This window comes from Ruditapes philippinarum, unplaced genomic scaffold (genome assembly GCF_026571515.1).
Source record: "Ruditapes philippinarum isolate M1 unplaced genomic scaffold, ASM2657151v2 ctg1054_1_1_1_1, whole genome shotgun sequence".
NCBI lineage: Eukaryota > Metazoa > Mollusca > Bivalvia > Venerida > Veneridae > Ruditapes > Ruditapes philippinarum.
In genome coordinates this window covers 161,660-233,748 of record NW_026863137.1, presented here as the reverse complement: position 1 = coordinate 233,748, position 72,089 = coordinate 161,660, and the positions used below count along the sequence as shown (strand labels likewise).

At 31.6% G+C, this 72,089-nt stretch overlaps 1 protein-coding gene across 2 annotated transcripts; it reads right to left on the bottom strand.

The window, feature by feature from the left end:
- Window positions 1-11,512: 11,512 nt before the first annotated feature.
- LOC132721251 (RNA-binding protein RO60-like) lies at window positions 11,513-27,987 on the bottom strand. 2 transcript variants are annotated; one of them, XM_060705533.1, is made up of 6 exons: window positions 27,821-27,986; window positions 25,366-25,406; window positions 24,575-24,615; window positions 23,979-24,074; window positions 18,913-19,052; window positions 11,513-15,868 (listed from the first exon to the last, which is right to left on the bottom strand). In XM_060705533.1, exons 4-6 carry the CDS (start codon window positions 24,033-24,035, stop codon window positions 14,368-14,370), a joined length of 1,698 nt encoding a protein of 565 aa, XP_060561516.1. In that variant the 5' UTR covers window positions 24,036-24,074; window positions 24,575-24,615; window positions 25,366-25,406; window positions 27,821-27,986; the 3' UTR covers window positions 11,513-14,367. The 2 variants fall into 2 exon arrangements, with proteins under 2 accessions (XP_060561516.1, XP_060561517.1); XM_060705534.1 differs by lacking the exon at window positions 25,366-25,406 and having other exon boundaries at window positions 27,821-27,987.
- Between the last annotated feature and the right edge of the window lie 44,102 nt (window positions 27,988-72,089).

The following is a 72,089-nucleotide window of genomic DNA, read 5'->3' as shown; positions in this document are numbered from 1 at the left end:
TAACTTTAAATATTTCATTTGATATTAATAGTGTAAATTTCTCCTTTAAAATGATTCTTTGTCATAGATAGGATTGCCCATAAGTAAATCGTTAATTTACAGTCACACGAATTCTCTTGGAATTCCTCAAATTCAGATATTAAATATGTATAGAACACTATAGAAAATAGCATAAATAATAAATTAGTATAATTTATTGCATGTTATCGTCTCTAAAAGAATGGCATGTTGTTTGATATCTGTTTATATATTTGATGAATCGGTAAATATGTTCGTGTCTAAGCATGAAATCAATTGCAACTATTAATTAACAGTGAGCCGCAGATTTATAAAACAATTTGTTAGACTAATCACTTGTTCAGACACTGTTGGTTCCTGTGAAAAAAAGTACCACAACATATACATGTAAAGAATTATGCAAATCTGCAACAGTACAATGTTTCTGTAATACGAAAATCGTGAGTGTAGGATTTCTTTTCCATGCTGTGATATTATGTTTACTGTTTTAGATTGCATATAAATTTTAGTTTTAGAATTAAATTCTAAGCTGTATTAATTCAATGACATTATATAAATATTTAATTTAAACTTGAAACACGCCAAGATTGTTCTAACAAGACAAAAATGTCTACAATTGTTCTTTATCTCATTATATCGTGAGTGTTATGTTAAATGTAGCGGTTGATTTTGCGCGTCTCAGCATGTAATTAATTCTTCCAATTAATCACTGAACATCGTAAATTGCAAATATATAAAAACAATTTGTTACGACAATAACTTGTATTGTAAGTTATTATCTTATAACATCACATTTTCTTTGATTTATCATCTTAATCGATTTGCAAGGATACGAGGTTTGTCCAAAAACTTCGTGCACTGCAGTTATTGTCGTGAGAGTTATTGAAACATGAATTATATATCACTTGAAGGGGAAATCTGTCTCAAATAAGAAAACAAAAGAAAAAGCCGTGTAACTGGCGTGTCGTGAAAAAGAATTGTCATACAGTTACCTTAGTAACATAATACCGGCGCACGACAAAAGATTGGGTTAGTTCATTACTGTTATTGTATTAATTTTTTGTTGCTTGTAAAGTGGCATTTGCTTTTTATGTCATAATTTGTTTTACTGTCAATAGAGGAATAATTGATGCACAGTATTTTGTAGTTTTTATAGTTCTTATGCAACGTACATGTAACATATTCCACCAGTGCACTAATATATATTGGATAATCCTCGTCACATGCGCCGTCATTACGGGCAGACATCTGCCTGACCGGTTGTCATCGACAACCGACTCTCGCCCCTCTACAAAGCGTTTGTGCCATTTAAAAACCAGTCTTCCTGACACTGAACTGGTCCCGTTTGCCCTTTTAAGTTCTTTGTAGGTATCTTTCGGTGTTTCACAAATACTTTCGCAAAATTTAATGATAGTCTATATTTCCAGACGTTTAGCGACTGACATTTTCACGTAATGACAGTATTGACGACCACACAGAAATGTTGTTACGATAGTTACAATAAGGCAAATAACATCATATGTTCTAGTGACGTCAGGAATACGTACACACACGTTTCCCTGAATTTTGACATTTATATGTAGTGTTTAAAGGATACTGTGATGTATTAAGTAATGAACTAACCAAATTGTTTTTTGTCGTGCGCCGGTATAACGTTACCAAGGTAACTAACTGTATGACGATTCGTTTTCACGACAAGCCGGTTACATTCTTTTGTTTTCTTATTTGAGATAGATTTCCCCTACAATTGATATATAATTCATGTTTTTTTATCAATAACTCTCACGACCATAACTGCAATGCACGGATTTTTTGGACAACCCTCGTAATTGTAAAGAAGCATGGCAAAAGATCCAATATAGCAATGTCTAAAACTTTAATATCTACTATTTTATAGTAAAGATTTTTGTTACGTATTTTCATTTAAGGCTTTTGATTCTCTTCTTTTATACAGAAGTATCGCGTACAGGTTTTGATCTTTTCAAAATCAAATGCATACGCATACGTGAATGCATACGCCCCTTTTGCTTATTTGTCATCAAAATAGTATATTCCGTCATTCTCCCCATTTATTTAAAGGGTTGAACTAAATTACTGTAACTGAAAGGACAGAACATCATATTGACTAACTACCTTTTTCACAAAAGGCAGGAGAACAGTTCGTCTGCATTGGCTATGAAAAACTTGGAGAACTTTAAAGAACCTTCATTAAAACATACGTCATTTTAATATTTCCACCATGATAAATATTTGATCTTTTTATAGTGTTTGAAAGGAAACCAATCAAACAATATTATCTTTTTTCTTTTAAAATTTGTTACATTTACACCGACTAAGGAAATCCTAACAAAAATGCACAATGATATTGTTCAAGTTCATTTAAGATAGTTAAATGATCACATTTGTCCCGACGGACCAAACAAATATTTGCTATTTTATTTTCTTTTGTTCTGGTTTTCTTTCGTTGTTATTATAAAAATACAGGTTCAGCTAATTAAATCGAACGACAAAAGACAATATATATGTAAATGCTTTTATAGTAAGTAAATGGAGTAACTGTTCACCTGTATGTCTCTATGGTTTTTTTATGAATACATTTAAAGTCAATATTTTTTTTAAAACGTAAATGAAAAAGTAATCAAATGTATTGATTATATCATCGTTTTTATAAGCTTACACAAAATCAGAAACTTATGAATTATATACAAATATAAACGCCTACCCCGTTTGTTCATGTGATTGATTTATGTTGATCCTTCACTATCTAGATATTAAAAGCATATGATTGCAGGTTATCATAATTTCATAACATTTTCTTTTCTTTTATGTCGGTAGAAATTTGAAGGAATAACTTATTTTCGTCCAAGGCAATTGTTTAAATATTTCTCTTTAAGACTAAAAGATATAAAGAAACTTATTTTCATACCAAAAGAAATTTTGCAGCAATTCATGTCAATAAGGAAGCACACAAACGCAATACATTTCAAATGCAACTTTAGAAAACTTTTTTTCGGACTGTTAAAGAGGCAATATTTATCGTATATTAGCATAAGAGTAATAGGTGCAACGGAAATTTACTATAGAATGCATATGTACATCGAATTATATTTTTGTATACTATATAAGAGTATTGTTGATTTTATTAGTGACATTTAAATTACTATTATAGTACTGCACGTTTGTATTGTTGCTTTTTATTGAATAAACGTGACATATAAATAGTTTTATTGAATACACAAACACATTACTTTTATAATCAAAGACAATTGAGCAGAATAATGCATTTCTTATAAAACACTTGACAGGCAAAATGTGTGTATATGCGCAGTAGTTTAAAGTAAAACATTATGTAACGACCAAAGAAAGTAAACCGTTTAAGCTGAACCATTTCACATGTCAAAGCTCTTCATAACTTTATTATAAAGAAGGACGAAAGCTTGTAATTGGTTTTATTATTAAACCTGGGATACAGTAACACGTTGTTTATAGAGTAACTTTGCGAAGAGACGAATATTTATTTTGCAATAATCTCCAAATAAATCGTGTACGTAAATTCCATGTGTGTAATACACTGACGAGACATTTCATATAAATCAGTAGTAGAACGGAATTAGTATAAACTAAATAAACAAATGACATTGTTTTGTCCCAGCTTACACAGAAAAAAAATAAATTGACCAATTTCGTAAATGAGCAAAGCTCGATAAAAATGAAAGAAATAAGTTAAGTTACAACACGCCAAAATTTCAAGCCTCGTATTTGTTAAGTATTAGTTTACAATGGACCATACCCCATCAAGTATCATTTTTGTCAATTATTCCTGTTTACTAATTGTGATGGATAGTATTATTTGATGCCTGTCAGATAATAATGATGTCTGAGAATTTAAAAATGACCAGTTTGTAGTGCTAACAACAGCAGTGCTTTACTGCGGTTTGCTTTTTTATATATCTTTAAGTTAATAATAATTGTTAGAATATATTCGACTCATGATCAGAGACAATAATTATTATAGCATCTACAATTAGTATATTTAGCAATGAATATTTATCTTTATGTATTTGAGTTTCTTTTTATGCTTTCCTTTTGAGTAGTCAAGAATAACCTCAAGAATACCTCAAATCACAGTTGAGTTAAAATACAAAACGTATTTTTATAGTGTCAAAGAACATAATACACGTATTATCATTAAGAAAAAGGACGCTCACTTTACGTTAAATGTTTATCTTATATATAAATATGCATGTATACGTATACTTCGAGAACTACGACAGTTAATAACAACACTTAATCACAGCTTACTTTAATAACTGTAGACAACAAAACACACATTTCCAAATACATGTATGTAAGATAGTTGGTCAAGATGATTATTTAATTGAATTTACATAGGCACAAACTGCAAAAAAGTCTTTTAATATAGGCTTAAATGATATAATAAACGGATATATAAATAGATAAAGGCAAAGTGTAAAGTATCCGATATCAAAATATCTTTCTCAGTTTCTCCGATGATTCAGCTTAAGGCGAGAGTAATATTGTGAAATGAACCTCGTCCACATCACTGACGGCGATTGATATGTCCAATAAAATAATAAGACATTCCGTATATATCTTCGAGTAATATTATAGATTTAGTACCCAGAGAAATACAATAACATTGCTATATTTTATCATGAAATGATGTGTTTCCTAATGTATTCTGTCAAGCTGATTATTTCATTTGAATTAATTGTTTATCTAGTTTGTGTTCATGGGAAAAAGTAATGGTATCTTACTGCAAAATGAGCACTGTGTAATATATTGAAATTGTATTTACATATCAATGATTGTTTCTGTATATATGGCATCTTACTGTTGGTTTTCTCTTGTTAAGAATAAAAATACAACAAAAAACAAACGACAACATTCAGGATTATTCTTGTTAATACGTCTCATTTCCGGATAGAATTCTGACACGCCCGACAAACTGTTGCCCACTTCAGCGGTGTACGGAAAAAGAGCGAACGGCTTTTCCGAGATAAAGCGTAAGTCCGATTCCAACGGCTAACTGTAAGTATTGTTAGTTTTTGTCGTGTAATTCATTTTAGTTGTAATTTTTCAAATATTAATTAATGTAGTTCCGTGTAGGATTGTTTAAGGCTTCCAATGTTCTAAACTATTACGAAAAGAAACGTGAATTACTAGTAAACCGAGGACACATTTTTCCCTTGACAAAACGGACGATTTATTGAATATTGAACTTCCAAACCCTTTAAAGCAGCATGCCTCAAGATGAGCGAAAATATTTCAATAAAATAAAACTTTAGAAAAATGTACTAAGATTTTAGGAAAAGTTAAACTATAATAAGTATAGATTCAAGTAATAATTTACATGTTATGTGCGATTATTGACTTGCTATTTTAGTATTTATAACTATATTTCTACTGCGTTACTAACGCAGTAAGGGCTATTTTTGCATATTTTGTCCTCTTTTTAGTAATTCACGTGGGTTGTAAAGTGCCATTGATAATGTTTAAATTGCTTCTTTTTGGTTATTTCACGAAATAATTCTTTAAAAACACAAATTCAAAATTTTCATAAAAAAAAACACATGAATCTTAAGGCGTGCTGCTTTAAATGCTCTAATTAAACGTTTGTAAAGTAAGAAAGCATACTAATTGCAAAACAATTGAAAGAAATCGAAATGTTGCTTAAAACTTGCATATTTTGACATGTTTGCTTTAAAACAAGCTGCTTCTATAGTTTTCGGGATATACCTTCATTTCATATCCAGCGGATGCAGGGAATTTCATCAACCTCTGTTGTGACACCTGACTATGTTGACTAAATTATCTTTTTTGTTTATATCGGCTACTACTATTACTGCGTATATAACTTAGTTAGTGAGAACAGAATGTTCACACGAAACCAATTAAGCCAGTATTTACAGTTCATTTGGAACTTATTAAATGGTTTTCTTATCATCTGGAGCCGTGCTGCTTTTATTACATGATCAAATTTATACCGACGTCACACTGTTTTTCCACGAGGGGACGTTCGTAGAAAGGGGTTAAGGTCGTTGACTACAAGCAAATTGATCCTCACCGTTGTGGGTTCGAATCCAGACAGGAACTTTGGATTCTTTCATGTGAGGAAGCTATTCAACTAGCTTACGGAACGTCGGTGGCTCTACTCAGATGCCCGTTTGTGCCTGAAATAATGCACGAAGGCGCACCTGAGGGATTCCACCACCAGTTAAGCTGAAATGTCGCCATATGACGTTTATTATGTCAGTGTGACGTAAAACCCAACAATTGTGTTCCACGATGTTTTATTTTTCTCCTAAAGCACTTTTTTTTTCAGTCCATCATAATCGGACTGATATAATTGTTTTTAAAACGATATATTAACACAACAGAAGTCCAATCGCGAGGATAAATTATCATATAGTACTAAGTATATATAGTAATGTATTTTTACGATCAGAAATGGCGTTAGGTAAGTCAAGGAGGAGCTACAAGCCATGCATTTTCCTTTTTTTTTTCTTTTAGACAGAACAAAATATCAATAGAAGGTCAATGATACAGTAACAACTTAATTAGATATAGCATTTGCAATTCAATCGAAATACCCTAAACGATATATTCTCTTAGGCATGTTCATCAGTGTAATTTAGCAGCAAATGTACATATTGACCCCATGTCAGTAATGTCAACATAATGCCTTTCTATTATTTAAATGAAATATGTACGAGGTATTATTACATTACCATACATACCATCAAATTGCTAGCGGTTAACATAGTTGTCACATTCCTCAAGCTTACGCTTGTGCCTCGTTAACTAAGAGCATAGATTGTGTACAAGTATAAAGTGTCTATATAACTAAAAAAACATCCCTTTAAAATGAAACGAAACGCTTATGCAACAAGAGCCCTCAAAAGTGATACGAATAACCTTACATCTTTATGACAAAGGATTTTGTGTGGGTTCACTGATTTTAATTTTAAAAGGTGATTATTTGGGCTAAGTTTAAGAAGGTATCTCAATGCGTATTTGATTTATAAAAGGAAAAAACAAAACTGTCTAACATGTGGCGAATAAGTGTGCTCTTGATCATAAAAAAGCACTCCTACAACTTGAGTTTTGCTCTTCTCCTTTTAAGATGTACAAAAAAACTAATATGTGTCCTTCAAGATCGGCGGATTTAGTTCTGCAAATCACATTGTTTGGGGTTTTAGTTTGGAAATTATTCTACCAGAGATAACGGATTTAGAGCGTTCACCAAATTGTCTTATATTTAATCTTCAAATATAGATTTGCTTATATTTGACATTGATATATGGATTTGACATAAAGGCACCACAGCGGAGGCATAGTATTTGTACATCGCCTTCTTGATATGATTATTTGGGCAAAGAGTAAAAAAGAAACTTTCAAAAGGTAAAGGATTTAGGAGCGGACACATCTTGTTTACATCCGATCTTTAGGAGTGATATTGACGTTAGGCAGTCACAAGAGCGGCATTTATTCTGCAAATTAGCATGTGAACAACTGAGCCAAGTTGGAAGAACTTTGTAGATTGGATTCACTGGAGCTCTTCACATATAAGTTAATACAACGTATCTTAAATTGTCAATTGGTCTTTATTACAACTTGCATACTACTTGCCACTGTGCTGATGTAATTTCCTGATTTTGTTACATCCCATTTTTATTTACAAAAATCTGGAAACAAAGTGATCCCTCGGAAGCATTAATCACAACAAAATTACAAGAGAATTGCGGACTCGGTTCGATTGAGTCTGTACATGAGGAATAATGAATATGTGCAACATCCCTCATGCCCCCTAGCACCGGCTTGAGAGGTACTCAATTCTCAACACTTAATAGTGCAGGCATCAATGATCCCGAAGGACCAGAAAAATATAACAACACTGAAGTGAAGTACGGGGCAACTTTTTACAGCTGCCACACAGCACTTGACACCTGCTGTTGTAAAGTATAAAAATCTGGAAACAAAGTGATCCCTTTACTTTTCTAAGACCGTATTTTATAAAACCTTATTGTATATTAATCGTAATGGATGACTGGTCTTCAATCACAGCCTGTATATCAGCCAGTGACTATGACGTTTATTGTTACAAATCCTTTTGAACAGCGCTTTTTGGAAAAATGCCTGAACAAAGAAAAAGGAGAATAAAAAAGAGACCACTTTATCAGACTTTCAAATGAATGATAGATTTATTGTCTGCAGACGGATAATTATACTTTCCAGAAGCCACAAAAGTTGTATTATCTTTGGAAATGACCATACATAAAATCTAGAAGGATATTTATGGGTACCTATAATATACAACTGAACATCTACCTGACCATACAATAATGATTTATTTATGTACCTTAAGCGTTAGAGTATACACTTTACAACCGGGTGTCATCGGGATGTATTAAGGAGCTATGGAGTAGAAAACAAACATCAATGCCATAAGTTAGAAAAATAATTCACAAAACTTTTAAAATGAAAAGATCAAATCTTTGACATCATATTTAAAACAATAAAGGATTCTGAAAGGAGAATGAATTTTTAATATTAATAAGAATGCGCTATTTTGATCGCATGACTAGAAAGAATATACTAACTGAATATTGACAATTATTGTAATGTTGTTATTTTCAAGATCAGAAATGACCTGTTAAAACAGTACATATTAATAGGTGATGTCTACAACTTACACAGACAATCATCAATCATATCGGTGATAAAATTCTATCGGCAAACTGTCGCCATAGTTATATAATTCTTCAATTCTTTACACAAGACATGATAATAGGGAAAACAGAAATTCGATAAGTCTATAAGCATTGGGATGAATAGCATTTATGATATAATATTGAAAAACATCCCTTCGTTTAACTCGTCTTATTTAATGTTACATAAACATACAAAGAGTTTTAAAGCAATTATATATTACTACTACTACGAGTTTATTATGCCTTCATTATAACATTTGCATTATTTGTATAAAATATTTACATAAATGCATGTAACACAATCTCTTTAGTGATGCACCATCTACTAAATGGTTACTTATTCAACTCCTTGAAACTATTTGAGCTGTGTTACTTTTTTACTTGTAACATCTGTGCATATACCCAACACTAGACACATTCAATAATAGTAATAAGTGTTGTATTATATATGTCATGCAGACATTTAGGCTAGTCAGCCTAATCGATTACGTCTCGGATGGTTTATTTGAATACATTCAAATATCATCTTATTTTGTGAAATGATTGGGTGTAGTTATGAGTGATTCGGTTGTAAATAGGGAAGACAGAAAGAAATGAACTAGACGACTGATCGACCGCCTATTTTTATTAAACCTTGTTTATTAAAAGTATTACAGCAACATCATAAGTGTTTTCAACAGCATACATGTAATTGTAAAGGCAAGAATTTACCATAAACAGTGCATGTAAAAACCTTAAAAAGAGTGATCCTTCGGAAGCACTAATCACAGCAAAATTACATGAATATTATATACTCAGTTTGATTGGGCAAACGATGAAAACTTAATAAAGTTTATTATGTTTGATTACGTCTACTTTTGTGTTATAACAGAGTGTGTAACATGGAAAAGTCATTATCAAAACTTAGCACAATTTGACTTCTCGTAGTTGCTTCTAATTTGTTATTACATAAAACCGATATAAATTTTATAAAAATCATCATCTCCCTGGTTTATAATACTTCGATGTAGAATGCATAACGTGCTATCTATGTTATTTTTGCATTTGTTGACCACTGTGAACAGTCATGTGTTATTTTAAGTGTTAGTGACCAAGCAAATAAAAAAGTGTCTTAAGTCGTTAGTTTGCTATTCATGAGCTAGATTGCAATCGTCAGCCATCGTCAATGTTATGGCATGATGAAAACATATGCATCCTGTCAGACAGCAAATTCTTAGAGAAAAGTCCTTTTATATAACTAATAATGAAATAAAAATGATTTGCTTGTAAAACCCCTTTTCCAGATGTTAATAAAATATTAATATTGCCTTAATACTGTCTAGCTTAACTGAAAGGGAATCTCGTGTGCCCGTCCGTACATGATTGCAGACACGAGTAGAACCACTGCCGTTCCGTCAGTTAGATGCAATTATTAGAGTTACGTGCATTTGTGAGACCATTTGTTGTACTGATATTCTGTATAAGCCGAATATAGTTTGAAATAATTTAGACGATTTACGTTCTGTAACATGTTTATCTGTTCTCAACACGCACTAAACTTTCCTGACAATCATCAGTCTTAAATTATTACTTCCGTGTGTCATCTGGAGCAGTATATCACAGGACAGTATCACATGATCGATAATAGGAATTTGAGCAAAATATATACACTACTGCGTAATAATTTTCTAACTTTTTTTGTTACAGAAAGAATATAAATAGTTACACGCTTTGTTCTACATGTTTGCAATTGAAAACACGTGACATTTCATTTACTCTTACAACTTTTCAAAGCAGGCAGTAAGTAAATAATTAATATATGTGTTATTGTTGAGGATCAACAAAGTCAATAAACAAATTCATTTTTCTAAGTCGGTAGAAAGAATTGCTTACTTTGATCACACTTCACAAGCATACAATAAGTTTTTTTTTTTTACTTTTGTGCCAGGTATATCAATTTTATCATTTATAAGTAGAAAAGGGCCAGGCTTGTCGAACCCCTTCGTAAGTGTTCTGCATTGTTGATGTTGTTCTCCCTCTTGTAAAGTTAAATGAAAATAGAGAAAACTGGAATTTATAACGGACACCCATAACGTAAAAATTGAAAATATTACAGATTAGGCCAATGTTAGATATATTAAATACTGCAGTACATACTGCATATATGGATACACATAGCCCACATCGCCAGTGTAAGCTTTTCGTATTAATTAGCTGTAAATATCGCATAGTCGTGACAATTATATCCTAGGTTAAAAAATGAAATGAATTTCGTATCGGATAAAGATTGTATGTGCGTCTATGGTTTTTGTACTTTAAGTTAAATATGGAGTGATACCTTAAGTATTTAATTTAACCTGTGCAGTATATCGTGTGGGTTAGTTGGGTATATAAATTTTAGAATGTTAAACAAATGGAAGAACGACGGACTGTCTAATAGCATTTATTGATAAATGAATACCATTTATTGATAAATTGATTCTCAAAACGGTACAGATCTTCAAAACGGTGTTTACTTAAAACACTCAATACTCATTTGATATTCAGGATATGTTTTGATATTTTCAAAAAAAGTTTACCTGTCAATACAGGTTGCTGTTCTGGCTTTCACAATGTACATATACACAGTCATTGTCTTCCTGTTAAGGCCATTCCGACCATATGTCTTAGTTGTTTTACCCTGCGCTAAGACCTTACAAGCCAAATAATGGATTGAACTACCAGGTTATGTGTGTATGTGTTTTGTTGCTTCAACGTTAAAAGGATACGAAACAAGAAACAAGACTGAGAGATGCTTTATTTAACTATACTACTGAATACAATCTACATACATTAATAATTGTATAATTACAGTTCTTCCATTATTGACCAATTAACTTTAAATTGTAAACATAAGTATAATATACACAAAACATACTATCGTAATGAAAAAAAACACATATTCGTAATAAATCAGGAACTAAATACATGTAATATACAAAACAAAATAGAAGATACCGTAAACAAATCAATACTCATTAAAACAAATTAAACAGCAAGATTAAGTAACTTAGGCAATTTATTTATCATTGTCGTTTTGCAGACTTGATAGAATATGTTGCGTTCATGGAATGCCGTCCTGTTGATCTTTATTCTAAAATACACGTACAACATTGGTCCTTGAATGCGTAGCATTCAAACATATTGATCAAAGTTATTGACTTATAAAAATAACTAATGTTTAGCAGTCCGTTCATGCAGACTTGATTACTGAATATGTTTATTTGACTGTTGTTAGACCAACTATTTTGTCACATTTCAGTTGACGATAAACTTTACTTTTACTCCTTTATCTAAACGCTAGTACAGACCGAAATAAGTATTAAATGTCCAAGGCTAGTACAGATAGAAATAACTATTAAATGTCAAAGGCTATTACAGTCCGAAATAACTATTAACTGTCCATGGCTAGTACAGACCGAAATAATGGCTCTCCTTGCTTCAAGCCCATGTAACTATCAAAAGAGGCAGCAAGTGAGCCATTATTACGTACACATATTGTCACACCCTCATACATGCTTCTTAGAATTTTAAACATTTTACCTGAGACAACAGTGTCAATTAATGTGAACCAAATACCATTTTTTATGTTAAATCAAATGCCTTGCGGAAATCTACAAATGCAGTATACAATTTCTTTTAATCACGTTTAACAATCTTATTAATAATAGAATTTAGTACAAACATGCAGTCAATAGTACTTCTACTATTCCTAAATCCATACTGATTATCTGTTAAGAAATAATTGACCTCTGACCATTTTCGAAGTCTATTATGTAGGATTACTGAGAATATTTTTGAAAAAATACTTGTAAGCGCAATACCCCTATAATTATTTACCTCACTGGGATCCCTTTTTTTTCATGACAGGTACAATAGTTGCTTTATTCCATGAGGTTGGATAAGATCCACTTGTGAAAATATGATTAAAAATTTTACTTAAAATTGGAGATAATAAATCATTACATTCAATAAATATTTTTCTGGTGAAAGTAAGTCATAACCACAACTTTTATTCCTATTTAGAGAAGAAATAGCCTTAGATACCTCCTCTATTGTAATGTCTTTATCTAACATATCAACTTGTTGTAATATAACATCATCACTATTAATACACTGTTCAACATCATCATTTGAAAATATATTTTGGCTATTAAATAAATTCTTAAAATGGTTAAAATTGTTCATTCGACACTTTACGATCGGCACTTTTCTTTCTAAACTGTTTTATTTCCTTCCAAAACAATGTCGGAGAGGTTTTTGATAAATTATGCATTTTATTCTTTTGAGCTAAGTGATATTTTGTCTTTGCTCTCCCCTAAGCTAATTTATACAATCGTCTATAAATAATCAGATTTTATTTATTAAGTGCAGATCTACAATTTAAGTACAATCTATTTGCATGAACAAAATTCTTTCTTTCACGCTCACAATTTTGGTCCAACCATTGACTTTTAAATTTCCGTCTGTACTTAAACGTTTTAACGACTTTCGTAACTCCGAAAATATCATATGTATTTTTGTATAAAATAGCAGATATAGAGTCATTACCGCTATCTAAGCTTAAATTATTATCAATTACATCGTTAACAATAGTTTCAATGCTTGATAAATCAGAAGAGATACATTCTCTAAATATGTCGTTTCGGTCATTTTCCCATTTTATCTTCTTGACAATGAGGTTCATTGATATTTTCATTTTCCAAACAAAAACATTTTAAATCAATATGAATCTGAGCATGTGCCGAAAATGAAAACATGTCGTGAACGACAAAATTACTTATAATGGGGAATAACCGATATGACATTATTGCATAATCAATAACATTATTACCGGTACTTGACATATAAGTAAAATGACAGTCACTGTACATGAAATTTGAGCGGGGTGTGGTCCATTACACATCCTTTTGTTCCCGGATATCAATTCAGTTTTATTACCATTCATGATGGGACTTTTTCATAACAGCATACATGTAATTATATAACACACACACACAAAATAATAAAAAAATAAACACGGTTAGATTGATAAAAAATAAAGAAAGAAGAAAATGATGATGTTGATCATTTGAAAGTGAATAGTTCATAATATAATTAAACAAATTTTATATACATGTAGGCCGTAACTTGCGTAGTTTGTAACAGAAATTATAGCGTTTAGGATGTTTTGTCTGTTTTATTTCTCTCTTTCTTTGTTTGTTTACAATCAAGTTGAATAATTGAATGGCTATTTGTGTTACTTACATAAAATATAACTTGTACAATACGCCAAATGAAACAATGATGTATTAGCGAGGAAAAAGATACACGTAAGTATAACTGACATGAAGGTTAACAAAATTAGGTAGGGATATTCCTACGTCATCAATTAAAAATGGCCACAGAAACTACTTTCCGAAAAGTCCATAACAGTCAAAACAACTAAATTTGTATGTACTCTTTCGTCACAGCATACAAACTTATTTGTCTATTTATATTACGCTTTGTTGAGCCGAACGAATTATAATTTCACCGTTGATGTCACGTTAAAAAGTAGAATAAAGTTTAGTTCATAAATGTCCTACAAACGTTTCCTTTTCTATTCGCCGTTAAGTCAAATTTCTGAGGTGGCAAATTCTTGTATGCGCAATGCAGCTTTTTTGTCGAAACCAACAATGTTAAGAATGAAAGGATTGCGCTCGTCTGCGATAATGCTGTCAGTGGCTAACATCGCAACTACGATCAATTTTGCATTAGGCGTTTTCATTTCTTTTTGATATTCCGTAAGAGCCTCAATCGCTTGATTCCCCTCTGTTTTTATGTTGTCTGAATATATTATAAAAACATCAAATGTCTTTTTCTTCTCCAGAGCCCAGCGAACTGGATTAGATACATCAGTTTCAGTTCCCTTTATTTCACTTATTTTCTGAGTGACGTCCTCGAGTGAGTCGTTCTTATTAAGGATTATTTTTTTCAGACCATCGGAGAATCCAACAACTTTGCAGTTTTTTTCAGTGCGAATAGTCAGCATCGTCATCGCCGCTGCGGCCTGTTTACAGTTAATGGCAGGACAACCATTGCATGGTTTATCCATATCTTCGCTACAGGAAATCGCTATCAAGAACCGTTTTTCACTTGACTGAACGGTAATGAATGATTGATAAAAGGCTGCATTGAGCGCCTGGCAGATGTTTTGGTTCACATTCCATTTAAGAGTATTTACCATACCGTTCTTACTTTCAGTTTTCTTAAAATGTTCGCCGTTTTTGTACGACAACAAAGCAATAAGAATTCTGATTGGATGAACTCTTTCATCGTGTAAAGCTTTCTCGTTACTAAGTACCGCTATTATTTCTTTTTCACATTCCGACCCCTCGTTACAAAGACCTCTAGAAGACATCAAACAGATATTGCGTACCTTCGCTCCCGCTTTCATGTTTGTCATTATCGCTTTACAAACCATGGGACACTTCACCATTTGTGTTGGAATATGCTCTCGTTCAAGATTATATTCCTTTATAAGTGCCGCGAGCGTATCCTCATCAGTGCATCTTTTGGCTTTCTCTGTACCATCTATGTAAGTCAGGAATTTTGAAATACTTTCACTATTCATTTCTTTATTTGATGCAAAGCTTTGTGCCCCTTTAAAGCCATTAAAAATGTATTGTTTAACTACTTTCATGAAATCATCTTCGAATTTTGGATGTGCTTTCTTCAATATTTTAGAATGCGACCAGGTCTCTCCTTTCTTATCAGTTGTGTGCATTCGACGGGACTTGTATTTTGTCAAAAGTCGAGCTAAACAGACCGGATGTTTTGCTTTTTCTTCGTACCACTTGATCATAGCTCTACGATGTGCTCTTCCCCAGCCGCAGCCTTTTGATCCTGACTGCAGACTTTCCTGTTTGCAATAATTAACAAACAAAAAGAAATGTGTTGGGATACGACATATCGCGTTTAATGCTTTATATGCTTCTTTCTTTGTTTCTTCATCGTTGGATCTTGCACATATTGCAAGTGCAAATATTAAATAATTTTGTCGCAATGTTCTGCCACATAGACTTATATCAGATAAATTGTGCACCACTTCTACCCCTTTTCCAGCACCAATAAGTCTGAAATTATAAGCGTATTAATTACAAGTAAGCGCATTTTATATCCCTTACAATTCAAATGAACAAAATGATTTGAATCATTAATTTGTAATTTTGTAAACAACTAATGCTGGCAAGGGAACATTATCTGAACCTTTTTTTTTTGCCGTTTAATGTACATTCCTTATTTTAAAGAAATACAATGATGAAAGTCTTAGTTTGCATATAAAATAATCGGAACTGTTATAATGAATTTAGTATATCAATATCCGCGTATTTGACAACATTATTTATATGATATACTTTGTATGAGGGCTACAAATGTTCACATAGATTTTGTGTTTTTATTTTACATTTGAATTTTAGAAATCACAAATATTATAGTATAATATACTAGCTAGCTATAAAACGGTATTGTTCATCATGTGTATGCTGACTGCATTAGAGCAATGAATGGTTAAGCAAAGGCAGACGGAAAAACAGTGTACACGATACAGATATACTGCAGGACGACCGATAGGAGAAATACAGCACATGATGGTGGCTCAAGATTCTAACAGATAATAAAAGGTCACAACGTTTTGTGCTTTTAAAGAGTTTCGTTAGTGGCATTGAGTACAAGTGGATAGATAAATCGAGTACTTCAAACTTATGAAATATAGCTCAAATTACCCTTGGAGTTGTACTATCAGTACTTAAAATGAACATACCAAAGGAAACTTTTATTTGTGGAATTATATAGAAGAAAAGAGGCATTTCAAATATAATTTTTTATTGCTTTACAACGGGATAAACAAACTTGAGAACGCACACATTAAACACATTGGTGCTTCATTTATTTTTCGCTTTTCGGTGCTATCATTATGCAAATCAAGAAAGGTGGTATTATTATTGTGATTTATTTATTTTGTGATTTCTATGATTTTTGTTAATTATTTTCAAAATTAAAACCTTTGTTTGAATTACTTTTGTTATAGTTAGTGTACCTTTTTCCTGACCTCACACGAATATAATATACTCGATAGAGCAATGCGCAAAAGTCTTGGTAAATGTGGTACAGCTTGATGCAAATGTTAACCTGTCATATTTGGCAAATGTTATTACGTTACGATTACCAACTGCTTCTGGTATAGTAACAGGTTTAAAGAGTTAACACTCCAACAAATATAGCTTATTTTTGTCTAGTGCTGCAGGTGAGTACATGGTGCCTTAGGAGTGTGCGCCATATCAATTCTATGTAAGTAAGAATGCTGCAAGTAGTTCAAACGTAGTTAACTTGGGAATAACTGTACCTTATTATGGTATGTGCATATGGTATTTTGTTCCAGGAACCACTGACTTTGGGGGGTATTTCCATGATTGATTTCGCTAAAATATGCTAAATGTATCTATTTTCTCTTTGGTAATGGCACTTTAATAGAAACAGTCGGTAGCCAAGTACACTTTGATCAACTTTATGAGGTATAATGACTATGATAAAACAAAAGGTACATTTTTATCAATGCACACTGCTTTCAGCGAAAACGGCTTATAGAATTTTGCTTTTTACTCTCTTAAATACTCAAATATATTGTATTACTTTAGAAAATAAATAAACATGATATAATTATAACAAGGTCGAACTACCATTTTCATTTTTTATAAACCAGACATTCGCGATGTTTTAATAGCAATTTATCGCCCGCCTGTCCGTACGGACTCAAGTGACATTATTTGATTTGGTGGGGAAACAATTTATTGGGTTTCAGAGATCAAAGAAGATCATAGGTAAAACATCAAGTCATGAAGAACGTCCGTTTGTCCGTCAATAAAAGTATATTATATACAAACTCGGGTAACGTTCGATGTTGGCTTCAACCAACACAATATTTAATAGAGTTGTGCCAACTTATTAGCAATTTGTTAGTTATTGGTTTTAGTAGAATATCTTTAGAAGGATTCAGTGATTGTGTTTATATTTGGCATTTAAGCTCGTTATATCAAATTAAAGATTATGTTCACTGCAATAAGCGTAATCATAAATGTAATTCCCTTTTAAAACATTTTTGGTGAAACTATTGGATTCAGCAGAATCACTTTTGTAGTTTGTCAATGATTTTTTTATATTGTGCATGCAAGTTTGTTATTATCATAAGAAAAGTTATATTAGATTTTTATTCAATTAACTCATTATTTGAAAAGTTATAGTCCATTTTCAGTATATTATCTGTGAAATAATTATTTTCCAAAGAAAAAAAACTTAAAAAGGATTTCACTGTATGTGTTCATGTTTGGCATACAAGTGCATAGATCAAGTTTGATTTTCTATGCAATCAGCTAACTTCAACTTCATTTACTTGATTTTGTCTATAATAATAATCAAAATGAAATTAATATAAAATAAATGTTATTTCTATTACTAGTATGTTCATGTCTTCCTGTAAAAAAATAGAGTATGTGTTTTATACCTTATATTACCTCGCATCTGCGGAGCTCTTTGTGAAAATATTTGATAAAAACAACATAAATCAGAAAGATTTAGCGCATAACAGAAGCACCTGAACTCGATTTGAAACAAAGCCTCGATAGTGCAAAAGGTGTGCGTTGCGTAGGCTAAATAAAGCATAGGTCAATCGGACAAGTTCTTCTTTACCCGTGCCAGATCTTTTAAAATTTGAAAACATTGCCAATTCGCTGTATTCACCCGTTCTCGACTAATTGAAAATAAGATCTTTTTCAGAAAGGTTGTTTTGTTATATTCACGATCAGTTTTTCCCAGATTTTGCCAGTATGCACTTTTTTCGAATCGTGCTTCTGCTACTTGGTCTATCTATGTTCAATACGAATTTTTGTTTATACTCATAATTCCTGTTGCATGTATTAATATTCTAATGTATTTCATTTGAAAAGAAAACAAGATATTTTAAGTTTAAGTATTTTGTCATTTGCCTCTATATTACAATATAAACCATACCTATCCAGTCCAACAAAGTCGGTGTCATACTGAAGACATGTTTTTCATTCCAAATGTGATTAAAAGCTTCTTTACACATAACAAATCTTACTTTAGAAATCTTAATACTAACCTGTCTATACACTCAGCATTCTTACGATTTGGATCTTTGTCATTCGCATTGTATGACGATTCAGACCCTAGATATATAAACCGCTCTAAACAGCCCCAGTCGTTCAACTTGTACGTACTTTCGTCGTATATTTTTCTCATCTGAAATAAAGGAAAAAATGTATTATCCATGTTGATGTAGAGTCAATGCGTGGCAAAGATATGCTATTAAAGAATAATCAGAATGGTCGGAAGTACAAAACCAACCTGTTATCTGAATTTATGAGTTTTGTGTATGATCTGCATACATTAATATCTGAACTGAGACAACGTACTGTAAAATACATGTATATAACTGGTCAGATGGACTAAATGATTTCGAATACTCTGATAACTGAGCTAGAGGGGTGAGTCATGATTAAGATACTGTTTGTATTGTCTCATAATAATAGTTTAAATCAAACTGACTTCATGGCTTTCATTGTTTATTTGATGTTTAACTCTTTAAATATCCTTAACACTTTGAGAATACTTTAATTACAAGCGTTTAGTATGAAACATGCCATTTTGTCATTCATTTCCTCAGTATTATGATGTCTTGATGCGTCAAAATAGGGCAACTATCGGAGAAAATGTATTACAATAACTGGCAAGCCTTAGAAAGTTAATAAGCTGATTAATCTATGCAAATGTCATAATACATTCTAAACCAAAACAAATAGTATTGCCTATTGTCTCTTGAAATTTAATTACATTGACACATGATGTTATACGACCTTTGTTTGCATATAATTGCATAATTGCATTTAACAAAATTGGATCACACTTTGAAACATAAAAAAGAAAATGAATTTTAGCTTTTACAATGCAAAGTCTGAAAATACAGGTAAGACAATTATTTTATTTGTAAGGCATAAACAGGCCAAATCAAACCGAGCCTGCAACATTTTCAATTTTGCCGTGTTGGGCTTTCTTAAGGGATTCTGTTTTTCTCTATTCAATTGCATGTAAGCACGTTATGCTGTATAATTACGAAAATCAAACACTCGCCAAATAAGCAGCACTTGAATTTAGTGATGCGTCATTTTATTCAAAAATACATAACGCTTTGTAAGCAATGAACGACAAAGAAAATGAATTCAAAGGTAAGAGAACGCCAAAAACGGTAAAATTAAATATGGTCTAGACTAGGTCTTATTGTGCCTGTTTATGGAGGTAATGATAAGTAAAAGCTACCGACCACGCTACCAAGCACCGGCGAATCAAGAAAGCAACATTTAATATTCAAACAGGCAGATGTGTTCATACAGCAGTTTTCATGGGACATTCAGTGTGACACGTTTGTGCCATTCTAAGCGGGGCAGGGTACCGAACTAAAAAAAACCTGTACAAACAAATTTGTGATCAACTATCACTTCACATTTATTTTATCATAATTCAGAAGGGGGAACTTGGCAAACTATCAGCTTATATGATATAAACCTGCATAAATTCTATAGTGTTTAGTTTTGAGAAAATTGATTATTGCACTCGTCTGTACACTTCATACATCTCCGATGGAGTTAACAAATCTCCTTTGACAGTCATGTTCAGGTAAATCGTTTAACAAATCTAAGAAGCATGGTAAATGCGTTCATTAGATTCATAAGCAAAAGTTGTTTTTTTAAATGTTATAAAATGGTAAATTACTGTAATATGTAATATGTATTTAGATAACGTATGATGTTTCACACCCTAGCATATTTAACGCATTTAAATATAAATCATTATTTAAAGCTTTTTGGTAAAATGTAGTAAAATATAAATTGTCTACGTCTTACTTGTATAACTACTCCGCTCGTCTGTAATATATTGTTAACGTGCGAAACCTGATATTCTTTATTGTTGCAATGTAAAAATGAAAAAAAAGTTTAAAATGAGCTAGTCAACAGGATAGCATTTTCTTAAACTAGGCGCAGTTATATATATAGCGCATTTCATTGTGGTCAACGCTAAAGGAACGGTTTATAACATTTTCGTACTAGTACAGTTTATGGTCATCATTCTACTTATAGGTATAGCCATACATAATAACCCACGTGTACTAATAAAAAAAACAGAAGAGCGCGATTAATTGACGGATAAGATAATTCCATTTGAATATGTTTGCATTGCTAAATTCTCCAGTTCGCTATTCATTGTACATATCGCGACATTTCATTTTTGATAATCAAACACTCTCATACCAATCGGAATTATCGGCTATTATGACCGAAGAAAAAGCCCAAGAAGTTGCAATTGCCCTTTCACAAAATCTGATTACATTCCATAAGGGGCGTCGCGCTTCGGCGCGGACGCCAACAATGAATTGTGTGTAAGCATTTTTAACAGAGGATGTACAAGTTCTCACGTTCGTTTCAAACACACATAAAGTCTATCAGTTACACTGCACAATGGCTGTCTTAGATAAAAAGGTCATGTGTAGACTTGCGCCAGTCTTATAAAATGAATCGACAAGCCAGTCTCGTGAATTTAGTGGGGCCGCTGTTGCAAATTTTATAATTCAATTAAGAGGATCAGATACTTATATAACAGACAAATAAGAAGTTCTAAAAATAACAAAGCTTTCCAATCCTGACCCAAAAGCCCATACGCGAGATTCACTGGCTCTTGAGATTGATATATTACCGCAATTTATTTTACGTAACCAAATGTGTTTAAACTTGTATCCTTTACTGAGAACACTTTATAATTTCCCTTTGATCTGTATTGCCTTTTTACATCAACAACTTCGCAGTTAAGAGTGTTTACCTACTTGGAAATCACGTGACTTCCTTGTCAAACCGAGCCTGTAACATTTTCAATTTTGCAGTGTGGCTTTTTTTAGGGATTTTTTTTTCTCTATTACACCATATATATTGAATTGATAAATTTGAACTAACATAATTACACAAATTTATTTATTTATTTATTCAAAGGCTCTTTATGATAGTGGACAATCAGTACTGTAAGCTATTAATGAAAAGCAGATACAGTATTATCTTAAACTGATATCGTAACGTACATATCAGCACCCCCCAAAAAAGTGTAAATATTGTCAAGTTTTTCCAAATGTGGGCTGTGTAACCTAGTTTCTGACCCAAAATGACCCATATTTGAACATGAAATGAACATAAAAACAATCTTGCTCACAAATTTAAAGGATATTTGGGCTCAAAGTACTATATTTATAGTGTTAACAAGGTTGTCCTTCTTCCAAATGTTGGCATTATAGCCTAGATTTGACCCTGACGATCTATTTTAAATTTGAGCTAAAAATTAATATTACTACCTTTCCGACCAATTTGATAATATTTGGGCCGGAAATATTGTATCTAGAGTGTTATCTTATTTTTTGCCATGATTAGGGCGGTGTTGTTTAGTTCCTGACCCCAGATGACCAATATTCGATCTAGACCTCTAAAATATAGAAGCTTCCTTTACGATCGTTATTTTAATACTTTTTGGAATGAAATTATTACCTCAAGATTGTTAACAATGATTAACCAAATTTTGACTGTGACCTACCTTTTGACCCCAGACTAAACATACTCTATCTTGCTTAACAACCTTTCTGACAAATTTCAAGTATGTAACTTGTAGAGTATAAACATTTTTTTAATTAGTTTTGGGCTGTCCGCCCTAGGTTTTGACAGCAGATTACCATTATTTAGACTTGAGCTGAAATTCATGTAAATAACCAATTTCAAGTATATCTAGACTGCAACTGTAACCTCTAAAGTGTTAACAAGGTTTTTCCATAATTGGGTTTATCCTAACAACCTTCAATAGTAACTTGTAGAGTATAAACATTTTTTTAAATTAGTTTTGGGCTGTCCGCCCTAGGTTTTGACAGCAGATTACCATTATTTAGACTTGAGCCCAGGTAACCCGTATTCAAACTTGAGCTAGAAATCATCAAAACAATTTTGTTGACCAATTTCCATCCAGGGTATTTGGACAAAACCGATAGAAATAGTATCCTGCAGTGTTAACAAGATTTTTCTATTTTTAACTCATGTGACCTAGATCTATCGTACATTCTAGATGACGATTGCTCTAACACATCAAAGCAATAACTTGGCCAGACATCTAAGTTTGGTGAGGACTGAGGCAAAAATATGACAACTAAAGTTTGTTTGTTTGTTTCATTTTACGCTTTTTCCCAGCAGTATTTCAGTCATATAGGCGGATAGACAACTTCAAGAGTTAACGAACTAAATGTCGATGATGGATGTTTGTTTTGGGTATGAACGCAAACTTTATTTAATATTGTTAAAGAGAGATAATTAACTCGGAATTGAATGCTCTGCAATGCATATAATTGTAAGTCTATGTAAGTGACCTTTGCGTATCATTGTCTAAGTAATTCACGACAGGACAGGGTCACTCAAAGGGTCATTTATATAACTTCGCAATTCTGTATGCCAAATATATAAGCTTTTGGTTATTGTAGTTTTACAAACAAGACTTAAATATTTTCCTATAAATCTACATTACCATTTTACTGCAACAAATAAGACATCTGTCTATTATATTAACGGGATAATTATTTTTTTAAACTCAACCGTTTATTTGTTCGTATGTGTGTTTGTTTGTTGTTTTTATATATATTTAGTTTTCATGTTTAAACTGTCGGGATCACGCGTTTTATCATGGAAACGTTATATTGATACCTTTATATAAGGTGGCGAAGTGATATTTTATGGACATCAAAATTGACTTACCATATACCAGTTTGAACGCTACTATCTTGCCAGGAAGGGATTTTCAGCAACGGATTATACTGCTAGATTTTCTCACTGCATGCCCAAAAGTATTTTAGTTATAAAGCGTTATACCTATACCTATACATTTATCATTTTCAAGGTCGTCAAGTTTGCTGCTTAATCATGATCCAGGTTGAGGTCAGTATCAGACGGAACGCACCGTGTTTAAAATAGCACCGAGAAGAAAGGGCGTTTACAGTTTTTTTACTTTAATGATTCTATATTTATTCAGCAAACCTGTATTTGACCAATACCTTCACTAATAAAAATCTTTCAGTGGATATATGTATATAAATCTTACCGGTTTCTTCTTTGATGCAGTAGGACGCCATTCCGGTTTGGATTCATGATTGCCCATGTCGGAGTACCTCCTTGGTTTAATGTCCAAATAACGTATCTGTTCGAATCATAATCTAATTAAATAATCGCTGAAACTTCTTAATAATGGGTATCTAATTAGTGTGACAAAAATATTTTTCCTTGTATTCTATCTGGTATTTTGTTATGCTTTTCACTTTTTTATTTTTCATGTTCAATAAATTATTTTTGTGCGTTTCGTTTATCGTGTCACATGAACAATACTTTGAAATAAATACAGTACTTCAAGGCTTGTCATACCGGGTATTCTTTTTTTACTTTTTTTTCAACGAATGCATTACGTGTTTTTCACAGTCGAAACTATTATTAAACAAAGACATAATCATTTGTTTTTGTCATAAACCAGTCAAGGATTGAATTGAATAACTTACACTTATATTTCATATATTCACAACATATTTTTTTCTACTTCATTAGGACGGTGAGCTTTGTATTGTTTTGGACTTCAGGTAAAAACATATTTAGGAATGAATAAGATAATACTAAAACATCAAAATTAGAAATAAAATCTCAACTGACCTTTGTGTCAATCCAGCGATGGTTTCATCAAACACAAATTGCTGTATTTCAAAACAATAAAATAAAAATATAACTATTAGCTTATGGTATATAATCTGGTAAACTGTCTTTTAAATTTTATTAAGATTATTTATATAAAATAACCAACTTCTTATAACCTTAAGACCGTGAAAATATTTAACGTTTACCACATTTTAAAGTAATCGAATACGGTAAAGATTTTAAGATCTTTGAGGTTACAACACATTATACAAAGTACCGTCCTCTTGTAAAAAGACATCTTTTACGTTTAAGAACTATTTCCTTGTATCATACAAAAAGGCGGAAGTAATGAGGTGCATGAAACATAAGGTTTTAGCACTCGGAACATCTCAGCTATTTTTCTTAGAAAATAACCTCAGACGTAATACGGATTGTAAGAGGTTCTACCACGTAGTTTTAGATGTAAATATAAACAGAGGGTGTCGTCTTTGATAATGTGTAACAAATGTAAATATTTGACACCCAAAGGAAGACAATGTCCATTTCGTTAATTAATGACTGAAAATATGTATATTTTCAATTTAAAAATGCCCGGTAATGTACATTTGTAAACAAATCCGAATTATTGTCAACTGATGAACATTATAAACTCTCGGTTCATACAACCATAATGATAAGTAATGTACTGTTTTCTTTTATATCTATAAATTTATTTAGATTTATCTGAATATACTTAGTCAACAACTCCCAGCAATCAATTAATATTTGTTTACATGTTTAGTTTCTTAATATCATTAAAATCAACTTACATTTGAAGCTATCCTGCGATGGTTTCCTTGAACTCCAAGATCTGTAATTCAAAACCCAAGTGTATTGCATGAAGTGTATAATTAACGTGCAAAGAATATATAGAGCATAAGATTGATAAGTAATAGAAAGAGCACCGAAACACGAGGCTATCTGATTTGTACGAGGGGGCGTAGCCCCCGAGTATTAATCAGATTGCCGAGTGTTTTGGTGTTCTTTCTCTTTTGTATCATAGTCAAACATAAAATCATGTTCCCTGTTGTCACAATATGAAACCCCGGCAAAAATGAACCGATGAACGAACATCTGAATATGACATTTCTGTCGCTTTCCCTTTCTCTGCCGTCACAATATGTAAACCCCAGCAATCAATGGGCATGCTCTGGAGTGCGGGTTACTAATACCCGCACTCCAGTTAACGCACTGTGCATGTATATGTATACGATTTAACCCTGACACATTTTCAACAGAAAGGTCTCTAAACTATGATACAATAGCTAATACATGCTAGTTCATATCTTCGTGTGGATGTTTATTCGATGTGAATTATTCAGTCCCTGGCTTTTCATATAAATCTATATTTCATATAGAAAATAAAATATAGAGGGCCTTTTAGCCCTGTACATGGCCATTATTATTGCAAAAGCGTTTGGTTTGTTGTATCCTGTTAAAGTTTTCAAAAAGTTCTTCATTTGCCATATAGTGGACCCATCTTTTCATTGTTCATTAGGATATGTATATATTTTTATTGCATTGTTGTATAATAATGCTTGTTTCCAATGCACAGTAATAACATCACGTAACCAATAGGCCTGAGTGATTAATTAAAAAGCATTTGAACGATAAACTGTGCATTACTATAACATAATACTAATGATAATACTAATATAATAAGAAAAAAGTTATATCTATTTCTATTGTAACATTCTTATAAAAAAGAGAATTGAAAGAAATATATTTAACCACATTAAGAGATGGGTTACTTTTGTACACAGTTTGATATGCACCATGATAAGACACTAGTTATTAATGTTAAACAGTGTCCTTGATATGATTCTACTACAAAATTAATTTGAATATCCATGTAAAACAATTTCATTCTTCATAAAACTCTACTGTAAACAGTTTCTGTAAAATTATAACTGTGTCCAAAGGACACGGATGCCCCCACTGACAACATATATATGGTATATAGTGAAAAAATCAACAAAGGGCCATAATTCTGTTAAATTTGGTCGCAGCAAAATATCCTCCCTTTACTACTATCTACACATTAAGGTTGTTCATCCCTGGAAGTTTAAGCAAAATCTGCCATCCGGTTTAAGAAGAGTTGCGTTCACAAGATTTCGGGACGTACGGACGGACAAAAGTGCGGACGGCCAAGTGCAACGCTATATGCTCCCCACTTTGTGGGGGCATTATTAGCAATCGACGTTACAGGAATATAAATATTGAAAAACAGAATCCCTAAAGAAAGCCCAAACCCGGCAAAATTGTAAATGTTGCAGGCTCGGTTTGATTGAACCTGTTAATGGACGGAAAAGGAAAGTGCAAGTGACCGTCCACGCACCATAGCACCGGCTAGCTATAAAGACTACATGCGGTTATATATTGGCCAATAATAATAATTCGTACAAGGATAAAGTAAGACAAAAAGAGTTTGTTAATTAAATTGCACTTCTCTATTTTAAGTGTATTGTTTCCTGCTTAGATGGTATTACTTCCGTTTATATATGCGTTAACAAAAAACAGCGTTGGTTACTTCTTATTTGGATTTTCTTACCTTTATTATAAATGTTTAAGCAAAAATTGTATATCCAACAAATAAAGATAACATTTTCCCATAATTGTATTTCAGTTTATATCTAATAATTCAAAATATTTATAATCCACTTGATATTAAGAACGAAATAATTCAAAAATGTTCAATTTTTAAAAAGACCGGCACAGTATTTTACATATTTGTAATTGTTTAATTAAAAGTACGCATTGTTCAGTATGAGTAAATTGTCTAATACTATATAATAGAAATTATTATATACTTATCAATGAAATATTGAGAAATGTTGATGAAATAATTTTATATCTTACTGATTTTATACAAATTGACAGCAAAAAATAAACATAATACAACTTTGTTTGTTGTGACATTAATTTTATCTCTACATTGTGCATGCGACTGTGTACGAATCCAATTATATTTTAATCCAAATTTTGATAAGGGATTGCAAATACGCCCTAAAATTGCATTCTTATAATTTTCCGCTTACCTTTAATGATTAAATTGTAATTTTCGCTAAAACATATCTTCGTTAACTATCCTTAGCGGCGCACGTAGAGAAAAAAAGAAAATGTTGAATTGTGCAGTTTCAGATACAGAAAATATATCGGACGATCACGTGATAAAAATAAAAACAACGATTATATGTTAACAAACTATGACGAAAAAATACTAACCGTTTCTAACTATGACATCCGAACTATCAGTGATATAAAATGCAATGCAACACGCCACATAGTTTATCGCATGAATGCTATGAAGTAAGAATCTTGTATAAAACGCATTTAGAAGGAAGTACGGTATACCCTTTTGAATAAATTCAAGATGCTATTGTGAGATAACACCACTCCACGTTTACAAGGAGTGTTATCATGCAGTCATTTAGATCATCAGCGATTAAAAGGAAACTTGTATCTAAAACAATTGAATCACAATTGCTTCCGTGAATTGTAATAATTGCACGTCTACTTCTTATAATTTCCGCTGATGAGTGAATATAACAATATAAAAAGGGATTTTCCAAAGTAGACTACAAGTGGAATGATTGTTTAGACACAACAATGTCAAACACTTAAAGTAGCAAACTAATGCACCAGTATATGGGTCAATCTGAAGCATAAAGATGTACACGTGCTAGCCAATTGCCCGTTCAACTGTTAAAAATTAATACGCTGTTTTTAACGCGTGCGGACATATCAGCTGTTATGTGCGCACTTAAATTTAAAGATTAATTAGGGAGCTGGTAATTACGGAAGAGCAATAGTGCCAAGTGTGTGTTTTTAATTAACTCGAAATTTCGAGTTAGTAAGTCGAAATGTCGAGTTTCTAACTCAAAATTTCGACTAACTAACTCGAAATTTCGAGTTACTTACTCGCAATTTCGAGTTGCTCAGTCGAAATTTCGAGTAAGTAACTCGAAATTTTGACTTACTAACTCGAAATTTCGACTTACTTACTCGAAATGTCGAGTTAAATATCTCGAAATTTCGACTTACTATATCGAAATTTCGACGTACTTACTCGAAATTTCGACATGCTATCTCGAAATGTCGAGTTACTTATTTCGAAATTTGACTTAGTAACTCGAAATTTCGACTTATTTACTCGAAATTTCGACTTATAAACTCGAAATTTCAACTTAGTTACATAACTAGAATGGCCAACGTTATGAGTTACCAAGAGTTTAGATAAAAATAAGATATAGTAGGAAGTGTAGTTGAACGACGGAGATGGAGAAACGGGTGCCTGGACAAACTATTAAAGTGAAAGTTAAACTTATTTTATGATTTTCGTTGGATTACTGATTTATCCGTGAAAATTATATTTGATAATTTCACAGCGAAAATTATCAAAATATAATTTCACACTTTTCAATGACGAAACTACTTTTTTAAGATTTTCCCCATGTGATACCTCAATTTTATTTTTGCTGAAAATTCTGACAATATCTGGCTGTTTAAAGAAAAAGCAAAGCTGAAATTGATAAATAACTTAAATGTCAAAAGTAATAAAAAGAAGAAAACTTACTTCTATTCATTCAAATTCCAATCACCAAATTGCGTCTCTAAATTTTTTTGTTTCATTTTTACAGTCTGAAAAATACATTCCTTCCCCATGCAAAACTGCTCTTGATGACATTTGGTCATATTAAAGTATCCTACGAGCAATAACTGCCGTATGCTTTATGAAAAATTGAAAAGCAATGACAGCCATCACTCGAAGAATAAGTAAAACAACCCAGCGTTCCTGAGCAAGCTTCCAAGTTTTCCATTTTCCTAGCTCCTTTTCTGAATGTTTTCACATCTGTCAACACTTATTTTTTGTCTGTTACAATCCTCAAATAAGTTTTCTTTCTTTTAAAAAGGTGTATGGCTAACAAATCCAAATTATATCCCTCTGAATCTTACACAATTATTTTCCTCCCATGAAATACACAACTTTAAAAAATGGCTGCCGCTTATATTTTACAAAGCCAGGTCTAATATAAATTCGCAGTAAGTAACAGAAATATGGATGGATGGTTGGACTTTTTCTCCTACAAGAATTGTTTGTTTTTATTATTAAAACAAGCGATCATTCATATCTTTTTAATAAAATGAATAAATATCACCGTCATTTAACGTTGATTGGCGGACTTATTTTTCAGCTCAAGACTTCTTGTTTTTAATGAGAAATTTCGACTAAATGGGGCTCTCAATGGGGGAAACAGATTTTAATATTAACGTTAAAATTATAGAAATTTCATTCTAACTTGTTTTTAAGCATAAAATAAAAAGAAAATTTGTTTGTTTGTTGTGTAAGATGTAATTTTACACACAAACAAACAAATATCCTCTAGTTATTAGTGTGGTCACTTTTGACAATGGCATGTACACGCCCGACCTAAAAAAATCCAAGGTTTCCTTTAATGTGTACGTTCGGGCGTTCTTCAGACGTTGTATTGTACCCCACCTGTTCGAACATATCTTTTCACTATTCATATTCTTCTCATCCCTGTGAATAAAACAATCCTATATTTCACTTGCAGGACATCTGAGGAAAATGCCGCGGAGTGGCCAAAATAGGGCGTGCTGAGGCCTTTGTCAAATTTGTTAGACTGACTATATTTCTTGTAAAATCGGATTTTTAATATTATTCCCAAAATGTATATAACAACAAGTTCCACTTTTATCAACTTTTATCAACACAACATGATGAAACAAAGTCTCAGTAAAAAGATGAATATAGAGTATTGACAAACATCTTTTAAAAAATGTTACAAAAATATTATTAGTATAAAGAAACGTGACAGACTAACTAGCGTATACACGCCACTTAAAACTTAGTTAACACATGACTAACTAGCGTATACACGCCACTTAAAACTTAGTTAACACATCCATATTGCACAGTTTACAATAGGGTGGGTTTTGGACTTGCTGTATCTTAACATGATGGTTGTATGTGTGCTTTAAACACAAGAAACATCCGGTTAACACGGAAATGTGGTAAGTGTGATTTAACACCCCACCGCCAAAAAAAAGCAATCAAGAAAATAGAAATGATATGTTTTGTATGTGTGGACAATTTGGCCATATTAAATTGTTCTGTTAAATGTGCAATAGTTACACATGAAAGAAAGTATCTTGAATTCAATCCTTGAATCCGGCAACCAATGTAAGTCGTGCAATGTAAGTATCTCGAGTTAATAAGTCGAAATTTCGAGTTACGTTATTCGAAATTTCGAGTCAGCAAGTCGAAATTTCGAGTAATCAATTCGAAATTTTGAGTTGGTAAGTCGAAATTTCGAGTAAGTAAGTCAAAATTTCTAGTAAGTAACTCGTAATTTCGAGATAAGTTACTCGAATTTTCGAGTTAGTAAGAAACAAACACCTGGCATTTATGCTCTTCCGTAGGTAATAGTATAGACCCTAATAGATAAAATGAAATCAAATGTTCACTATATGCAACGGTTGAGTTCGATAATGAGACTCAAAATTATATAAAATTGTAATTTAAGATTTAGGAAAATACAAATGATATTATATACGATTATATTAAAATATTCACACTATTACAATAGCAGTACCAAATAGAAGGCTGACATACTTGTGTCAGGGTAGTTGGTTTTGAAGAATAAGTTGTAATCAATAAATCTGTACATCTTATGTTATGTTGAAAAGAAATGAACTGCTACAAGCGTTATTTATATAAATAGAGAATTATGTCAGCTGGCTTTTGAAATAATGCATAGGAAGCTGAATGTAGCTAGTCAGACTCTAATTGTTTCATTACAGTTTTAAAAATCATAAACATCCGTCGTCAAAGGTAATATTTTACCCAGACTGTTATCAAGGCCAATGACAAACAAGAGCTATGCTTTAGACAGCGCGCTCGACTATTGTGAAACCATGTCTGCAAGTGGGGATGATGGTCATTAACAAGTATTAAGTGATTCAAAAATCAGCTCAAAAGAGATGAAAAATAATCGCTGTCGTTCGAAAAAAAACAATAGTGAGTAGGATAGTTCTTTAAATAAAAGACTTAACCGCCGTATGAACTCATCTGCGGATGTTTCTAAATTTAAAACTTCACCATTTTCGTGTCAAATGTTGAATTCTGCTTAAGCCGGTGCTAGGGGGCGTGGACGGTAGTTTGCACTTACCAATACCGTCCATGAACAGGCTCAATCAAACCGAGCCTGCAATATTTTACAAATTTGCCGTGTTGGGCTTTCTTTAGGGATTCTGTTTATCCCTATTTCAGTCTAATGTGCGTACAAGCGATGGGATCTCATCAATACGAACGCCAGATGATACATCTTTACGCAATCAATTCAACTAAATGAGTTCAGGATTTTAAATTCACTAAACCACGATTTTTTCTTTAAAAATAAACTTCAAGAATTTATTATTTAAACTTCAAGGAAAAATGGTTTTAACTTCAAAAGTGAGTTCAACTTCACGAATGCACGTTTTCAAAACAAACAATTAAAATTTTAGAAATAGAGATAAACAGAATCTCTAAAGAAAGCCCAACACGGCAAAATTGTCAAATGTTGCAGGCTCGCAAGTTACCGTCAATGCCCCCTAGCACCGGCTTAAGCAGAATTCAACATTTAAACACGAAAATTGTGAAATTTTGAATTTAAAAACATCCGCAGATGTGTTCATACGGCGGTTATCATCGAGCCTTCAATGTGACACAGTAGTGTCATTCCATGAAAAGCGGCGTAACACGAATCCAACTTCACGAATTCAACATATTGCGTTCAATATTTCAACCTCTCGGGTGCAGCTTCTAGAATTCCAAATTAAAGCCTAATGAATGATGAACCAAATAAACGTTTAAAGTAAAGTTTAATAGTGGAACTGCATAAATTCAACATCATTAGCACACGCTTTCAAATTAACAATTTCAATTCATGAATTCACAATTTCAACATGACGAATTCAAGAACATGAATTCAAGACTTCAGCTTTATTAATTTAACATGTTTATGATTTTAGCTTCATGGACACAATATTTCAGTTTCCCGATTTCATCATCATGTATTCACGATTTCAACTTCATGAATTAAACTTCACAAACTCACGTGTGCAAACCTTAGATTTGAACGAATCCATCTTCAAAAAATTATCTGTAAGTGAGCAGGATTGAAACTAATATGAATTTGCCTCGTGACGTCAGCGGCAGTCTTGTACTGTAATTTTGTCTGAAACTTGTTGTTGGAATAAGACACATTATATCGAGTCCAGAGCTCTTCATTTCAACAAGCATATGTGTTACACATTTCTTGTTAAACTTGTTGCACTTTATATTCTTAAGAATTTTGATATTTTCAAAAGATACATATATTGTTTTAATTTTTTGTCAAACGTTTCAGTAGATGAAAAGATGAAAATTTTTGGAAACATACAAAGGATAAGCATCCTAAAATTGTCGTGTATTTTCTGAATGAGATTTGAACTGTTGTTGACAATAATGCAATAAATACAGTCATTGATTTGGTCTTGTAAAATATCTATATGTTACATATGTTTCATGAAAATATGTTTCAACTATGCATATTTTGTAAATCATAGCAAAATATTCATATGACTGTGTTTCTGTTGATAATGTGCAGCTAGATTCCCTTAATTTATAAAGTGTTGAATACCTCACAACAGCAGGTGTCAAGTGCTGTATGGCATCTGTAAACAGTTACCCCGTACTTTACTTCAGCGTTGTTATATTTTTCTGGTCCTTCGGGATCATTGTCATGATGCCAGAACTATTTAGTGTTAAGAATTGAGCGGGCGTGAGGGATGTTGCACTGATTCATTATCCCTAGTGTACAGACTCAATCAAACCGAGTCCGCAATGTTCCTTGAATATGGATATTTCCATACACTCAGGCATTATTTTCAACCAGGTTTGCATAGTAGTTAGACCTTTTGTCTGTTTGATAATATTTTATAAACGTACTATTGCGTTACATATGTGCACGCGTATAATTAAGTTTGTGATTTTAACCTTTATGTACTAGAGTTGCTTAGACCATCAGATAACATCAGCGTATTTCAATTAGTACTTACTATCTGTGACAATTAATCAAGTAAATTAATTGCCACATGCACAGATAAGAACAAAATTATATGAAATAATTATGTTCCAATATCAATGTTACACATCTATTCGTGAGCACTCTGATTACAGTGTATCACATTACACGTTTAATCAATAATTTCTTACAACATTTTCCATACGATGATTTTCAAAATGTAGAAGCCAATTAAATGTCATTATGGTGTTGTTTGAAAATCTAATTTTAATATATTTTTATGTATTTTTATCATAGCTTTTGTTTGTATAAAACCTGTTGCCTTGTACTGCATACTTATATTTAATTTTTTATTTCACTACCATAATTTATGTAAATATAATGATGGATTTTAAAACCTTTCACGAAGTTCAACGGTTTCTTAGATAAAACATTTGTGTTGCATTTCGGAGAGTTGCTATAGCGTAACATTTTAAATGCTCGTACCACTACTAAATGCACTACTAGGAACAGGAAAGATGGTTTTGGCTAGCCTCGGGTGTTTAAAACTTAAAGCAACACCAGCGGTAAGACTCACCTCACCTGCTGAAGCTAAGAAATGTATAGACTCTAATAATTTGATCCCGTTTATTCGCCCTTACTATCAAGCAGGTATGAACATTGGCTGTAATTCTGATGCCTCGCCCCCTTATCGGCTACCCCTCAGCCACGAGGGGTAAACAATTCAAATAACTATCTATTGTCTACATAAAGATTATAAAAACGTTTCCGGTATATCAAATTATTGATGTGTTACTTAACATTGTGGACGTAATGTGTTTCGTGTAACATCAATGATTTGTTTTTGCTGAATTAATTTAAGGCTGTCAAATCATTGACATTACTGTTAATTCGTTTAAAGATTGATTTCGGATTTAATAGTGTGTTGTCTGAAATAATTCACTAAAATTCGAGATTATTTCTATCACAAAATATTCTTATATTTGACATTCAAATATGGATTTGACCTTGAGGCATGGGCTTTGCACATCGCCTTCTTGATATGATTATTTGGACAAAGAGTAAAAACAAAACTTTCATGAGGATTTAGGGTGCGGACAAGACATTTCTGACATTTGAATTTGGGATATTGACGTTGGACAGTCACAAGGGTGGCATTTCTTCTGCACAATATCTTGTGGACATTTGAGCCAAGTTTGAAGAACTATTGTACACTGGACTCACTGGAGACTGAAGCTGATCTACAACATATAAGTAAATACTTCAAAGGTATAGAAGTATATGTAAACAATACTAGTTAGTAAATTTATAGTGTTTTATTGGTCCTTTATAGACCAGATCAGAAATTATCAATTGGTGTTTATTACAACGTGCAAACTTATCATTGTGCTGATGTTAATTGCCCAACACGTAACATCCAATTTTTTATTTTACAAAACTACTAATTTAAGAACCTATAGATAAAACCTTAATGTAAATATTCATCGTAATGGATTACTGGTCTTCAATCTCAGCCAGTATAAAAGCCAGTTAATATGACGTTTTATGTAACAAATCTTAGCGTTATTTGGATAAATGCCTGACGAAGAATAAGGAGAATATAAAAGATAGCACTTTATCCAACTTTCACATGAATAAAATAGATTTATGGTCTATAGAGGGATGGTTACACTTTCCATAAGCCACGAAAATTATTTATTTTAGTTTGGAAATGACCATATATAACATCTTGAAGGATATTTATGGGTAACTACAATATACATCTGATCACCTATGTGGTCGTACGATAATTATTTATGTGCATTAAGCGTCAGAGTATATACTTAACAATTAATTCGGGGTGTACTGACGTGCTATAGAGTAGTTCGCAAACATCCACGCCATACCTTAGTACAATAAATTTACAAAGATTTTTTTTAAATGAAGATACCAAATCTTTGACATCATATTAAATTTAACGGCATAGAGGAAACTGAAATAATAAAAAAATCTGAAAATGAATTTATAATAATAAAAACGCGCTGTTTTGATTGCGTGACTAAAATAAATATACCAATATAATATTGATGATAATGTATTCTCATCAAAATGACGTATTAAAACAATACATATTATTAAATGATGTCTACAACTGATTCAGACAATCATCAGTCATATCGGTGATAAAATACTGTCGGCAAACTGTCGCCATAGTTATATAATGTTTTGATTCTTTCCACGAGACATGCTAATACAGAAAACATGAATTTGGTATGTCTATAAGCATTTAAATGAATCACTGACATTAATGATATAACTTTGACTAATTCCCTTACGTGCAGCTTTATTTAAATTCTTTTAATGAAACTCAAAATTATACTACTGGTATTAAGTATTTTTTTCATGGTGTTGAACAGCCCGCGTGAATTCTGGATCAATACAGGGCGAAAAACTTTATTCCATAATGCAATGTATATGACCACTCTCGGTTATAGGTTTGGCGACGTTATTAAAGTTATAAACTGCTCATGATTTGACGCGTGACATTTATGCTCTCTTTTTCCTCATATATTCGAATTTGTTCGAATGTGCATTAAACAAGCCGCAAATATGTTTCTGTACAGGTTCAGTTCGCATGTTCAGAGATAACTTTCAATACACAAAAACGCTTGTTCAAGGAGACTTCAAGCATTTTTGATTGCAAACTTATGATTCAATAATATGGCATGCATATTTGTATCGGACACTAACTAGTCATTTATGATAGTAATAGCAATATTTAGGCAATAATAGCTAGCTGTCTACCCGTATATTCAATATGAAATATATATATACGAGGGGTTATCCAAAAATTCGTGGACTTTTGAAATATGTCTTGACCCACAACGTGTATTGTAATAAATTTTTATCAGCACACCTTGTAGAATATTATCAACACATTTTGCAAGGAACAGATAACTGTGTCAATGAATGATGATTTTATATTGCTTTTAAATAAGCACATCCCGGTGCAAGGTAGAAAAGCGCAGTAAGTCATCATATATTTCTCGACAAAAAAAACCTAAAAAATTAACGTAGAACACTCGCTTAACATCGCTTTCTTCTGTGACGTTATTTAAGAAATTCTTTAAAATAATGGACGTAATTTCTGTTAATTTTTGTTGATATAGCTACAAACGCGAGACGCCGATATTGTGTACAACGGGAAAATGACGAACACGCGGTAAGTAGAAAATCGCGCGATCATTAGATTTTGCTGTAATCATAAAACAACACGAAGATTTCAAGTTCCATTTGAAATGTTTTTAATTGCAAATGTGTGTGAATAAGACTTAAATTTGCTGACATATTATATCGTATTATGTTCATTCAATGTATTTTTTCTCTTGTTTCCATGCTGATGATGCAAAGCGCAAGAATAGATGTCTCTGACGACCAATCCTTCCTACATGGTGGAAAATGTGAGAAAATATTTCGATCTAGAATTGGTTTAACAACGTCATTTGGCATGACATGATATAACATCATACACATCTGACACGTGTCAAAAAGACTTGTTTACCAACAAACATTCGTTAAATGAACATATGAAAAAACACTTGCACATAAGGCACCTCTGTTCGGTTTCATTAACCCTTGTCTACTAAAACAATATGAAAGGAGTACCCATGTAGATATTTCGCAAGCATTATTGCAGACACGAGCGGGTACCTGAGTGGAACTATTGACGTTCGTTCCGTAAGTTATTAATATAATGTAATTATTATAGTTACGTGCATTTGTGAGACCATGCGTTGTACTGATATGATGTATAAGCCGAATTTTGTTTGAAATTATTTAGACGATTTACGTTCAGTAACATGTTTATCTGTTCGCAACACGCACTTAACTTTCCTTCCGACAATCATCAGTCTCAAATTATTACTTCCGTGTGTCATCTGGGACAGTATATCACAGGACACTATGACATGATCGATTATAATAATTTAAGCAAAATGTATATTCGATATGGTTACAATACTGTGGAATAATTTTCTTAAAGATTCTTTTGAGAACGAATACAAATTGTTATACTTTTTGTTCTACATATGTTTGCAATTGAAAACCCGTGACACTTACTCTGATTTTTTTTTAAATCAGTCAGTAAGTCAATTATAAATATATTTCTTATTGTTAATGATCAACAAAATCAATAAACAAAATAATTTCTAAGTCGGTAGAAAAGAGTTGCTTACTTTGAGCACACAAAAGTGTTGTTTTTTATGTTTATGCCAGGTATGAATTATTGAATAAACATCTTAACGAAATTTGAAAATTCCATGTCAAAAAATGTTTAGCAGCAAATATGGAAACTTGTATTTTTCATAAAAATGCACCACGAGCTGTCTTAAACTGAATAATATCTTCTTGAAGATAACAAATGATACAATATGTAGGCCTTATAATCTCTGTATAAAACTAAAGTTCTGTCGCGGTCAGAATGTCATCATGAATCATACAGAAGCTGCTTTTTAAATACATGGAATTGTTATTGTTAATGTAACATTTTAATGTATATACATGTACTTAATTCGACAATTGAGATACTTTCCCTTATATTCGAAATTTGCTCCGAGCAATGGATTTTTTTGTTTTGCTTTGGCTTACATAAAGAGAAACAATATAAAACTTTGCATAAATGCTAAGTAGCATATAGAGGTCGTTGTTTTGTCTTTGGGCCAATTCGATTATGTTGAAGATACGTGTATTGGAATAATTAAATATCATCCATTTTGTTGAGAGAAGCTTTTATGTAGCTGTGATTTCGCCTCAGAAGAAAAGGAAAAATCTTGACGTTGCCAACATTGATATATGAAATAATACTTTATCATGCAAAGATCAAAGATATAATAAAACAAGTCTTTATGACACGTGTCACATGTGAATGATGTTATATCATGTGATGTCAAATGACGTGTTAAATCAATTCAAGATCGAAATATGTTCTCACATTTTCCACCATGTAGGAAAGATTCATCGTCAGAGGCATCCATTCTTGCATCATCAGCATGGAAACAGGAGAAAAAATACATTGAATTAACATAATATGTCAGCAAATTTAAGTCTTATTCACACACATTTGCAATTAAATACATTTCATATGAAACTTGAAATTATCGTGTTGTTTTATGATATAGATACACGCATACACAAGTCGCATGTATAAATATACATTCGTGAAATTTTATATCTCTGTTCGTCTGCTAATTTTTATCAAATGTTTTCGTAGGTGTCATTCCCAAATTACAGCAAAATTTAAAAAAAAAACGATCGCGCGATTTTCTACTTACCGCGTTTTCGTTATTAATCTTTCCCGTTGTAAACAGTATCGGCGTATGATGGACATGATCGATAATAGGAATTTGAGCGAAATGTATATTCAAATGGTTACAATACTGTGGAAGATTCTTGAAGATTTCTTTTTTTTTTTTTTTTTTTTTTTGAGAACGAATATAAATTATTATATTTTTTGTTCTAACAGATGTTTGCAATTGAAAACCTGTGACACTTCAAAAGTGTTGCTTTTTATTTTTATGCCAGGTATGAGGTATTCAACAAACATCTGAAAGAAATGCAAAAATATCATGTAAAAAAACTGTTTAGCAACAAATATGGCAAACTTGTATTTTTCATAAAAATGCACCACGAGCTGTCTTAAACTGAATAATATCTTCTTGAAGATAACAAATGATACAATATGTAGGCTTTATAATCTCTGTATAAAAATATAGTTCTGTCGCGGTCAGAATGTCATCTTGAATCATACAGAAGCTGATTTTTAAATACATGGAATTGTTAATGTTAATGTAAAATTTTAATATATATATACATGTACTTAATCCGACAACTGAGATACTTTCCCTTATATTCGAATTTGCTCCGAGCAATAAATGTTTTGTTTTGCTTTGGCTTACATAAAGAGAAACAATATAAAACACTGCATAAATACTAAGTAGCATATATAGGTCATGTTATTTTGTCTTTGGGCCAATTCGATTATGTTGTAGATGCGTGTATTGGAATTATTAAATATCATCCAATTTGTTGAGAGAAGCTTTTATGTAGCTGTGATTATTTCAGTTCATAACGAAATAGTATTTTATATCTACCACACAACACATAACACCTGCTTGAGTGAGAGTATCCGCATTCTGCAATAACCCAGGAAAACAATAAAAAATTGATAAAACAATAAAAGAAATTACAGATTAAGCAATAATGTATTATCAGCGTTAGTCATGTGTGACTTTAAAACCTTTACAACAATAAAAACGACTAACCGTTTGTTTATTTATTATAACAAGTGAAAAGGGTAAATTCTTCAGTAATTTATTGATTCATAGATAAAACAGTTATGGCATTGTCAGCAAAACGTAGTAATTTCAATAGCTTAAAATCATCTGTTACTATTCTGTATGTTTTATTTGTGTATGACATGAATTACATAGAAGGCATTTATAATCCTCGGTTGTAAATGTTTTGAATCGACTGGGAAACATACTAAAAATGACCGTCTTCAACCTTTCAAAAATCTTATGTATTTTCTGACTAACATTGGAATCATTTTTTTACTGATATTGATTGTTCGTTATTTTTACTTTATATTTTTGTTTTCTTTTATGTGTTCTTATGTTATTTTCATTTCGACCTTTTATCCGTTTGAGGCACACTTTTTGCGGTGTTTGGGAGGCTAAAATGTCTTCTTTAAAAAAATTCTGGTTATAGTTCGACATAGCAAGAATAGATGTTGATACTACTGTAATAATTACAGTCATTGATTAAGAAATTGTCTTTTTAAATATCTTAATGTGAAATACGTTCAATGAAAGTATGGTTTATCTATCAATATTTTGTAAATAGCGAAATATCGTATTTGCGTTGATACTGTGCAGGTAGATTCCATCAATTTTTAAAGTTTTGAATACTTCAAAATATTTTCTTTATTACTTACTTGATCATCGGCTAAAATGACAACCTGGCCATGATTATTACGTACAATGAATGAGCTCATGGAAATTCAGGTGTTCTGCTTAGATACCCGATCGTGACTGAAATAATGCCTTCAACAGTAAATCTGAAAAGTAAGATGTTACGTTACCTTTAACAGTGTAGCCAAACAACAAAAAGTAGTATAATAAACTGAAGTTTTTTCCTTAACTATTGATGGTTCCATAACGACATTATATTCAATCAGGCTTTTCTAGCATAGTGGTTAGTCGTATTAACTGCTCGATGATATTTTATATTTTTTACATATATACGCGTATAATTAAGTTTTCGTTGTGATTATAACCTTTATGTACTGGAGCTAAATTGAAGACAATTGATTTGCCAGGTCATCAGATAACATGAGAAGTATTCCACGTAGTACTAATTATCTGTAAAAATCGTGTATATCTTGTTTCAAATTAATTGCTACATACAATGATTAGAAACATTGAAATAAATTAATTATGTTCGAATATCAATGTTACGAATCTACTCTTGTAATAATTTGATAACAGTATATTATTATGTGAACATAATTATGAAATATTTAAAAACCTTTGATGAAGTTCAACGGTTTTCTTAGCTTAAACATTTTTACTTTGCACTTCGATGTTGCAAAAGGATAGCAATTGAAATACTACCTACAAATCATAAATTTTGTATTGATATTATTCTAATGACACAGTAGTAAACTACCTGCTGTTTGGGAATTAGAAGCTGACATAAATTAAAAACCGTACTTTGATTTATAAAGCAAGATAATTGGTGAAACTGTGTATGTAGGTAAATAACGGAACAAAAAGTAGAAACATTATATTAAGTACTAATTTTTCACTTTGTTGTTATATTAAATGATTTGGCGCAAGGATTTAAATTACAAGAAATAAAATACATTATAGTTAGGTTGGAAACTTGTATGTACATGCAAATATATAACACTCTTAAACAATAAAAAATAAGTTTGTATATTTGTTTAGATCTGTGACACAAACACCCAAAAAGTTATATACCGAAACAAGAATGATAAGTTTGCCTAACATCGGGTGCTACAAACTTAAAGCAACACCAGGGGTTAAAACTACCTCACTTACTGGAGCTAAGAAATGCATAGACTCGAGTAATTCATTCCCGTTTAGAGGCCTCCTACTATCATGAAGGGATAGACGGTGACCCTATTTCTGATGCATCACCATTCAAAGGTCAGTCTGGCCTCAATAGATAGATAATAAATTTAACTATCTATTATATATTAACTATATAAAGATCATGAAACTGCTGTCTGTATATTAAAGTGACAGTATGCCCATCCAAGGCTATATAGTGAGTGAACTGGCGAAGGTCAAAATAAGTTTTCATTTTGCCATAATTCCTTTTAATTTAATAATCAAGCTCACATAAACAATCCAAACGAAATTTCTGTAAATATCCATTAGAATTTACCTATAACGCTAAGTTAATAAAAAGAGTGGGGCAGTCTTTTTATATTTTAGCCAGATTTATAATTTTATCCTAAACATTTTCCAATATCAAATGTTGGTCAAAAACCATTTTGACAGTCAATCTTTTGAAATATAAAGTCTATTCAGCTCAACTTGACTATGAAAATATAAGCATAATGTCACTTTTAAGTATTGATAAAAGTTGTGCAAGTAATATGTTTCTAATAGCATCATTGATTTCTTTCAGCAGAATTAATTTAAGAATGAGAATAACGTGTTGTCAAATTATTGCTGTTAATTCGTTTTATCGTAAATTGTTCTTAGGTTTGTATGGCACCATATTGCTAACATTTGAAAAATTGTTTAGCTGAGCTATGTGACGTTCAATGTGTTCTATTGCTGCCCCTTGAGGGGTATCAGTTATATATATATATACAAAAAACATACACATAAAATGTGAATTCAGTATAGTAACTCAATTTAAATAATATACACTTTTCTAGCTTGTTTTCAAGAATAAAACGTTTTAAATCTAATGTATAACAATTACTACAATATCAATAATACGCAAATATAATGCTTGCGTAACGAAAACAGTTTTCTTTCAGGTTATACTGTTATACTCTATACCCACTCTGCTCTCTGCAATGAGATATGAAATTTCATTTTCTATTTCAATTTTATTCTGTTTAATTAGTTTAATTTCTATTGATGATTTTTATATTTGCACATAAGTTGAGAAATAAAACATTGAGTTTATCAATCTAAATTGAAAACGGGTAATATCTTAAGTGTGATACATAGTCAAGGGAGGCGACTATTGCAAGACGTGCAACATTTCTTCGCCAGTTATACTATTCTAACATAAGTGATAAATCATAACCCACGCAACGCAGATGGGATTATTTTCTTAAATAAACAACGTCATACAAGCAACGGAGCTCATTAACATGCAAACAGCTGTGCACACATAGATTCTACAGTCTGATTCAAGATATTCTGTCTTCCGAAATTTATATCTCATGTTTGTCTTTACCATACTGATACTGTTTTTCCTTTCGAAACGAACGTGAATGTATCTGTTAATTCTTTTAGAAAACTTGAATTACATTTTTATATAAGATTTTCGGCTGATGTGCTAAAATATTAAATGTTAAGGAAGGATAGTTTAATGAGAATTTAATGATATATGAATGGGCGTTAAACATGCATATGCATTTAAAAATTGTATGACATTGGTTACAACCTCATTAAAAATACCAGTTACACCTAGCAAAACCATTGTGTTACACGGTTCATCAGAATCTATGTTCGCTGATGACGAAGGGATATAGACTTGTCTTTGTCCTTCCGGATAGCCGATTGTTCAGAACGCCCGCCCGTCGGTACATTATTGCAAAACTGAAAGATGCAATTTTGGAGTTTCTGTTATTTGTTTGTGGCATTTTCTAAAACAAGAGCGATCAATGATCACATGACTGTGCTAATTAAGCAGTTGTATTGAGGGGTGATCCCTATATGTCTCTGCTTCTTTGAAGCATGTGGCACCTACCTAAAAGGCAAGAATATATATTAGCTATCTATTGCATAATTTGTGAGGTTTTACCTTTAAAAAACTTGTATACTTACGTTTTTTCCTATTGGACATAACACTATTTAATATTGCTTCTAGTGCAAAAAAGTATTGGGGGATCATCAGGGAGATTCACATTTTATATAGGAAAACACAAGAGAATTGCGATGTCTAACAATCATATTCATTTAGAGAGGTTGCCTTTTCTATTGTTTCATACTTACAATCTGTCCTTGGCATTGCTCAAAGATACAGAAAAAACGAAATTTTAAAGCTAGATCGATCCCAATTTTAGGATCTTATGTTCAAAGACAATTTTTGTTTTGTTTTGTAAAATATTTTATTAACTGATACATGCTCGTATAACTTATACAAACAGTATTATTTAATACATCAGAATTAATAAATGTACATAAATTTCATTTGTTCTTGGACTAATTGGTTTGTAAATTTGATAATTTGAGTACAAACATGCTTTTACATTTGAATTTCTTATATAAATGTTTCTTAAACAAATGATCAAAATACATCAAATAATGTAAATAAAATGTTTGTAGGTTATCACACTCATTTTCTGTGTACTTTAATAATTCCCTGAGGAGTACAATATTAGGAAACTACAATCGAGTTATTTGTATCATTTGATTTGGCGCAGATATCATCCATTCAAAGAATCGAAATTGCTGGCAAATAGTAGAGACCATCACACAGACGTGTCCATATTGCTTTCCTAAAATGTTCCCTGGTAAGATTAATTGCTATACCTACGAATACATTTCTTATGTCGTTTTTATAAAGTGTGTCACGGTTCAGAACTGTTCACTATTTAGGGGAGAAGATGTGTAAGCGGCCGGATAGCTCAGTCGGTAGAGCCACGGAACGGTATTCTGAAGGTCCCGGGTTCGAGTCCCGGTCAGGCTGCACATTTTTCTCACCCTGTGACAAGTGTGTTTTAACTCGCACAATATCAACCACCGCAAGTGTGACATTTTACTTTCGAAAAGAATGTAAATATAAATTCTAGATGCGATTTCTGTTTTCATTTGATATAATGGAACACGAATGTAACAAAAGAAATAATAATGTAAAACTGAATATTAAAATTTCATATCGTTACTGCGTTCATTATTTAAATGCACACTTGTAACAAATTCATGCCTCATCTAAAATTGAAATATAATTCCGATCCAATGCACCTAAAACAGACATATACACTATTGATAAGCATTTAAAAACAAAATTATGAAACATTAAATACAGTGTTGTTTTTATTCGTAACGTGGAAAAAAACTATACTGTAGAATTAGTAATTTACAATAACAGAGATTATAGGTACATGAATGAAATTTAAGATATATCTCATTACATTGTAACCAAATTTTAATCTCACATCAATCGGAAATGCCCGGTGAAAATGATATCTTTATTTTGATTTTGTAATATGCTCAAGACTTCAACACCTATCTAAGTTTATTTAAATAAAAAAAGTTTTAACTACAGAATCGGTATTTATCATTATAATTCATGAAATAGTTTCAAAGAAAAATAAAACCGAAAAAGAACCTCTATATTCAGAACAATTGTTGATGTTAAAAATAGTTTGTTATTGAAAACAATTACTGCAAGAAAAAAAACAAATTGTCTTCACCAAAGTCATATTTATAGGCAAATCTTTTGGGATGATTTAAGGTTAGCCATGTACCTTATCATGATGATTAATAATAGTACATGTATGTTGAATTGCAAAATTATTGATAAAAAACCACCTTATGTCATTCTGATTTTGAAATATATACATGTTATGCACTTCAATTCGGGTGCCTTCTTTTCTTTATTGATCAATCTTATGTAAATATGTGTTATTCATGATTTCTCAATTTTAAATTGTCTTACAAAATAAATTATATAATAAACTTATAATTTCTATATTTCTTTAATTTTCTTCTTTAATGAATGCCGCTGTTGATCTTTGTTCTAATATATTTTATAAAGTGATACGTGTTTACTATGCCAACATGATAACATAAGCATTATTTGAATAGAATGCTTGCGTAAACGCATGTAGCAGATTCTCTTCTAAGATGCAACACCAGCACAATAACCGCTTATTCAACTCCTTAAAACTAGTTTAGCTGCGTTTATACGCAACAAATACACATATAGAGTAATAACAGTTATATAGGTCATGTCATGCAGACATTAAGTCTAGTCAGCCTTATCGATTACGATTTAGATGCGTTTATAGTAATACATTCAAATATCATCTATCCTATTTAGTAAATTGATTGTGTGTAGTTATGAGTGATTCGGTTATAATAAAGTAAAGAAAGAAATTAAATCGACTGATTGATCGCCGAATTTAATCTTGATTATTAATAATATTATAACTGCAAAGTATAGAACAAATGTCAGTGCAGAAATGTAACATAACAGGTGGATCATTTAGTTACAACTCACAAAATTTGACTGCTCGTATTTCCCTTGAATGTATTATTACATAAAACTGATATAATTGTCATATTATACATTATCCCTGATTGATTTTTTCATGTACATGCATATATTGCTATCCATGTTTTTTTCCCATCTGTTGGCCATTGTGTACGGTTATGTGTTATACTAATGTTATTCTAAAAAACCGTGACGAAGTAATAAAAAAGAAAAAAGTTTATCTTCGCTAGATGATAGTAATAGAAAACCTGCTATGGGAATCAACACTGTTCTGACATGGTTTTTTTTTCAAATATAAACATTGCCTTTCTTTTATTGATAGACTCAAATATAAACAAATCATATACTAATAACTTGTCCTTCAGACAATCACCAGTCTTAAATTATTACGTCTGTGTGTCATCCGGAACAGTATATCACAGAACGCTATGACTTGATCGATAAAAGAAATTTGAGCAAAATGTATATTCGAAATGGTTACAACACTCCGGAACTATTTTTCTAACTTTTTTGTTTGCAGTTAATGTTTTTGTTCTACAAATATTCATATTTGAAAACACGTGACATGCACTCTGATAACTTTTCAAAACAACCAGTAAGTCTATAATTAATATTTTTCATATCGATTATGATCAACAAAGACAATAAAAAACTCATTTTATAAGTCGGTAGAAAGAAATGCTTACTTTGATCAAATTTCACAACTCTACATTTTTATGCCAAGTATGAAATATTGAATACATATCTTAAATAAATTTAAATTTACCATGTCAAATACTGTATGGCAACACATATGACAAACTTGAATTATAAATGCATCACGTGCTGTCTTGGAACTGAATAACATTTTCTCTAAGGTAACAAATGTTACAGTACGAATGTATATGTATAAAAATAAAGTTTTGTCCTTTCAAAACTATCATCTTGAATATGATCAGTATACAGAAGCTCAATTTAAATACATGGAAATATTATTATAATATACATAATTATATTGTGATATATATTTCATAGATGCTCCAAATTTGCCAAGTGACATAGTTTTCCCTGTATTCTTAATTTGATCTGAAGCAATGGAAATTTGGGCATACATTTAAGATATACAACAAATACATACTAGCATAAAAGCTTAGTAACATATATAGGTCATGTAATAAAGTATATTATCAGGTTGTAAATGCGTGTATTGATATCATTAAATATCACCCAATCTATTGACAGAGACTTTTATGTAGGTATGATTGCGCCTCAGAAACAGGGAAAACTCTCGACTTTGCCAACAAATTATATACAAGATATATAGATCGGTTAGTTTAAATCGTTCAGATACAGCAAAACTATAAGTAAGCTTTACGAAAATGATGCCATGTGCTAGAATAAAAAATGCCTTTTATACCAATTTCATTTTAGTCAGATTTACGTTAGATAATTTAATTAATATTTATATAATAATTAAAAACAAGAAAATGTGTCAATGTCATGGTAATTTATAAAAACTTGGAACAAAAAAAGAAAAAGTTTTATATAATCATGTTAATTCCATCCTTACTTTGCTCTTGGGTGTAATTAATTAAGGTCGCCGATGATGTATTGATTAGCTGTGTACATACTATTAATTTGCTATAATACAAATCACTTAAGTCTCATAACTTATTAAGTTCTTCGACGAGCTGTCTGAATAAAGGTATTAGGAATATAACAATATTCATAAGGTGCTTCCTTCAAACGACACTAATGTATTGGCTATACAACTGGATTATAACGTTTAAAAGTATGTATGCTCTGATTATCATCATCATTATCATCTCATACTCCGCAAGGAGTATACTCGCAATTGGATAAAAACTGTATATACATACGCAGCAGGCAGGACTGACTGTTTTCCAAAAATAAAAATAAAAAGTTCTCCTATGTACAGTTTCTATTAAAAGGGTAAAAATCAACTCCGTGACTAGTATCTTATATGTTGGCTAGTCAGAGCTGATTGGGAAGCATCCAGACTGGTCTGCTCAATAACGTCTTGTTCCAAAGCACGATGGTTGCGGGAAAGAAACTATTTTGGAAGATGGATAGGATTAGATAAGGATTTAAATAGGAAAATATAATATCTATAAACTTTGAATTACCTTGGATAACCTATGCACACTGGTTAACAGTTGATGTAAAGCAAAGTTGAAGTACAATGTCAGTTATGGTAATACTATACAAAATAGAGTACAATACGGTGTTCGAAAGATTCATGACGTCACAGGAAGTAATTGGGAAATTGTTTCCGGACAAACTAGAAATATCACGACATTTCAGCTTATAACGAAATACCATTTTATAGCTACCACACAACACATAACACCTGGTTTGTTGAGTATCGGCATTTTGTAATAACCCTTAAGAACAATAAGAACTAAATAACAGACTCAGCACGAATGTATTATCAGCGTTAGTCATATGTGACTTTAAAAGTCTTAAAAGACCATCTTCAACCTTTAAAAAATCTCATGTATTTTCTGAATTACATTAGAATCAATTTACAGTTACATTGGAATCAATTTACAGAAGAAGTATTTTATTCATTATTATTTTTACTTTATTTTATTTATCTCTTTATTTATTTTTGCTATTGATTTTTCGTTATATTGACATTGTATTTTTGTTTTGTTTTATGGGTTGTTAGGTAATTGATATTTCGACTTTGTGTCCGTTTGAGACACACATTTTCTGTTGTGTTTGGAAGGCTAAAATTATCACTTTCAATCAGACATATAAAAATGTCTGGTTATAGTGAAATGTTGAATTTGCGTTGACACTTTGCACCTAGATTCCATCAATTGAATTCGTAAAGTTTTGAATACATCAAAGTATTTTGCTGATTAGTTACTTGATTATTGGCTACAATGACAACCTGGTCATGATTTTGATCCTTTTGTGCGATGATTGAACTTAATCTTTTTGTTCATGGAAATTCAGGTGTTCTACTTAGATGGCAGTGCATGCCTGAAATAATGCCTTCCCCAGTAAAACTGAAAATTAATTTTGTTACGTTAACCCCAACAGTGACGAAGAATCCAGCCAACAAAAAGTAGTATTATAATCTGACGTGTTTTCCTTAAATATGGATGGTTTCATAACGACATTATTTTCAATCAGGTATTTCTTACATAGTGATTAGACTATTAACTGCTAAAGAATTATTTTGTTACATATAGACGCGTCTAATGTCGTTGCAGTTGTGATTGTAACCTTAATGTACTGGAGCTATTGAAGATAATTGCTTTACCAGGTCATCAGATAACATGAGAAGTATTCCAATTAGTACTAATTATCTGTAAAAAAAACTCTTATTTCTGGTTTCAAGTTAGTTGCCATATACACAGATTAAAAACATTGATATGAAATAACTATGCTCCGATATCAATGTTACACATCTACTCGTGTAATAATTTGATAACAGTATATCACATTTCACGTTTTATCAATTATTTCTAATAACTTCATGTTAAAGATGATTTTTTTCAATGTAGAAACAAATAAAATATTATTCCGATGTGGTTTGAAAATCTAATTTTAATACAAAATTTAAATGTATATTTGTTGTGTATTTTTATCATAGCTTGTATTTGTATAAAACCTGTTGCATTGTTCTGCATGCTCATATTTTATTTCTTATTTTACTTAATATAAATTATGTCAACATAATCATCATTGATTTTAAAACCTCTGACGAAGTTCAACGGTTTTCTTAGCTTTAACATTTTTTTTGCATTTCAGAATTGCTAAAACATAAAACTTGAAATAAATGCTACCTACAAATCATAAACTTTGTATTGATTTCATTCTAATGACACAGTAGTGAACTATGTATGGATGTGTCAATCCTGCTGTTTAGGTATTAGAAGCTGACATAGATTTTTAAAAAAAAAACGTACTTTGATTTATAAAACACGATAATTCGGTGAAACTGTGTATGTAGGTAAATGACAAAATGAAAAGTAGAAACATTATATTAAGTAATATGTTTTCACTTTGTTGTTATATTTATATGATTTGGCGCAAGGATTCAGCCCGGGGTTCTATGATATCAAGGAACTTAACGTTTATTGGAAAATATTTAAATATATATATCATAAATGAGTGAGATTGTTATTCCATCTTATAAGTGAACATTTTTCAGAACTGTTTGTCAAAAGATTATTTCAAAAGAACCAATTAAAATGACTTTTTTTAAACTATTTCCAATGTCTGCCATTTTGGGTAATTTCAGAGAAGGTTACTATGGTATCATAGTAATCCCCAAAAATGCAAGTATGGAAGGATAGGTGGGTCAAAACTTTCAAGTTAAGTTGTGAAAAACTTCAAACAGTTAACTTGCTATAAAATTAAAACTATATGAACAGACTATATGTCATATTTTAACATATTTTTATTGACTGTGTAAAAACCATTAAGGAAAATAGTAGTCAAATATGAAGGTTTTATAAAATAGTTTTCTTTCCACTAATACATCCATTTTTTCACAAGACTATATCTATTGGCAGATAAAAATGAATCGAGTGTGCAATTGTATCAAGTATTAGCATCATCACGTGTTGCTTTTGCGCGCAGTCACAGAAAATTCAAATACCGTGATATCATAGAACCCGTGGTATCATAGGAACCGAGCATAAATTACAAGACAGAATATATATTATAGCTATGTTGGAAACTTATATTTGCATGCATATATATAACACTCTTAAACAATAAAAATTGTGTGTGTTTGTTAAGATCTATGACGCACACACACAAAAAAGTTATATACCGAAACAAGAAAGATGAGTTTGCCTAAAATCGGGTGCTACAAACTTAATGCAACATCAGGGGTTAAAACCACTTCACCTACTGGAGCTTAAAGAAATACATAGATAAGAGTAATTCATTCCCGTTTTGACGCATCTTACTGTAATGAAGGGATAGACGGTGAGCCCATTTCTGATGCCTTACCATTCAAAGGCCAGCCCAGCAATAATAGATGGATAATAAATGTAACTATCTGTTATATATTAACTATATAAATATCATGAAACTGTTGTCCGTATATTAAAGTATTGATCTGTTAATAAAAGTTGAAAAAAGTTGTGCAAGTAGTATGTTTCTAGTAGCATCATTGATTTCTTTCAGCTGAATTAATTTGAGAATGAGAATAACGTGTTGTCAAATTATTGCTGTTAATTCGTTATATGATTGATTGATTTAAGATTTAATAGTAATATTTGTTGGAATTAATTTACTAGAATTTAAGATTAATTCTTTCACGATTTCTATCGATATTACTCCGTAGCAATTGCAGCACATATTCAATTACTAATATATTTCATAATTAAATGACACCATGGCGTATTAATTTTAAATCAGAAAAAAACTTAAAAGTTTAAATGATACTATCAAAGTTTCAATTTTTATCGTAAATTTTTCTTAGGTTTGTATGGCAACATATTGCTAACATTTGAAAGAAAATGTTAAGCTGAGCTCTGTGACGTTTAATATGTTCCATTGCTGCCACTTGAAGAGTATCAGTTTTATATATATAAAATATACACATAAAATGTGAATTCAGTAGAGTTACTCAACTTAAGTAGTAGACACTTTTCCAGCTCGATTTAAAAAAATGAAACATTTTAAATTTAATGTATAAAAGTTACTGCAATATCAAAAATACGCAAGTATGATGTTTGTGTAACGAAAACAGTTTTCTTTCAGGTTATACTGTATGCTCTCTCTGATCTCTGCAATAAGATATGAAATTTGATTTTTCTTATTATTCTGTTTAATTAGTTATATTTCTATTGCTGATTTTTAGCTCACCTGAGCTGGCTCAGGGTGAGCTATTAGGATCGGTGAATGTCCGTCGTCCGTCCACAATTGCTTGTGAACACACTAGTGGTCACACTTATGACTGAATCATCATCAAATTTTGTCAGGATGCTTGTTTAGTCAATTGCTCGGATGAGTTCGAAACTGGGTCATTTCGGATGGAAAACTAGGTCAAAGGAGCTAAAAATAAAAAAACCTTGTGAACACTCTAGTGGTCACATTTTTGACCCAATCATCATCAACCTTTGTCAGAATGCTTGTTTAGATTATTGCTTGGATGAGTTCGAACATGGGTCATCTCCGATGAAAATCTAGGTCACAGGAGCTAAAAATAGAAAAAAATTGTGAACACTCTAGTGGTCACATTTTGACCCAATCATCATCAAACTTTGTCAGGATGCTTGTTTAGATAATTGCGCAGATGAGTTCGAATATGGGTTATCTCTGATGAAAAACTAGGTCACAGGAGCTATAAATAGAAAAACCTTGTGAACACACTAGTGGTCACATTTTTTGCCCAATCAACATCAAACTTAGTGTGGATGCTTGTCTAGTCAATTGCTCAGATGAGTTTGAATATGGGTCATCTCTGATGAAAAACTAGGTCACAGGAGCTAAAAATAGAAAAACCTTTTGAACACTCTAGTGGTCACATTTTTTAGCTAATCATGATCAAACTTTGTCAGGATGCTTGTTTAAATAATTGCTTTGATGAGTTTGCACATGGTTTATCTTCGATGAAAAACTAGGTCACAGGAGCTATAAATAGAAAAACCTTGTGAACACTCTAGTGGCAACATTTTTGACCCAATTATTAAGAAACCTTGTCAGGATGCTTGTTTAGTCAATTGTTTGGATGAGTTCGAACATGGGTCATCTCGGGTGGATAACTAGGTCACAGGAGCTAAAAATAGAAAAATCTTGCGAACAGTCTAGTGGTCACACTTTTGACCCAATCATCATCAAACTTTGTCAGAATGCTTGTCTAGTCGATGCTTGGATCAGTTTGAACATGATTTATCTCGGATGGAAAACTAGGTCACAGGAGCTAAAAATAGAAAAACCTTGTGAACACTCTAGTGTCACATTTTTGACTCAATTATCATCAAACTTGGTCAGGATGCTTGTCAAGCTCGAATGTCAAGCTCGAATATGGGTCACCTGGGGTCAAAAACTAGGTCACACTGCTCAAATATGGATAATCCTTGTTAACACTAGTGGTCACATTTTTGACACACCTGTCATAAAACTTGGTCAGAACGCTTGTCTAGGTAATTGTTCGGATGAGTTTGACGGGTCAGGTGAGCGATCTAGGACCATCTTGGCCCTCTTGTTTATCTTTGTACATGAGCTGAAAAATAAAACATTGGGTTTATCAATCTAAATTGTAAAACGGGTAATATCTTAAGTGTGATACATAGTCAAGGAACGTACCTATTGCAAGACGTGCAGCATTTCTTCACCAGTTATACTATTCTAACATAAGTGATAAATCATGACCCACGCAATGCAAATGGGATTATTTTCTTAAATAAACAACGTCATACAACGGAGCTCATTAAAATGCATACAGCTGTGCACACATTGATTCTACAGTCTGATTCAAGATATTCTGTCTTCCGAAATTTAATCACATGTTTGTCTTTACCATACTGATACTGATTTTCCTTTCGAAACGAACGTGAATGTATCTGTTAATTCTTTTAGGAAACTTGAATTACATTTTTATATAAGATTTTCGGTTGATGTGCTAAAATATTAAATATAAAGGAAGGATAGTTTTATGAGAATTTAATGATATATGAATGGGCGTTAAACATGCATATGCATTTGAAAATTGTATGATATATGTTACAAGCTCATTAAAAATACAAGTTACACCTAGAAAAACTACAAAACCATTGTGTTACACGGTTTATCAGAATCTATATTCGCTGATGACGAAGGGATATAGATGTGTTGTGTTCATCCGGATAGCCGATTTTCTACCAGAATGCCCGCCCGTCTGTCTATTTTTGCAAAACTGAAAGATGCAATTTTGTAGTTTTCATACTAAATATATGTATGTGGCATTTTCTAAAATAAGAGCTATCAATGATCACATGTGTCGCCTTTTCTGATAATAGCCAATTAAACAGTTGTATTGACGGGTGATTGGACAGTTTAGTCCTAATATGTCGTGGCTTCTTTGCATCATGTTTCATGTACTGTGTAGCAGGAGACACAAAAATCGTTAATCGTAAATATGTGTAAGTACATAGAAGGTAAGAATATTGCCTATCAATTGCGTAATTTGTGAGGTTTTACCTTTTGAAAACTTTAATACTTATGTTGTTTTTTTTTCCTATTGGACATAACACTATTTTATATTGTTTCAAGTGCAAAGCATTTTTAAAAAGTATTTGAGGGATCATATTGGAGATTCACAATTAATAAAGGAAAAGACAAGAGAGATGCGATGTCTAAGAATCATATTTATTTAGAGAGGTTGACTTTCCTATTCTTTCATACTTAAAATCTGTCCTTGGCCAATCTCAAAGATACAGAAAAAAGAAACTTTAAAGTTAAATCGATCCCTTTTTTAGGATCTTATGTTCAAAGACAAATATTGTTTTGTTTTGTAAAATATTTTATTAATTGATACATGCTCGTATAACTTGTACAAACAGTATTTAATTTAATGAATACATCAGAATTAATAAATGTACATAAATTTCATTTGTTCTTGGACTAATTGGTTTGTAAATTTGATAATTTGAGTACAAACATGCTTTCACATTTGAATTTCTTATATAAACGTTTCTTAAATAAATGATCAAAAGATATTAAATAATGTAAAGGTTATCATACTCTTTTTTTCTGTGTACTTTAATAATTCCATGAGCTATACAATATTTAGAAACTACAATCGAGTTATTTGTATCATTTGATTTGGCGCGGATATCATCCATTCAAAGAATCGAAATTGCTGGCAAATAGTAGAGACCATTATACAAACGTGTCCATATTGCTTTCCTTAAATGTTCCTCCAAATGTATTGCTATACCTGTTCCAAATTAATTGCTATACCTACGAATATATTTCTTTTGTCGTTTTTATTTAGTGTGTTAAAACTCGCACAATGTCAACCACCGCCAGTGTGACATTTTACTATTGAAAAGAATGTAAATATTAATTCTAGATGCGATTTCTGTTTTCATTTGATATAATGGAACACGAATATAACAAAAGAAATAATAATGTATAACTAAAAATTAAGATTCCATATTGTTACTGCGTTCATTATTTAAATGTACACTGGTAACAAATTCATGCCTCATCTAAAATTGAAATATAATTCCGATCCAATGCACCTAAAACAGACACATACAATATTGATAAGCATTAAAAAAACAAAATTATGAAAAAGTTTAATACAGTGTTATTTTCATTCGTAACGTGGAAAAAAAACTATACTGTAGAATTAGTAATTTACAATAACAGAGATTATTGGTACATGAATGAAATTTAAGATATATCTCATTACATTGTAACCAAATTTTAATATTACATCAATCGGAATTGCCCGGTTAAAATGATATCTTTATTTTGATTTTGTAATATGCTCAAGACTTCAACACCTATCTAAGTTTATTTAAATAAAAAAAGTTTTAACTACAGAATCGGTATTAGTCATAATAATTCATGAAATAGTTTCAAAGAAAAAAAAAACCGAAAAAGAACCTCTTTATTCAGAACAATTGTTGATGTTAAAAATAGTTTGTTATTGAAAACAATTACTGCCAAAAGAAAACAAATTGTCTTTACCAAATACATATTTATAGGCAAATCTTTTGGGATGATTTAAGTTAGCCATGTACCTTATCATGATGATTAATAAGAGTATGTTGAATTGCAAAATTATTGATAAGAAACCACCTTATGTCATTCTGATTTTGAAATATACATGTTATGCACTTCAATTCGGTGCCTTCTTTTCTTTAAAGATCAATCTTATGTAAATATTTGATATTCATGACTTCTCAATGTTAAATTGTCTAACAAAATGAATTATATAATAAACTTATAATTGCTATATTTCTTTAAGTTTCTTCTTTATTGAATGCTGTTGTTGATCTTTGTTCTAATATATTTTATAAAGTCATACGTGTTTACTATGCCAACATGATAACATTAGCATTATTTGAATAAAATGCTTGCGTGAACGCATGTAGCAGATTCTCTTCTATGATGCAACACCAGCACAATAACCGCTTATTCAACTCCTTAAAACTAGTTGAGCTGCGTTTTTTTCTAGCTCAGTATACACAACAAATACACATATAGAGTAATAACAGTTATATAGGTCATGTCATGCAGACATTAAGTCTAGTCAGCCTTATCGATAACGATTTAGATGCGTTTATAGTAATACATTCAAATATCATCTATCCTTTTTAAAATGATTGTGTGTAGTTATGAGTGATTCGGTTAAGTGAGGAAAGAAATTAACTCGACTGATTGATCGCCGAATTTAATCTTGATTATTAATATAACTACAAAGTATAGATGAAATGTCAGTGCAGAAATGTAACATTAACAGGTGTATGTAATATATGGAGAAACAAATAAAATGTATCATATTCGATTGTTACTACTTTTGTGTAATAACTGAGTGGGTACCATGGAAAATTATTTACACAACTTACAAAATTTGACTGCTCGTATTTCCTTTGAATGTATTGATATAATTGTCATCAAATACATTATCCCGGATTGAGTTTTTCACGTACATGCATAATGCATAACGTGCTATCCATGTTTTTTTTTGTTTGTTTTTTTTTATGTTTTTTTTTCATCTGTTTTTCATCTGCCGTTGTGTACGGTTACGTATTATTCAATATTATTCTAAGTGACCGTGACGAAGTAATTATAAAAAGAAAAATTGTTTATCGTGCGCTAGATGATAGTTCTAGAAAACCTGCTAACATGCATTGATGAAAAAACTTTTGCATCCGTTTAGACGGATGAAGTTAGAGAGGAATACAATTTAGTGTTTCCATAGTGTTGAATACCATTGAAATTCATGCCCTATACAAAAACTAACAATGCAGCAAAAACGATGTTTAGTTGGACACCGTTTCCTGATGCCTGTTTTTTTATTAACATTGCCTTTCTTTTATTGATAGACTCAAATATAAACAAATCATATATTAATTACTTGTCCTTCAGACAATCACCAGTCTTAAAATTATTACTTCTGTGTGTCATCTGGAACAGTGTATCACAGGACGCTATGACTTGATCGATAATAGGAATTTGAGCAAAATGTATATTCGAAATGGTTACAACACTTCGGAATTTTTTTTCTAACTTTTTTGTTTGCGAACGAATATAAATAGTTATTAATAATGTTTTTTTGTTCTACAAATATTCATATTTGAAAACACGTGACATGTACTCTGATAACTTCAAAACAACCAGTAAGTCAATAATTAATATTTTTCATATTGATTAGGATCAACAAAGACAATAAACAAAACTCTTTTTATAAGTCGGTAGAAAGAAATGCTTACTTTGACCCTACATTTATATACCAAGTATGAAATATTGAATACATCTTAAATAGATTTATGGCAACAATTATGACAAACTTGAAATATAAATGCATCACGTGCTGTCTTGGAACTGAATAACATTTTCTCTAAGGTAACAAATGTTACAGTATGTATGTTTTGTAATATATGTATAAAAATAAAGTTTTGCCCTTTCAGAACTATCATCTTGAATATGATTACAAGGTGAACTAACTCTAAACAAAAAACACAAAAGTATGAGCCAATATCAGATTTCGGCAGAAAAATTGTCCTTTTCAATTTTTTTTTACAAAAAACATATTAAGTGTCTAATAATAAATTGCATGATTATTAGTACATGAAGTTTAATAAACTTAGCAAATCACAGGTCAAATTATTGAATATATTTGAAATATGTGATTGTCTTTTACCTGTAAAATTGCTGATTTTTCTTGTCCCAAAAATAAAATACCAGATTTTGCTTAATATAATAATTGTTTGTATTGCCAGAATGATGATTTTTGCTTGGGAAAGCAAAATATGATCCTTCACAAAGCATATTTTTACAAATTGAGTCCATAGTTAAAAGTACAAATTAAACAAATACATGATCAAATTTTGTCCCTGAATTCATTCTCTTCTATGTCCTTCCAGTAACAGTACTGTGTGTAGATAATTTCAGTTGGGGTAAAAAGTTGCAGTGTACTCTTCAAAAGGAGGAGCTACTAGTATATTTCCAAAATGGCGACGGTAAAGAAACATGTGCAAATATTGAAGTTGGTTTGAGAAAATAGAGGAAATCGGTAAGTAGCCGGAGGCGTGATTTTAAAAACTGTCCTTTTATGTAACACGTTCCTATTTATCATATTTATAAGAAAGATCCCCTTTGTTCTCTTGCAAATAGCTTATATGAGTCAGTGATGTTTCATATATTCAAAATTGCCTCCCTTTCTTTCTTTAGTAAACATTGTGCAAAATAACATGTGTAAGTCCTTGCAGTAACAAGTCCTTACAATAACTTTGATTTGTGTTACTGCAAGGAAAGGAACTGTTTACTGGAAGTACATAATTCAACAGAATCTTCCTTAAACATATACTATGTATATCAACAGGATAAAAACTTATTCGTGACGACACAAAGTATCTTTTTGCCATGGATTTATAATGTAATTATGAAAAATCTATGATTTTAAAACTTCAACGTCGAGTTATTTTGTTATTGAAGGACATTGTCTGTTATTGCAAGGACCATTTACTTAAAAACACATACATTTTACCTACATAAACTGTGCATAGCAAATGAAGTTTTTTGGGTTATCATGGGTTGCTTTGACACCATTTTTTCCAATTGAGAATAAATGAAAAACTGTCCAATGCTTGAAGTAGGCCGCCGGACAATAAATTGTTACTGTAAGGACAAATATAATTGTAGTAATAATTCTAATGTATGACATATAACATAAAAACTGAATAATGTGTGGCTTATTTAACAATTAAAACATGACTAGTAACTGTACAATATATAACATTAACATGGATTTTCTTTTATTTCAGAAATGGCTTTTGTCCAATGCAGAGAGGCAGAGACGTTTTTCGTTGCAAAACGAGATGCAAATAATGAAAAGAGACAGGAATACCTAAAAAAAGGAAAATAGATATAGAAATGCATGCGAGCGTGGAAAGAGAAAACCAATAGCACAGTTAACAGAAAGCAGAAAAAGCGGGTTATACGGAAGCGGTGGAACTTCAAAAACAAAAAGATAGAGCTAGGGAAAAGAAGGCCAGAGAAATACTTGACAGTATACAAACTCCACCAACAAGTGCAGATGAACGACCAAGTAATAGAAAGAAAAGTCACGAGAAAAGAAAACGTCGAGAGGAAGCAAAGGTGTATAAGAGACAAAAGAAAATTGGAACTTTGAGTTGAAACACCATGAAGAAAAAAGTAGAAGCATGTACAAAAAGAGAGGTTGTTTAGAAAAAAAAAGAAAGAATGCTGCAGAAGTACTCCTGACACAACCTAGAAGGAGAACAAGAAAATTATTAAGACATTTTACACCAAAAGAAGCAAAAAAGACTCTATTAAGTTCGAGTAATACTTGAAGCAATTCGTCAAAAAAGTACAAAGAAAAAAAAGGAAAGAGAAAAAAGCAGATTTTACCAAATTTCTATGCAATCAAACCCTTAAGAAATATCGCCTTAAAACAGAAACACACAGGTATGTCGGATACAATAGTCCAAAAAAGAACAGAACAAGAAACGAGACATTAACAAAGAGATTAAGTCAGAGGGTACATGCATTCTATAACAGGAACGATAACTCAAGGTTAATACCAGGTAAAAAAAGCAGACCAAAACTCTGAAGAAAGAATCGAAAAACAGAGGAGAGTATTACTGCATAATTTTTGAAAACATTGTACAATAAAATTTTTATCAGAAGAAAAATCAAAAATCAGTTACACATCATTTTGCAGATTGCGACCATTTTTCGTTGTATTTCCACGAATGAGTGATCGAAATACGTGTATGTGCAAAACTTGCAACAACACTGAAATGATGGCTGAGGCCTTAAAACAAGCAAAAGCTATTGAATCTGATGATTTAAATTCACTACTTAGTAAATTAGTGTGCAAAACTAATGTAAAAGAATGCATGTATGGCGATTGGCCTTTGTGCAGAGAAAACGTTCTTTTAGTGAATAAAGAAGTGGCTCTTGAAGATGTATCATGGTTTGAATGGAAAGCCAAAAAGGCTGTGTCGAAAGAGTCAAAAGTGAAAATGTATTTAGTAACAGAAGCAAATATTTTAGAAGAAAAGAAGGTACTCACAAATGCAATTTTGAAACCTGTGCCTGGTACACTTAATCTGCATCAAGTCAAATGTTATACAGATGGATGCATTGCATACAGAAACTTGAGCTGTGACTGTACAATAGGGGTTGAACATAAAGGACATGATTATGAAAAGGTCAAAATAATAGAAGACAAACAAATTCATTCAGATAAGGTAAAAGGGGATAATGTTATTAACAGTGGCAGAAGACCCAAAGTAAGTTATTTTGAACTGAAAGACACAAAGAAAGAAGGCAGATTAAGGAATCAAAGAGGATCACACTTGATTAAAAAAAATAATAAAACTCTTTATAACATAGACAGACATTGTAATGGGCCAATCTTACTTCCAAATGAAAATAGAACATTGCGTCATAACCAGTACAGACAGAGACAAAAATTGAATTATGAACACTTGCTAGAAAATCTGAACTTGTGTCAAACATTCAGTGATCTGCAGAAATCCCTTTCAGGAATACCAGACATGAAAACATTTGCAAAAGCTGATGAGGTAAGTGTTTACGGAAACAAACTTGAAGTAGATTTCGAATCAGTAGTTGATGTTTCCTGAGGACATAGATAAATCTGACTTGTATCCAGTTGAAGTATATGCTGTCGGAAAAACTGTTTGCCATCATGCGGAAGTGTTTTTGCATTTGGCACTCCAACGAGACCAGAAGAAAATAAGAACAAGAATTATCAAAGAACTGTCTGAACATGAAGATTACTATTTAAACAATGAAAACCTGAATAAAGGGCTGGAAGCTAAAACTGCAAACAACCTGGCTAAGCAATATGCAATGTACTCTGAATATTTTATACCTGGAATGAATCTTGATGAAAAAACTGATACAAGAAATATTTAGAAAAGAAGTATTGTCATTGACACAAAATAAGTCATTTATGGGCATTTGGCAAATGTTCGCATTGTCCAGTGTTCATGGGGCACCAATAAAAAGTGTGTATCCCAACAAAGGAAATCCGAAAGTCAGAGAGGATCTAAACCGCCTGATATTACCCAGAAGTGCGGCAAAATTTAAACAAATATATATTTTGTGGACAAATACAAGAGACGATATTCCAGCTGTCCACTGGACCCCTAATCATTTTGTACCACTTTTAACATTTGAAGGGGTAATTACAAAGCCTAAAAGTACAAGTAAAATCCCAGTTGAAAGCTGTAAACATGATAACATTAAGATTGATGAAAATAATAATGAAGATGCCCAGGTTTATAAAGCAGGTGTTAACAAAGAAACTGCAAATGAGAGAGAAAGTGAAGAAAATTACAAATGTAAAATACAGATGAAAACAGATCAAACTGAAACTGAACACAGACAAGAAATAGACAAATGCAATGAAAATAGTGACAAAGATAAAAACAAGTATGTTGTACCTCCAATCAATGAGTGTTTAAATAGATATGTCATCATAAAATTCAATGACAGACCTTATCCTGGAATAGTCCAGGATGTTGAAGATGGTGAATTGGAAGTACAATGCATGCATCAAGTTGGACGCAAAAAGTCATCGAATTGCTTTTTTTAGGCCACAGAAGTTAAAAGATTTAGCATGGTATAACTACAATGATGTAATGACTGTGATACCAGATCCAATTCCATTAAATTTGCGCAATTTTTCAATTGATGAAGAATTGTTTCAGGCTGCACTCCTTAAATGCAAATGAGGATAAGTTAACTGACAGGAAGTCTTGTTAATCATTGTGAATTTACAAAGAGTTATAGAAATAAACTAACAAGATTCCATTAGTGCCATGATGTTACAAACATTTACTTTTTTGAATTTAAGGAAATATTGTTTGTTAATGTGTTTTGAATAAGCCACACAAAAGTCTTAAGAAAACAACAAAAAAACGGTGTTGGCTTTTCACTGGAAGGCAAATACTATTCATAAAGTGATACTTAAATTTGAAAAAGAACTAATTACAATGATTATAAGATGAATGACTTATTTTTAGTAAAAAGTGTTGATAGTTAAGACATAGTTAAGCTGTTTTTATTCAAGCGTTAATTGATTGTTAAATGAATGTTAATATAGTTGTTTTTATTCTCATTTTAAAACATTTTATCCTTACAATAACGAAGTTGTTCTCCCGATAACTTTAAAAATGGTTTTCTTTTTTTAAAATGAAAATTCAAGATGAACAATTACAAAATGTTAAGGTTTTTTGTTCAAGTGTTAATTGATTGTTAAATGAATGTTAATATAGGTGTTTTTATTCTCGTTTTAAAACATTTTATCCTTACAATAACGAAGTTGTCCTCCCGATAACTTTAAAAATGGTTTCCTTTTTTTTTAATAAAAATTTAAGATGAACAATTACAAAATGTTAAGCTTTTTTATTCAAGTGTTAATTGATTGTTAAATTAATGTTAATATAGTTTTTTTTTTCTTATTTTAAAACATTTTATCCTTACAATAACATAGTTGTCCTCCCAATAACTTTAAAAATGGTGTTTTTTTTTTAATGAAAATTCAAGATGAACAATTGCAAAATGTAAATTTCATTTCTTTTTGCTGTTAACTCTAGTTAAATTGTTAGTTCTCAAGTTCAATGTTACAAATAAAACATTAAAAAGTAAACAATTAGTTTAAAGTCCTTTAAATAACCACTTTTAGTCCTTGCAGTAACAAGCATGTCCTTGGTGTAACACAGTTTGATTTTATCATTTCGTCACAAAAATTCTGAGAAAAAATTACACTAGTATACAAAATGATACAACAAACACTGTCCATAAAAAAGAAACAAGAGCACATAACATTGTTATGTGTGTGAATAAAAAACTATCATCATTATGCTCCAATATTTCAATGATTTATGATTTTATAAAATAGAATGATTTTTTTTTTATAGAAAAAACAAAGATTTGAAAAAGGTATTATAAAATTATAATGAAATGTACGTGAATTTATAAAACAAAGTTTATTTTTGTTGATATAATCATATTATTTGACACAAACTGAAAAAACATAGTCGTTACTGCACAGACAAGCAATAATCAACAATCACATTCTGGCAATGAAAATTTATTCAAAAGGGTATGTTTAAGTTAAATACCTCTAACAACAGCATCTGATTGCTTGTTTCTACCAGATAAGCTAAAATTTTGGTATGAAATAAGATGTTCAAATTCACAAAAAATCAGTATGAAATTTAAGGCGAAATTTGATAATGGCTCGTATATTAAAATTTGATACTTGTTTATTTTGCGAATGGGAGAAAACGGCCATGGCTCAATGAAAACTAAATTATTTTACATACAAAAGACCAAAATTTCATGATACATTTAAACTTAAACATGATTATTTTACAAAAATATGGGGGCAGGGGACCTAAAAATGAACAATTTTGTATTTCAGTGTGACCAGAAACATAATTCCAAATATTTCAAAATCTGTTTCACAGGCAGATAACCAGTTGCACAGCATTATTCAATGATATATGACACACATTGAATAAAATGATAGTTTGCATGCATTGCTCCTTCAAAAAATGACTGACAGCAATTTATATTTACCCCCACCCAGCCAAAATCACACCTAAAATATACCAATATGGGCAATCTTCATGAAGGTGCAGCATACTCTAGAATCCGCCCGATTCCTTTAAAAATATCAGTAACACGCAGTGCACGCTATGGCATTTTCAGAAATGACCAATAAAGTGTCTGTCATACGTTTAGATTTTTCACAAAATTTATCTGAAATTTCTTACTTGTTTGGCGCCAACTGTCAATGCTTGATTTTTAACTTTTTCACCTCCATTCGGAGAGTCAGAAATACATATAAAGCTACCAAAATGCTTAGTTTCGGGGTGAAAACCCAAAAATACTTCTCATTTCCCACCACACAAACAAGAAAGAATTACAATGACAGAGAAATATCAGAAGTTATCAGTACCTTTCAAAACACCATGTCTGGTTATAGAAAATATTTGACCGCGGGCCATCATTCGAATATGTCCCCTGCCCCCTTAAGATTTTTTATGTGATCCGCATTAAAGCGTTTCCTTTTATTTTCTTAAAATATGAAGTTTTTCGCATTAAACGTTAACTTCGAAAAGTGTGTACTGCGGTTACTTTGTATTTAATCAAATATTTAAAAAAGACCCTATTTCAGGGGAAGTAACTATTACAATGACCATGCCTTTTATATGATTTACTTAATATCAAGTGCCAGGAACCTGTGAGATGGTCATTTCTCTGTATTCCACCTTCATTTAAATACCATAAAGTATTTTCAGAGTATTTAAAGTCTTTTGGAAGCAGATTCTAGCAAGAAAAACAATATTACAGCCGCATTTAATGTCCCAAAATGAATTTTACAGCAGACCAGACCCCATTTACTTTGGCATACAGCTAAAAGTACAGTAAAGATACCGCTGTTGACTTATATGACATTATATACATTTGTAACAATTGAAAATGCTCAATTATGCATTATTTTGTCAATTTGCACAATATAAAACTGTTTAATCTGGATAAATGTGCACATTCTGTGAAGTACAGTTTTTGCCAAAATTCCAAATTTTTATTACCTCCCTTGACTTGAAAGTCTACTTACTTTACACAACTTGATAAATCCTGCCAGTCACTTCAAATTTTGACTAATAAGAGTAGAAGGAATGTTTATTGGCACATTTGGTTCAATTCCAACACATTTTATAAATTTGAAAATTTCCATAAGGGGGCAGGGGACCTAAAAATGAACAATTTTGTATTTCAGTGTGACCAGAAACACAATTCCAAATATTTCAAAATCTGTTTCACAGGCAGATAACCAGTTGCACAGCATTATTCAATGATATATGACATACATTGAAGAAAATAATAGTTTGCATGCATTGCTCCTTCAAAAAATGACTGACAGCAATTTATATTTACCCCCACCCAGCCAAAATCACACCTAAAATATACCAATATGGGCAATCTTCATGAAGGTGCAGCATACTCTAGAATCCGCCCGATTCCTTTAAAAAAATATCAGTAACACGCAGTGCACGCTATGGCATTTTCAGAAATGACCAATAAAGTGTCTGTCATACGTTTAGATTTTTCACAAAATTTATCTGAAATTTCTTACTTGTTTGGCGCCAACTGTCAAAGCTTGATTTTTAACTTTTTCACCTCCATTCGGAGAGTCAGAAATACATATAAAGCTACCAAAATGCTTAGTTTCGGGTGAAAACCCAAAAATACTTCTCATTTCCCACACACAAACAAGAACGAATTACAATGACAGAGAAATATCAGAAGTTATCAGTACCTTCAAAACACCATGTCTGAGTTATAAAAATATTTGACCGGGGCCATCATTCGAGTATGTCCCTTGCCCCCTATACAGCCTGTCCAAAAGTTTGACCTTCCCTTGTACAAGATGGCGAGCGGAAAGGTAGACTGCTAAATTCCGGTACAACCGTCATCTACCGTAAAAAATTAAACCATCAAGAATTACTCCCCTTGTAACGTGTTTAAGCATTTAGGGCTTAAACAGTATTAGTATACAGAAGCTCAATTTAAATACATGGAAATGTTGTTATATACATATATTGTAATATACATATATTGTGATATTTCATTTGATAGATGGCCCTAATTTGACAAGTGACATAGTTTTCCCTGTATTCGAAATTTGCTGGAAATTTTGGCATACATTTAAGATATACAACGAATGCATATTAGCATAAATGCTTAGTAACATATATAGGTCATGTAATAAAGTATATTATCACATTGTAAATGCGTGTATTGAAATAATTAAATATCACCCGATCTATTGAAAGAGGCTTTTATGTTGCTATGATTGCGCCTCAGAAATAGGGAAAAATCTCGACGTTGCCAACAAATTATATCTTATCATTCAAAGAAAATACATCTTAGGAACACTCCTTTGTATTTCTACATTTAGCTTAAAAGACACCAAGAACACTAATGAAGATATATACTAGATCGGTTAGTTTAAATCGTTCAGATACAGCAAAACTATAAGTAAGCTTTACGAAAATGATGCCATGTGCTAGAATAAAAAAATGCCTTTTATACCAATTTCATTGTTGAAATCAGTCAGATTTACGTTATTTAATTAATCTTTATATAATTATGAAAAACAAGAACATTATCAATTATTAATAAGTAGAAATTGGTTGAAAGCTTATTGTTGTGTCTTTTTAAAATTCTGTAAAACAGGAATTCCTAACAAACAACCAAAACGTTAACACTAGACAATTCTTAAACATACAAATAGCCCACATCACCAGCTGTCACAAACATTTTGGTAATCAAATCAATAATCCTGATAAACGAGAAAGTTATAGCTACACTGAGATATAGTACCGGTTAGAAGACAACTGATAAATGTTGAAAACATAAAGAATTATTTTATATAATCGAGTCGATTTTCTAGATTAAATTACAAAAAGGAACATTCTCACACTTTTTCGTATCTATTAGCTGTAAATTTATCGCTTTGCCATGATACCAACCATGAAAATCTTACTATGCTTAAATAAAGGGAAGAAATATTGTTCATAAGGTGATGCGTAAAAAGAACAAACACGCTACATTTGAATTTATATCGTAGAGTAAAATGCAGAAAATAACCTCGAAGAGCTATGTATTTATAGTTCACATGTTTAAAACATATTGTCGCCATAGCATTAGTAATCTTAAAAACTTTCGATTAAATTTTTTTAAACATTCACTGTCTAGTTCTTACACACGCGCACTACCAAAAATTAACTTTTTTGAGAATTTGAATATTCAAATCTAAATGCTGTACGCATGTCATTTTGACGTTTGTATGTGCATTTAAACCATTATGTGTGTCAATGTCATGGTAATTTATAACAACTTGGAACAAAAAAAGAAAAAAAGTTTTATATAATCATGTTAATTCCGACCTTACTTTGCTCTTGGGTGTAATTAATTAAGGTACACCGATGATGTATTGATTAGCTGTACATACTATTAATTTGCTATAATACAAATCACTTAAGTCTCATAACTTATTAAGTTCTTCCACGAGCTGTCTGAATAAGGTATTAGGAATATAACAATATTCATAAGGTGCTTCCTTCAAACGACACTAATGTATTGGCTATAAAACTGGATTATAACGTTTTAAAGTATGTATGCTCTGATTATCATCATCATCATCATCATCATCTCTAGTAATTGCATCATTCCGCAATGAGTATACTCGCAATCGGATAAAAACTGTATATACATACGCAGCAGGCAGAACTGACTGTTTTCCAAAAATAAAAAATTTACAGTTTCTATTAAAAGGGTAAAAAACAAGTCCGTGACTAGTATTTTATATGTTGGCTGGCCAGAGCTGATTGGAAAGCATCCAGGCTGGTCTTGTCAATAACGTCTTGTTCCAAAGCACGATGGTTGCGGGAAAGAAACTATTTTGGAAGATGGAGAGGTTTAGATAAGGATTTAAATAGGAAAATATAATATCCATAAACTTTTGAATTACCTTGGATAACCTATGCACACTGGTTAACATTTGATGTAAAGCAAAGTTGAAGTACAATGTCAGTTATGGTAATACTACACAAAATAGAGTACAATACTGTGTTCGAAAGATTTATGACGTCACAGGAAGTAATTGGGAAAATGTTTCCGGACAAACTAGAAATATCACGACATTTCAGCTTATAACGAAATACCATTTTATAGCTACCACACAACACATAACACCTGGTTTGTTGAGTATCGGCATTTTGTAATTCCCCTTAAGAACAAAAAGAACTAAATATAACAATAAGAAATTACAGACTCAGCACGAATGTATTATCAGCGTTAGTCATATGTGACTTTAAAAGTCTTTACAAAAAATATATGACTAACTGTTTGTTTATTTATAACAAGTCAAAAGGATAAAATCTTCAGGTCTTTATTGATGAAAAGCTGAAACTATTATGGCATTTTAGTTCAGCAAAACGTAGCAATTTCAATAGCTTAAAATCATCTGTTACTACTCTGTATGTACTATCTGAACATGACATGAATTACACGGAAGGCGTTTATAATTATCGGTTGCAAATGTTATACGTATACTTTTAGAATTTTGAAACGATGGGGAAACATACAAAATTTGACCATCTTCAACCTTTAAAAAATCTCATGTATTTTCTGAATTACATTGAAATCAATTAACAGTTACAATGGAATCAATTTACAGAAGAAGTATTTTATTCATTATTATTTTTACTTTATTTTATTTATCTCTTTATTTATTTTTGCTATTGATTTTTCGTTATATTGACATTGTATATTTGTTTTGTTTTATGTGTTGTTAGGTAATTGATATTTCGACATTTTGTCCGTTTGAGACACACATTTTCTGTTGTGTTTGGGAGGCTAAAATTATCACTTTCATTCAGACATATAAAAATGTCTGGTTATAGTGAAATATTGAATTTGCGTTGATACTTTGCAGCTAGATTCCATCAATTTGTAAAGGTTTATACACGTCAAAGTATTGTGCTTACTAGTTACTTGATCATTGGCTTAAATGACAACCTGGTCATGATTTTGATTCTTTTGTGCGATGATTGAACCTAATCTTTTTGCTCATGTGTTCTACTTAGATGGCAGTGCATGACTGAAATAATGCCTTCCCCAGTAAAACTGATAAGTAATATTGTTACGTTACCCCAACAGTGACGAAGAATCCAGCCAACAAAAAGTAGAATTATAATCTGACGTGTTTTCCTTAAATATGGATGGTTTCATAACGACATTATTTCAATCAGGTATTTCTTACATAGTGGTTAGACTATTAACTGATCGATGGTAATTAATAAACTAATTTCTAAAGAATTATTTTGTTACATATAAACGCGTCTTATGTCGTTACAGTTGTGATTGTAACCTTAATGTACTGGAGCTATTGAAGATAATTGCTTTACCAGGTCATCAGATAACATTAGAAGTTTTCCAATTAGTACTAATTATCTGTAAAAAAACCCTCTTATTTCTGGTTTCAAGTTAGTTGCCATATACACAGATTAGAAACATTAATATGAAATAACTATGCTCCGATATCAATGTTACACATCTATTCGTGTAATAATTTGATAACAGTATATCACATTTCACGTTTAATCAATTATTTCTAATAACTTCATGTTAAAGATGATATTTTTTAAACATAGAAACAAATAAAATATCATTCCGATGTGGTTTGAAAATCTAATTTTAATACAAATGTATATGTTATGTGTATTTTTATCATAGCTTGTGTTTGTATAAACCTGTTTGCTTTGTACTGCATGCTTATATTTAATTTCTTATTTCACTAATTATGCGAACATAATCATGATTGATTTTAAAACCTTTGACGAAGTTAACGGTTTTTTTAGCTTAAACAATTGTTTTTCATTTCAGAGTTGCTAACACATAACAATATAAATCCTTGCACCTTTCATTACCCTACAAAGCATAAATTTTGTTTTGATATCATTCTAATTGACACAGTTGTGAACTATGTATGGTTGTGTCAATCCTGCTGTTCAGACATAAATTTAAAAAATAACAGCCGTACTTTTTAACAAGATAATTTGGTGAAACTGTGTATGTAGGTAAATGACGAAATGAAAAGAAGAAACATTATAATTTTTTTTATTAAGTAATATTTTTTTCACTTTGTTGTTATATCATATGATTTGGCGCAACGTTTTAAATCACAAGAGCGATCAGTGATCACATGTGTCGCCTCATGATGGCCAATTTTATGTTGGGACAAGTTTTGTGACAGACGGACAGACAGACGGACAGTGCACAACTAGACTTGGTACTGATCATTCCTGTAAAGTTTGGATAAAATTGCACCAGTAGTTTATGAGGAGTAGTCCGGACAAGCTTTTGTGTATCTGGCAACACACAGAAAAAAAAACACCTTTTTTATCAAAGGGCCATAACTCGGCCAAAAATCATTCAACCGGAAAACCCGTGCATTGTGCGCAAGGACTTGAGCTACAGATCAATCTTGTATGAAAACATCTGCGGATGTTTCTAAATTCAAAATGTTACTATTTCATGTTTAAATGTTGAATTCTGCTTAAGCCGGTGCTTGGGGGCGTGGACGGTAACTTGCACTTTCCATTACCGTCCATGAACAGGCTCAATCAAACCGAGCTTGCAACATTTTCAATTTTGCCGTGTTGGGCTTTCTTTAGGGATTCTGTATTTATCTATTTTGTAAAGTTTCATAGAAATTGCATTAGTGGTATAAGAGAAGTAGTCCGGACAAACTTTAAAACTCTGACAAAAATCATTGAACCGGAAAATGCTGACAATATGCACAACTAGACTTGGTACTGATCATTCCTGTAAAGTTTGGATGAAATTGCACCAGTAGTTTATGAGGAGTAGTCCGGACAAGCTTTTGTGTATCTGGCAACACACAGTAAAAAAACACCTTTTTATCAAAGGGCCATAACTCGGCCAAAAATCATTCAACCGGAAAACCCGTGCAATGTGCGCAAGGACTTGGGCTACAGATCAATCCTGTAAAGTTTCATTGAAATTGCATTAGTGGTATAAGAGAAGTAGTCCGGACAAACTTTAAAAATAAGAATTATTAAAGGGCCATAACTCTGACAAAAATCATTGAACCGAAAAATGCTGACAATATCCACAACTAGACTTGGTACTGATCATTCCTGTAAAGTTTGGTTGAAATTGCACCAGTAGTTTATGAGGAGTAGTCCGGACAAGTTTTGTGACGGACGGACAGACAGACAGACGGACAGACAGACGGACAGACAGACGACGGAGAAGTGATCCCTGTATGTCGCCCCTACTCTGTAGAGGCGACACAACAAGACAGGAGATATATTATAATTAAGTTGGAAACATTGTATGTGTATGCAAATATACATGTATAACACTCTTAGATAATAAAAAAATTAAGTTTGTTTGTTTGTTAAGATCTATGGCGCACCAACACAGTTTAAGTTATATAGCGAAACAAGAAAGATGATATTGCCTAACATCGGGTGCTACAAACTTAAAGCAACACCAGGGGCGTCCTTGGGCGTGCCGTTCTTTTTGTTCTTCTTTAACCGGCTCGCGGTGAAGTCGCTCTAACGACGCGAACACGGTCCGAGAACATTGTTCCCGGGTCAAAAATTTCAACACTGTACCTAACTAAACCGTGAGGACCCGGGGAATTACTTCCAGAACAAATTGGCGCGGAAATTGAAAGGAAAGACAAATGTTTAACATAATTCATAGCGTAAAAATCTCTCTTAAGACGTTAAAATGTTTGTAAATTAACGATTACAACAGTATACCACTGATAACCGTGAATATAGATTACATACAGTGTGTCTAAACGTTCCATTGATAGTACATGTGCGTTGGCTAAGGGGCGTTTCGTATTTTTAACTTCTTTCGTAACTGTCAAATAATTTCATTGGGCATTAGTCAATTTAAAACAATATAATATTAATATATTTTTATATGTTACACTTTATTATTTCTTGCCCAACATAATTTCTCGTATATTTTACTTGTTTTTGTACACGTGTAATAGTTTTTTGTTCAAGCTCACGATGTGGGATTCCTTGCGCCAAAATAATGGTGGACCCAAAGTGTTTTTTAAATGACATGTACATATTAAATGTAAAAATCTTGTTAGATCTATTTATATGTTACATAAATGTGCTAGTCTAGAAAAAATA

Coding starts and splice junctions, on each gene's coding strand:
- LOC132721251 (XM_060705534.1), bottom strand. CDS start 24,035: ATGGGCAATCATGAATCCAAACCGGAATGGCGTCCTACTGCATCAAAG. Junction 19,053..23,978: donor CTGCATCAAAGAAGAAACCG/GTAAGATTTATA, acceptor CCTTTATTTCAG/ATGAGAAAAATATACGACGA. Junction 15,869..18,912: donor AATGCTGAGTGTATAGACAG/GTTAGTATTAAG, acceptor TTATAATTTCAG/ACTTATTGGTGCTGGAAAAG.